At 38.3% G+C, this 72089-nt stretch overlaps 3 protein-coding genes across 3 annotated transcripts; all 3 read left to right on the top strand.

The window, feature by feature from the left end:
* Positions 1–12777: 12777 nt before the first annotated feature.
* Positions 12778–13722, top strand: LOC126078865 (olfactory receptor 478-like). The gene has a single exon (XM_049889671.1). The coding sequence runs from the start codon at positions 12778–12780 to the stop codon at positions 13720–13722; it is 945 nt and encodes a 314-aa protein (XP_049745628.1).
* A 22209-nt stretch (positions 13723–35931) lies between these two features.
* LOC126078916 (olfactory receptor 478-like) lies at positions 35932–36876 on the top strand. Its single transcript, XM_049889741.1, has one exon. The coding sequence runs from the start codon at positions 35932–35934 to the stop codon at positions 36874–36876; it is 945 nt and encodes a 314-aa protein (XP_049745698.1).
* Positions 36877–60653: 23777 nt separating this feature from the next.
* Positions 60654–61586, top strand: LOC126079337 (olfactory receptor 491). The gene has a single exon (XM_049890284.1). It carries the CDS (start codon positions 60654–60656, stop codon positions 61584–61586), a length of 933 nt encoding a protein of 310 aa, XP_049746241.1.
* Positions 61587–72089: the final 10503 nt, after the last annotated feature.

Genomic DNA, 72089 nt, shown 5'->3' with positions numbered 1-72089 from the left:
GAGGCTTGCTGCTGTAGGGGGGTTCCTCCAGGCGCTTGTTGGTGGAGCTAGTAAGCTCCAGGCCAGGCACAAGCAGAGGCAGAGGCCAGGACCAGGCGGAAACAGAGGCCAGGCGAGCAAGGGCAGAGGTAAAGGCCAGGCCCAAGCCCCGAGAGTAAGGGCCTGCCAGCAGCAGCCAAGCAGAAGGTGTCCTGACTGAAGAACTATATCCTGAGTTATTCCTGTTACTTCTTTGTATGTGGAGTTTAAACCTTAAAACTAAACTACTGGCATAACTGAAATGGACGACTTCAGGCCTACATTAAAACTCCATTCTGAATTAAACTGAAATCTTCTACTTTTCTAAAGAGAAAATTCAGCTTTTTTGTCAAAATTTAACTGCTTGGAACACAAAGGGAGCAAGAGTCAGAATTTCTGTCATGGATGAGGAACTGTTTGTTGGAGGTGTTTATTAAGAATGTTCGTTCAGACTTCTGGCCAACATGGTGCCATATACAGAAGCACCGTGCTTTCCCTCCACAGCAAAGACCTGAAAAACAAAGTAAAACAGAGACAAAGGTCATTCCTGGAACCCGAAGTGTCAAATGAAGATGTATAGAACTCAGCCAAAGACCAAATGGAATAAGAAATTGACAGAGGACAGAGAGTGTGGAGAGATAGGTCTGGAGTGCCCCCATCAGCTAGCACAGCACAGATACACCATCTTGGATTCCCGTTAGGCATCAGCAGATAGGGAGCACGGGAAAGCAGCTTCGCAGAACTCCCAAGAGGAAATAGAACACCGGGTAACCAGAGATACATACTTTTCCACACCCCATTCTCTCCCTGCTGCTCTACCTCCAAGCTTCCTGGCTGGCGGCAGTGGCTCAACTGGCCGGGAAGTGCAGGGTTCAAGTCCTTTGGATTCACCACACCCACGTTGGAGATAGGTTGACAGGGAGTACGGGAAAGCAGCTTCACAAAGTTCCCAGCAGCAGACAGAACACGCAGTAATGAGCGATGTACACTTTCCTAGCCCTCCCCTTCTCTTCCACCCTGTTGACTTCCTCTGCTTCCCGCCAGCCACAGTCTCTTGGCCAGGATGCATCTGCTTTGGCCTCAAGCTGCTCAGATATGTCCTGCCCACTGTGGCTGGGCCCCTGTGTTGGTGTTGGCTCTTTCTATCTCTTTTGGTTTCTACTGTGCCTCGTATCACCTACCCCGCCTTTCTCTGGAACACCTGGATCCGTGTGCCATCTTTCCTTCTTCTTTAAAGGCTGTGAAGCTATGCTGGACTGAGGAAACACTCCCCTGGCCACGACACCATGTTGGTGGGATTCCTGGGGCTTTTTTTTTTTTTTCCCTTGTTTTGCTTTCTTCTGTTTCTTTTCTTTTTCTTTTCACAGCTTGGGAGCCCCTTCTAGCCAGGCTGCACTACACGGCATAGGAGTCACTCCCTCAATCTGCGCAGCTGAGTAGGAGGGATCACTGTGGGCATTTCTTTCTTTTTTTTCTCTTCTCTCTCTCTTTCCCTTTCTGTCTTTCTTCATTTCACAGTTCTCACCTCTCTACACTTATCTTCTTTTTCTGTCTCCTGAATACTTGGTGCTGTGTGACATGTATACCTCTTCTAGCCAGGCTAAACTGTGCAACCTGCGAGCCACTTCCCTGGTCTTAGCATGCCAACCGGTGGGACTCGGGGACTACTGGGGGCTTTTATTTTCTTTTCCAAATTTTTACCTAGTTATGTTTTTTCTTTCTTCTTGCCTTTTTCATTTTTTTCCTTTTTGCTTTTGTCCCTTTCTCAGTTTCTCATCTATCCACTTCAATGGCAAACTCATTTAGCACTGTTTTTTTTTTTTTTTTAATTCTTTCTTATTTGATTGTTTGTTTTTGGCTCCTGTTTCTCCTGTTTCTCTTTTTTCCCATACCCATATTAGCTCCACACATCACAACCTTCACCCTCTTTCCTGCCTACCTGCACTGTGTACTGAGCATCACACCTCCGAGCAGGACAGGCATAACCTACTGGAATCTGCCCAGTACTGATTCCTGCCCCAGCCTGTTGGCCCTAGTACGTGCCACAAACAACCCATCCCAGGGCCTCCCCTTCAGCTGGACCTGCCCTCATGCACCACAGCTGAATGTCTGGCCCTGTCCATTGGAGAAAAAGGTGAAAAGTATTGTGACTAGAGACGAACAAACAACAAAGAATGCACAGCCCGGGTGCTCAGACATAATGAAATAAAACAAAAAAGCAGGACAAGACAAACAAATCTAAAATCAAGAAATAAAGAAAATAACTACTGAATGTCCCGAAGATAGCAGACAATATCAAAACACATTAAAAAAAAAAAAAAAAAAAACAGGACAGGATGGTTCCAGTAGGCATCCAAATAAAACACCAGACGACTCTCCAGTAGAAGAAAGGGCACTGGAGCTACCTGGCAGAAAATTCAAATCTCTAATATTCAGAGCAATCCAGAGTCAAAGCAAAATGCAGAAAAAAATGAGGTAAAAATAGAAAAATTCATGGAAAATACAGACCAAAAAAATGGAATAATTCAGGAAAGTAATACAGGAATGAAATGTCAAAATAAATTCACAGCTAGAAATCATTTAAAAACAACAATTAGAAATCCAAAAGATAAACAAGAAGGTTTTAGAAATGGACAGTTTCATAGAAGGGCTGAGGAGCAGGTTTGAGACGATGGAAGACAGACTCAGATAAATTGAAGACAAACACTTGCATATAGCTCTGTTTGAGGAAAAATCAGAAAACAAACTACAAAACTGATGAAACCCTGAAAATTCTGTGGGATACAATCAAAAACAAAAATTTGCCAGTAACTGGAGTTCCAGAACACGGAGAGAAAATGGAAAACACACAGATGATCATTAAAGGATTATGACAGAAAATTTCCCTAATATCATGAATGATGAAAAGCTGACCATCCCAAAGCTCAGCGAACTCCATATAGGATAGACCCCAAAAGAAAAACATCAATGCATATCATAATCACACTAAAACCAAAGACAAAGAAAAAATCCTGAGAGCAGCTTGAGGAAAAAAAAAAGTCACATACACGGAGAAACAATAAGACTGGGTTCTGATTATTCACCAGAAATCCTGCAGGCCAGAAGGCAATGGGATGACATATATAAAAACTTGAAAGAAAAAAAAATTGCCAACCAAGAATAACATATCCTGCAAAACTTTCGTTCAAATATAATGGTGAAATAAGGACATCTCCTGATAAACAGAAAATAAGAGACTATGTAAAAACCAAACCAAACTAACAAGAATTATTAAAGGGAGTTCTTCAGTATGAGAACAAATAACATCAGACCACAGCCTGAATCTAAGATATAAGACTGTACCAGTGTGACAGCAACCTAGGAAATGAATTCTCAAGGACTATCCAAAACCAAAACAATTGCAACAGAGAACCAGAGAGTAAAATCTGAAAATGACAATGACATGAGAACAATAAAAGAGGGAATAAAAGGTATAGGTACAGAACTTTCTAATGGAGACGAAAGCAAGGCGATACCATGTAATAATACACTGGTTCAAACCTAGGAAGATAATGGTAAATTTCAAGGAAACTACAAAGAAAGTTAAGAAACTACTCATCAAAATAAAGAAGAAAAACAAAAAGTCTCAGTAAAAACATAACTCTACAAAAACAAAAGAAATTCACAAACAAAAGGAACTCAGCATAGGAGAGTAAGAGGAACAAAGACAATGTTAGCGCCACAAAAAAACACGACAAAATGACAGCAGCAAACTCACACCTATCAATAATTACACTAAATGCAAATGGCCTAAATCCAGCCATAAAGAGACACAGGGTGACAGAATGGATAAAAAAAACAGGACCCATCAATATGCTACCTACAAGACATACCTTAAAAACAAAGGACATAAATTTATTAAAAATCAAAGGATGGAAAAAATATATAAAGCACATAACTACCAAAAAAGAGCAGGAGTAGCAGTACCAATATCAGATAAAATGGACTTTAAAACAAAACCCACCATAAAAGACAAAGAAGGGCACTATTTAATGACTAAAGGGACCATCTATCATGAACACTTCAGCATAATAAACATCTACACACCCAGTGACATGGCTCCAAAATACATAAAACAAACTCTAACAGCAATGAAAAGAGAAATTGACAGTTCCATAATAATAGTAAGAGACTTCAACACACCACACTTGGTAAAGGACAGAACATCTAGAAAGAAACTCAGCAAAGATACAGAAGATGTAAAGGCCACAGTCAGACAACTTGACCTCATAGACATACATAGGACACTCCACCCATCAGCTGCAAAGTACACATCCTTTTCCAAAGTACATGGAATGTTCTCCAGAATAGACCACATCTTAGGCCACAGAGCAACTCTGAACAAAATCCAAAACACTGAGATAATACAAAGTACCTTCTCTGACCACAATGCCTTCAAAGTACAAATTAACAACAGGAAGACTATGGAAAAAAATCAATTACGTGGAAACTGAGTAACACTCTGCTTAAAAACCACTGGGTAATAGAAGCAATCAAAGACGGAATCAAAAAGTTCCTAGAATCGAATGAGAATGAAAACACATCATACAAAGACCTTTGGGACATAACAAAGGCAGTCATCAGAGGTCAATTTATAGCACTAGATGCACACATCAAAAAAGAAGAAAGGGACAAAATTAAAACATTACTTACACAACTTGAAGAAATAGAAAGAGAAGAGCAAAAGAAGCCCACAGCCACCAAAGAAAGGAAATAATAAAGATCAGAGCAGAAATAAATAAAGAATAGAAAAACAATAGAAAGAATCAATAAAACCAAAAGTTGGTTGTTTAAAAGGATCAACAAAATTGACAAACCACTGGCCAAACTGACAAAAGAGAAACAAGAGAGAATGCAAATAACCCAAATAAGGAATGAAATGGGGGATATTACAACAGACACAACTGAAATAAAAAAGATAAGAGAGCATTATGAAAAACTATACTCCAGCAAATTTGAAAACCTATAGGAAATAGACGAATTTCTCAAAACACTCTACCTGCCCAAACTAACACAAAATGATGTTGAAAATCTGAACAGTCCCATAACAAGAAAAGAGACTGAAAAGGTAATTAAAAAAAAAAAAAAAACTCCCGACAATAAAAAGCCCTGGCCCAGATGGCAACACTGGAGAATTCTACCAAATATTCAGAGAAGAGCTTACAGCAGTACAACTCAAACTATTTCAGAGCATAGAAAAGGAAGCAATATTTCCGAATTTATTCTATGAAGCCAGCATACCAATGATACCAAAGCCAGGCAAAGATACAGAAAAAAAGAAAATTACAGGCCATTATCTCTCATGAATATAGATGCAAAAATTCTCAACAAAATTCTAGCCAATAGAATTCAGCATCATATCAAAAAAAGAATACACCACAACCAAATAGGATTCATAACAGGTATGCAAGGATGGTTAAACATTAGAGAATCAATCAACGTAATCCACCATGTAAATAAAAGGAAAGAAAAGAATCACATGGTCATCTCAATTGATGCAGAAAAGCATTCGACAAAGTCCAACACCCATGCCTGATAAAAATTCTCAATGAAATAGGTATAGAACGGAAATTTGTCAATATAGTAAAGGGCATCTATGTAAAACCAATGCACAACATCATTCTCAATAGAGAGAGGCTGAAAACATTCCCCTTGAGAACAGGAACAGGACAAGGATGCCCTTTATCACCACTCCTATTTAACAGTGTGTTGGAAGTCTTAGCTAGAGCAATAAGGCAAGAAACAGAAATAAAGGGCATCCAAACTGGTAATGAAGAAGTTGAAATGTCCAAATTTGTGGATGATATGATACTAAGAAAATCCAAAAGACTCCATGAGAAAACTACTGGAACTAACAGAAAGATTCAGCAGAATTGCAGGATACAAAATAAACATACAAAATCAGTTAGTTCCCTACACACCAATAAAGAGAACGGTGAAAAGGAAATCAGGAAAAAAATACCATTTACAATAGCCCCTAAAATAATACAAAACTTGGGAATAAATCTAACCAGGGATGTAAAAGACCTATACAAACAAAACTACAAAACACTACTGCAAGAAACTAAAAGAGATATACCTATACATGTTCATGGATAGGTAAACCCAACATTGTAAAAATGACAATTCTACCCAAAGTGATTTAAAAATACAATGCGATACTGATACAAATACCAACAACATTCTTTAAAGACATGGAAAAACTTATCATTAACTTTATATGGAAAGAGAAGGAGCCCCAGATAAGTAAAACACTATTGAAGAAGAAGAATAAGGTCGGAGGGCTCACACTACCTGACCTCAGAACCTACTATACAGCTAGGGTAGTCAAAACAGCCTGGTACTGGTACAATGACAGATACATTGACCAATGGAACAGAATTGAGAACCCAGATGTAAATCCATGCACGGATGGTTACCTGCTCTTCGACAAGGGCCCAAAATCCATCAAATGGGGAAAAGCCAGTCTTTTTAACAAATGGTGCTGGCAAAACTGGATGTCCAACTGCAAAAAACTGAAACAGGGCCCATTCCTCACACCACATACAAAAACTAAGTCAAAAATGGATCAAAGACCTAAGTATAAAGCCAAAAATTATGAAGTTCATAGCAGAAAAAACAGGATCAATGCTAGAGGCCCTAATACACAGCATTAAAAGGATATAAATTACAACCAACAACACAAAAGCTCCAGAGGAAAACCTAGATAACTTGATCTTCTAAAAGTTAAACTCATCAAATGACTTCACCAATAAAGTAAAAAGAGAACCTACAGACTGGGAAAAAATTTTTGGATATTACAAATCAGACAAAGATCTAATCTCTAAAATCTATAAGAAAATCCAACACCTCTGCAACAGAAATACAAATAATCCAATTAAAAAATGGGCAAAGGAAATAAACAGACATGTCACCAAAGAAAACATTCTAGTGGCCAAAAGATATATGAAGAAATGCTCACAATCTCTAGCCATCAGAAAAATGCAAATCAAAACCACAATGAGAACCATCTGACCCCGGCAGTATTGGCATGAATTAATAAAACAGAAAACAACAAATATTGGACAGGCAACGGGGAGACTGGAACTCTTATGCATTGCTGGTGGGAATGCAAAAGGATACAACCTTTTTGGAAAACAATATGGCGTGTCCTTAGAAAGATAAAAAAAATAGAAATAGAAATACCATAGGATCCAGCAATCCCACTCCTACAAATATATCCTAGAGAAATAAGGGTTGTCACATGAATAGGTATATGCACACCCATGTTCACTGCAGCATTGTTCACAATATCAAAAAGATGGAAACAATGTAGATGCCCATCAACAGATGAATGGATGGACAAACTATGGTATGTACACACAATGGAGTATTATGCAATGCTAAAGAACAACAATGAATCTGTGAAGCATCACATGACATGGGTGCATCTGGAGGACATTATAATGAGTGAAATAAGTCAATCACAAAAGGAAAAATATCATATGAGACCACTACTGTAAAAACTTATGAAAAGGTTTACATACAAAAAGAAACAATATTTGATGGTTACTAGGGAGGGGAGGGGTGGGGATGGAAAAACACTTAACAGACAATAGATAAGTGGTAACTCTGGTAAAGGGTAAAACAGTACACATTACTAGGCAAGCCAGCACAACCTGTACAAAGCAAGGCCATGGTAGCTCCATAGATACATCCAATCTCCCTGAGGGACCGAATTGCTGGGCTGAGGGCTGTGGGGACCATGGTCTCAGGGAACATCTAGCTCACTTAGCAGAAAAGAGTTTATAAAGACTATGTTCTACTTTCTACTTTGGTGAGCAGCGTCTGCGGTCTTAAAAGCCCGTGAGCCGCCATCTACAATACTCCACTATTCTCACCCCTTCAGGAGCAAGGTAGAATGAAGGAAACTAAAGACATAAGGGAAAGATTAGTCCAAAGGACTAATGGATCACATCTACCACTGCCTCCACCAGGCTGAGTCTAATACAGCTAGATAGTCCCCAGCTACCACCACCGACTGCTCAGACAGGGGTCAAAATAGAGGGTCCTGGACAGAGCTGGGGAAAACTGAAGAACAAAACTCTAACTCAAAAAGAAAGACCAGACTTGCTGGCATGACAGAGATTAGAGAAACCCTGAGAGTATGGCCCCTGGAAACCCTTACGGCTCAGTAATGAGGCCACTCCTGAGGTTCACCATTCAGCCAAAGACTGAACAGGCCCATGGAACAAAATAAGACTACAGGGGCACGCAAGCCCTGGGGCAGGGACTGGAAGGCAGAAGGGAACAGGAGCACTGGTAATAGGGAACCCAGTGTTGAAAAGGGAGAGTGTTGACATGTCTTTAGGCTGTTAACAAATGTCATACAACAATGTGTGTACTAACTGTGTGATAAGAAATTGGTTTGTTCTGTAAACTTCCATCTAAAGGTCAATAAAAAAAATGTTTATTCACCCTGATGGAGCAGGTGAGCACTGGGATCCAGGCCTCAAATTCTCGTAAAAGGACCAGACTTAGTGGTCTAACTGAGACTAGAAAGACCCCAGAGGTCATGGTTCCCAGAGCTTCTATTAGCTCAAGACTGGAACCATTCCCCAAGGCAACTCTTCTGACAAGGATTTCACTGGACTATAAAATAGAAAATGATACTGGTGAGGAGTGAGTTTTTTGGATCAAGTAGACACATGAGACTACGTGGGCAGCTCCTGTCTGGAAGGGAGATGTGAAGGTCGAAGGGGACAGAAGCTGGCTGAATGGACACAGGAGTACAGGGTGGAGAGGAATGTGCTGTCTCATTAGCAGGAGAGCAACTAGGAGTATATAGCAAGGTGTATATAAATTTTTGTATGAGAGACTGACTTGATTTGTAAACTTCCACTTAAAGCACAATAAAAATTAAAGAAAAAAAAAAAAACTCCTTGTAATTTTTTGCTATGTAACCCCATCCCCCGCAGTCCTTTGTTTGCAGCATCTGATAAAACCTCACTGTTCTCTCTACAATTTGGAACACACTGTAGCATCTTGCCTAGGAGCTGTGTTTGCCCGTTTCATGAAATGTTTTATCCTTTGATAAAACTCTTTGATTTTATTTCTTTAAAAAAAAAAAAAGAAAGAAAAAGCCAAACCCGTTGCTGTCAAGTCCATTCCAACTAGCAGAGTGTAAATCTGGTGTTTTACCATGACACTTCTAAGTTAATCCTGATTCCATGTTGCTTCCTTAGTAAACCTTGTAACTGTGAGTATGGCCTGTGAGTTGTGTGTGGCCACGGTAACAAGTTATCAAACCCAGCAGGGAAGTAGAGAGTGCAGTGGGGAGGACAGCTGGTGTCAGAATTAGTAAAAAGTTTGAAGAGTGGAAGTGTGTCTGACCTCAACCTCATATGAGTCAGCTTTGTGCTGATGCTGATTCTCATCCTCCCTGAAGTCAAAGTCCGACACTATAGCTAACTCATTGCAGAAGGTGAAAGGCTTGTACATAAAATACTATATTACTAAAAGAAATTAAAGACCTAAATAAATGAAAGGACAGTCTGTTTACGGACTGGAAGGCTTAACATAGCTAAGATGTCAATACTGCCCAAAGCAATCTACAAATTCAATGCAATCCACATCAAACTTCCAACAGCCTTTTTTTGCAGAAATGGAAAACCAATTCTCAAATTTATATGGAACAAGAAGGAACCCCAAATAGCTAAAGCAATCTTGAAGAAGAATGAAATTGGAGGACTCAGGCTTCCTGATTTCAAAACATATTATAAACCCACACTAATTAAAACACCCTGGGATTGGTATAATAATAGACATATAGCTCAATGGAACAGTGTTGTGAGTCCAGAAATAAAATCATTCATCTATGATCAGCTGATTTGTGACAAAGCTGCTAAATCTATTTAGGGGGGAAGGAAGTCTCTTCAATAAGTTGTGCTAGAAAAACTGGATTTCCATGTGCAGAAAAATGAATCAGAATCCATGCCTCAGAGTATTCAAAAAAATTTTTAAATAGATGTAGAACCAAAATATGAAACTATAAAATTCTCACACTATAGGGGCACAGCTGTAGGATGTACTTCTTATGATGGATTATCAGCTATGGCAACAAAAGGATCACTGAAGAGGACATTCAGATGGCTTAAAAACACATGATAAGATGCTCAACATCATTAGTCATTGTTGCTATTAGTTGCTGTCTAGTTGCTTATTAGTATTTGTATAGGACGGGGTGATGGGTCATCATTTGTCTTACGAGCCCCTTCTCCACTTCCACCAAAGGGAGCATGGGGAGGACATTATAAACTGAGGATTAGCAAGAGAATTATATTCTTTGGGTTGAAGACACTTGCTTCTACCATTATCTCCCTAGTCACATAAGCCACAAACCAGTAGTCATGCCTTTGAGGCAAGTAGTATGAAAGACTGTCTTATTTGGAAATCATTTTTTTACTTCATAGTTCTCAATCTGTATAACCTTTAAGATAATTATTTTATATCTTTTGCTAGAAAAATATGTACATGTCTTAATTTTGTCATTAAAAATTCAACTTCGTACAGTATCCACCTCGTATTCCCCAAGGTATCAAATAGAGTTTCTTACTCTCACTGCCAAATACTTATAAAATGAACAAGCTGAATGAATAAAGATAAAATTACCTTTTATATTTGAACTTTGGTATTCCCTAAGATGAAATATCAAAGTAAATTAAAAAGTAATATTTAGTTTTGAGAAATTATTTTATTATACCCCAATAATTGTCAAATGAAAGTACACCAACAGCTACATAGAAACAAAAATAAATAAATAAATAAATAAGCCACTTGAGAATTGACAGAACCCTTAAGACTAGTTGTGTAAGTGTGATTTGAACTGTTCAGTTTCCACTGGAGAATGTGATGATGATCTTCAATGCTTTTGAGTTCACATTTGAATCTTCAGAGATTTGTCCCCAAAGGCAAACAATAACAGAAAGATAGCATGGATGCTATATAAATACAATGACTTTGGATTTATTATTGAAAGACGAACAAATTATTTTAAGAGGTAAGTTTTCAGCATCTGTGAGTGAACCTGATGTATTGATTATAATTCACCATTGAGAACACTTTCCTCCACTAGATTGTGTCCGTACTCACAAGTCATAATTGGGTTACCTAGCAGACGTAATCAAGCAGTCAGCTAGCAAGTAACTTTGAATTCACTTAAGTTTACAATGAGCTTAATTCGAATTACGAGGAGTCTTTATTTACCCACCCATAAGTCCAGAAACACTATCTACACGCAACATTCAGCCACAATGCTAATCAATTCATTACTTAATAGATTCTTTGGAGATTTATTATTTTAACCATCTTTGCAGAAAGATATACTTTATTTATAGGTCTGAGCACTCTAGGATCACAGTCAGCAAGACACAATGAACATAGCCACTGGGTTTGGTTTTTTCTTTTTGCAGAAAGATTTAGTTTATTTATAGGTCTCAGTGCTCTAGGATCACAGTCAATAAGACACAATGGACAAAGACTAGGATAAAAATCAGAAAATTGCAGATGAGGGTCAACCTGGCCACTAGCTGGGTGATCCTGGCTAAACTTCTTAACTTCTGAGGCTACACTTTATTCAGCTGTATATATTATGTCAATAATAATATTATTTCTTTCTACAACACTCTAATTAGAAAACATTGTTACAGTAGAAAATGATTTTATTTGGATAACTGTATTTCAATTAGATCCTCAGTATCAGTCATATAGTGCTTTGTATGGTGATTAGATTGATATTTCACACTCCTTCATAAAACAATAATATTTCAACTACAAATATTTAATAAATTTACAAAAGGTGACTATTCCCTAATTTGAAACTCCTGTGTCATATTACTGTCAAGGATAACTGTATTTCTCCTTTAAAATAATGTTCTTGTTTAACTGATAGACTTTGTGAACTATATAACTAGATATCTCTTTTACATATTAGGTATCAGAAAGCAGAAAGGCTAATCTCTTATTAACTAATTTCTAAGTATAGCCAACTTCATCAGTATAATTGTTCAATGTCATTTATGTTATACTTACTAAAGAAATGGACTGGATTCAAACTTTGGGGTTCACATTCTGATTCCACCACTTCGTATGCAACTTTGGGTAAGTTACTTAACCTTTCTGATATGTTTCCTTATCTATGAAATGGGAATAATAAAATACTTAATATTATTTCATGGAAATTAAAACAGAAGTATGTATATAAACTGCTTAGTCCTGTGTCTGTTGTTTAAAAAAAAAAATTTTTTTATAGTAAGCATTAAATAAATATTAGCTATTATGCTAATTTTAAGTATGTAATGCTATATTTATACATTTTTTTAACTAACCAATCCTTTCGTTATTTGCATGAGTCTTAATGTTTTCTAATTTTTACATTTAGAGGCACTTTGAATGCTTTATTGTAAAAAATAATATTAGGACAAAACAATACATTATTTCAACCAAGTTATCTGATGCTTTTAATAAAAGTGATTTAAACCTACAGAGGGACTCATCACTGCATATAAATATATGCTTTTGGGGGGGTTTTAAGTAAACATTAAATTTTTAAAAACAAAACTTGAAAATTTTATTTATAAAGACTTCCATGTACGTATTTATGAAAATGAAACCATGAAATTCATAGCTTTTTTAATGCAATATTTTCATCACAGGCTCTTTTTGAACCAGCTACATCATCTCATGGATTCCCTGGTAGATGGAAACCACACTGCAGTGACAGAGTTCATTTTATTGGGCTTAACAGAAGATCCTACCCTTCGGGTCACCCCCTTCATGATCGTCGTATGGATCTATCTGGTGACCATATCTGGCAATCTCAGCACAATCATCCTGATCAGAATCTCTTCTCAGCTCCATCGTCCTATGTATGTTTTCCTGAGCCACTTGGCTTTGACTGACATAGGCTTTTCATCCTCTGTCGCACCCAATATGCTTATAAACTTCCTGGTGGAGAGATACACAATCTCCTATCTTGGATGTGCCATCCAGCTTGGTTCAGTTATTTTCTTTGGGTCAGCTGAGTGCTGTCTTCTGGCTGCCATGGCCTATGATCGCTTTATAGCAATCCGCAACCCACTGCTTTATTTAACTAAAATGTCCACCCAAGTCTATGTCCAGCTATTCACTGCGGCTTGTGTATGTGGTTTTCTCAATACTTGCTGTTGTACTATTTTCTTTGATTCCTTATACTTCTGTGGACCAAATCAGGTCAATGGTTTTTTCTGCGACTTTGCTCCTTTAGTTGAACTTTCCTGTTCTGATGTCAGTATCCCTGCAGTGGTCCCCTCCTTTTCTGCTGGCTCCATAATTGTGGTCACAGTGATTGTCATAGCCATCTCCTACATCTACATCCTCATCACCATCCTGAAGATGCACTCAACTCAGGGCCGTCACAAGGCCTTCTCCACCTGCACCTCCCACCTCACTGCAGTCACTCTGTTCTATGGGACTGTTACATTCATTTATGTGATGCCCAAGTCCAGCTACTCTGCTGACCAGAATAAGGTGGTATCTGTGTTCTACATGGTGGTGATCCCCATGTTGAACCCCCTCATCTACAGTCTCAGGAATAATGAGATTAAGGCTGCTCTCAAGAGACAGGTTGGTAGAAAAATATTTTCTTAATGAAACCTCTTATTGGTTTGATGTAATAATATACCATTAATGTAATTTTAAAAGAAACTTGGATCCTGTGGGCAAAATATATCTGCATATAATTAGCCTGTATGAGGCTTCATAGTATATGTGGGGGTGGATCTTCAGACAGTAAATCAGAGAAAATAGTGAGTTAACTTTAATGAAATTAATTAAATTAAATTTATCATTAAGAAACACAAATTGGCTCACATGAAAAAACCTGCTGAAAATGTTTTTTTAATATTTATTCATATATGATTTTTCAAAAGCAATTCTATGTCATAAGTGAAAGTTATTGTACTTCCAAACCTTTAAAGCTGTGTTCATGTTCAACATCAGGTTACGCTGAGATGAGCCTGATAACACTAGCTTTGCCTTGACTGAGCACCTTCTGAGGGGAAATAACAAAGTTTAACCAGACAGTAAAATTGCTAAAGACATTGTACTTACAGAAAGGTTACCTGCTGGGGATGGTCTTTGCGGACTCGTAAAATTCCAGCTGTTTTTCTGGGTTCTAACTCTAGCCTAGCCTTGGATTGAAGATGTCCCTAGAGTCTTTTTTTTTTTTTTTTTACAGAGTCTAAGAGGAGCCCTGGTGCTGCAGTGGTTAAGAGCTCAGCTGCTAACCAAAAGGTCAGCAGTTTGAATCCACCAGCTGCTCCTTGGAAATCCTATGGGGCAGTTCTACTTTGTCCTATAGGGTCACGATAAATTGGGTCATCATGAGTCAAAATTGACTTCGTGGCAATGGGTTTGGAACCCTAGTGGCACAGTGGTTAAGAGTTCAGCTTCTAACTCAAGGGTCGACAGTTTGAATCCACCAGCCACTCCTTGGAAAACCTATGGGGCAGTTCTGTTCTATCCTATAGGGTCACTGTAAGTTGGAATTGACTTGACAACAATGGGTGGTGGTAGAGTGTAAGCATAAGACACCACCCTGTCTAACCTGTGAATTGTTCTATCAGATCAGAAGGCATGACTTACTCTGAGGGAATAAGCAGGGTTCCCAAACTCATCAGGAACTGAGTGGAGCAAAAGCAAAAAAGGATTTCTAGGGGAATCCTGCAAGCTGGATAAAACTGAGTCTGCGAGGAAGAAACTAATGGAGGAATTTGTTTATGATCAGGCTCACATCCTGTTCTTAAAACTCCAGGGGACTGAACTCTTTCCTAGCTGAAAGGGTGAATGCCTCTCAGGACAGGCAAAATTAACCCCTATATGTTGATGACTGCTGCATTATTTTTGTTTCCTGTCTTTACTTAAGGATTCAGACACAAATTGCATCTTTTTGCAAACAGAAACAGAGAATTCCTTATTCAGGGTTGTCTAGAAAAACAGAACCAGTAGAGAAAGAAAAAGAGAACAGGACTTTGAACCTTCTGTTCCAGCAAATACAGGACTGGTAATTTTAAGCAACTCTCATGGTGAACAGAGCTAAAGAGAGAGGGATTTATCTAGCTGAATTGGCTCACATGATTATAGGAGGTAAACTCGATGCCTTTGATACATTGAGAATCATGGTGATGCCACGTGTTACAGACTAGAACTGCTCTAATGGTTTTCTTGGGTGCGATCTTTACGAAAGCAGATTGCCAGGTCTTTCCTCCACAGCACCACTGGGTGGGTTGGAAGCATCAACCTTCAGGTTACTAGCTGAAAACAAACCGTTCGCACCCCCCCCCCCGGGCCATATATATGTTCTGTAGTATTTACAAATAACTTCATTGACATCAAGTTGGTTCTGACCAAACTGCCCTATAGAGTTTCCAATGTTGTCATCTCTATGTAGAACACTGCCACGTCTTTTTCCCACAGAGCAGCTGGTGGGTTTGAATCGCCAACATTTCGGTTCATAGCTGAGCGCTTAGCCACTGTGCCACCAGAGAGACAGAGAGAGAGAAACAGAGAAGTTGATTTTGAGAAATTGGCCCACAGAATTAGGCAGCCTAGGAAGACCAAAATCCATATGTCAGGTAGAAGGTTAGAAATTCTAGCAATGCTGTCTAGGTACAGCGCTGAAGCTGAACCTTCTTCTTCAGGAAACTATTGTTTGATCTTAAGGCCTTCAAATGATTGGATGAAGCACATTCACATTGTAGAGGGTAATCCGCTTAGTTTAAGGTCAGTCGATGAAGTATTAATCCCATGTAAATACCTTTATAGCAACCTCTAGACTACTGTTTGTCCAAACAACTGGGCACCACAGGCTATTCATGTTGACATAAAATGAGTCATCACAGGGCATTAATCATTTCATTCATTCAAAAATTATACTGAGTACTTCTAATATTTCTGGTACTGTGTGGGCCATTGGAAATATAAGTGACAAAGTGTCTGCCTTCCTGGAATTAGTATTCTAGCAGAGGAGGCAGATGAAACAAGCAAAAAGTACATGATACAGACAATTAGAAGTTGGTGAGTGCTGTGAAGAAATAAAAAGCAAAGCAGAGTAAAGGAGACTGACATGTCAGTGTAGACCTTGCTGAGAAGGTAACATCTGAGCAAAGGGTCAAAGCAGGTGAAGACACTTCATGGCAGCTGTGGTGTTGCCTGTGTACACACACACAATTGACCTTTGAGGCTTCTGTTCCAGCAATGGGAGGCTTGGTAATTTTAATCAACTCTCATGGTGAACAGAACTAAATAAGCTTGATGAAATACGAAATACTTCATAAAATCACATTAGAGCTGACAGGATAAAAAGTGAGCACCGAAATAAACTGTGATTACCCAGAGAAGTGGGCTCAGCACTCACAAATGCTTTTGTAAAGAGGAGATTTGACAAGTAGAAGAAAAAGCTAAGAACTGGGGCTGTGGATTTAGTGTTCTTTTGGGGTGAGAGTGGCAGAACTCAAAGCCTAGGGCATGTCTAAGTGAGAAGTCTAATTCATACACCTCATATACATCATGATGGTCAGGAGTAACTTGAATAAATACATGAACATCCTATCTGGAGAAAGGCCTTCATTCCAAGGCTTTATTTTTCCTGCCAATAATTAAAAACATCAAAGAGTGAAAAAATAATATCCAACGCAAAAGGAAACAAGAGATTAAAAAAAAAAAAAAAAAAACATGGGAAGCAGTACGAAAAACAGACCACAGGAAAAGAGTCACTCAGACCGAGATAAGGGAATTAACGGACAGAGACTGTAATACTGCTAAGCTTAAAGAATTAGAAGAAGCTTAAAAATAAACACAATCAATTCTACAAAATACTAGGAAACCAAATCAAAAAACATATTAAAGGATTATACACCATGATCAAGTTAAATTTATCCCAGGAATGCTAGAGTGGTTCTACATTAGAAAATCAATCAATGTAATACTTTTTTTTTTTAATACAGCAAATTAATAGAACAAAGGAAAGGACCACTTGTTCATCTCAATCAATATAAAAGAGGCATTTGACAAAATTCAACACCTTTTCATGATAAAAACACAAAACAAGATAGGAATAGAAGGGAAATGAGTTTTCTTTTGTGTGTGTGTGTGTAGCTTCTTGCCTTGCTTCCGCAAAAGAGAGAGAGAGGAAAAAATCAGCTTGGGGGATTTTTCTCCTGGGCCCTGGAGAGTTGTTACAGTTTCCCTTGTTACAGTTACCCAGGGAAGAAGCCAGTTCTGCCAGTAGAAAATGTCAGTCATACAAATAGAGGAGCCACTTTAGAGGGCATTGGTCAGTTTCAGCCGGTGAGGGAACTGGTCAGTTATTATGCAAATAGGGTGTATAAAATCTGCCCAGAAGGGCTGAGCCACTTGCCTATATAATCACCATCCGACAGAGGTTGAGAGGGTACCTTACTACTATCAAGAAGAGACTGAAGTGGAGTGTGTCTTTTGGACCCAGGGTCCTTGTTCTGAAAACCTCCAATACCCAGGGGACAGAGAGAGCTGTAACAGTGAAGTGGTGGCAGCAGAACCAGGAAACCAGTGTGAGACGGCATGATGGGCTGCCTGGCCCATGGAGTGAGGCAGCTACAATACGCTTGAAGGCCCATGGAACAAGAGGACTGAGGGCCTTCAGGTAGGAGGCTTGCTACATTTGTGGGGTACCTCCAGGAACTTGTTGGTGGATCTAAAAAGCTTTAGGTCAGACCTGAGGTGGGGCAGAGGCTAGGAAGAGGTCAGGCTCAAGCAGGGGCAAAGGCCAGGCCAGCAGTGGCAGAGGTAGAGGCCAGGTCCAAATTCCGAGAATGAGGGTTTGGCAGCAGCAGCCAAACATAAGCTGTCTTGACTGAACAACTATATCCTGAGTTATTCCTGTTACTTTTCTCATGCGAATTTTAAACCTTAAAACCGAGGTACTGCCGTAACTGAAATGTGTGACTGTCTTACTTATTTAGTGCTGCTTTAATAGAAATACAACAAGTGGAAGCCTTTAACAAACAGAAGTTTATTCTCTCACAGTCTGGTAGGTTAGAAGTCAGAAATCAAGGCACCAGTTCCAGGGTAAGGCTTTCTCTCATCTCTGGAGAAAGGTCCTTGTCATCAGTCTTCTCTGGTCAAGGAGCTTCTTCTCAGCACAGAGACCTCGGGTCCCAAGAATGTGCTATTCTCCTAGCTTTTGTTTCTTGGTGGTATGAGGTCTCCATATCTCTCTGCTCTGCTCACTTCCCTCTTTTATATCTCAAAAGAGATTGGTGTAAGACGCTATATAATCTTGTAGATTGAGTCCTGCCTCATTAACATAAGTGTTTCTAATCCTGCCTCATTAACATCATACAGGTAGCATTAATAACACACAGGATAATCACATCAGATGACAAAATGTTGGACAATCACACAATACTAGGAATCATGGCCTAGCCAAGTTGACACATATTTTAGGGGGACAGAATTCAATCCATGACAGTGACTTCAGGCCTAAATTAAAACTCCATTCTGAATTAAATTGAAATCTTCATTTCTACTGTTCTAAATAAAAAATACAGTCTTTCTGTCAAAATTTAACTGCTTATAACACAAAGGGAGCAAGAGTAAGGATTTCTCACAGGGATGAGGAATTGTTTGTCGAAGGTGTTCATTAAGAACGTTTACTCAGGGGAAGAGCCAAGATGGCAGAGTAGTCAGACTCTTCCGGTGATCCCTCTTACAATAAAGACCAAAAAAAAAAACAAGTGAATCAATTATATATATATGACAAGCTAGGAATCCTGAGCATCAAAGGTAAAGTTAAGAAATCAGACTGAGTGACAGGGGAGGGAGAGACAGTGTAGAAGCAGCAAGGAGTTGTCGAGCCCTTGGCAGCACCTCAGCCCCAATTCCTGGAGTGACTGCGGCAGGGCTGAGGGTAGTTTTCAGGGACACTGCCACTTCTCCGAAAGACAGCAAGGAAAATGGCACGCCCCTGACCCTATGGCGTGTCTGCAGCAGTGGTGGCTATGGTGTTTAGAAAGCAGCAGCTTTAGCAAAGAAAGCAAGTGTGGGATGCACTAACCCCAGGAGGCAATCTCAGTGCGGACCCAGCCAGTGCACACAGGCTACACACGCCTCTGGAATCTGAGATAACACAGTGTGCTCTTGGTACAAGATAAGTGATTTTGTCTAATTTACCACATGGATATAACAGCTCCTCTTTTTGAAAGAACTCTCTCCTAACTATCTGATTCCCCCACCCCCTCTGTCCCAGCTGGCTTCCTTACATGTTCATTTAATCAGCCTAAGATAGGTTCTGCTGCGCTTCCTGAGCCATTCTCCTGGCCTTGGAGAAGGAAGAAATTAACAAGAGGGGAAAAAATACGTTGTCAACTCCCCTAATCTGGAAATTCAGAGCAGAAGTGGCTCCAGTCCAAGTGCAAGTGATCCACAGACTTTGTCTTTAACCCCTGCATGGATCCAGGTGGCTCCACTACACCACATAGGATCTGGCTGCTACAGTGCAAGGGCGAATCTGTTTGAGGCCTAACTGTAACTGTTTCAGCTACACAGTGGAGAGGCAGGCTTTGGACATTTGATACTGCTCTGTCTATTAAACAGGGCCTTCGCCTACCCAGAGCAGGGGCCTGAAGACTGGAGGCTCCAACCATGGCACCCAGCCACCCGCGAAAGGACTCCAGGATAAGTGGTGCCTACCAGTCCTTACAGGTAAAAGCATTGGGTGCCTATGGTACGGCTGCAGAGCCCACCCACCTCAGTGTTATAGAGAACAGGGACGTGCCTTCCTCCGACACTTGGGGGAAGGTTGTCAGCCCCTGCCTTCCTCAGAGTGTGACCCCCTGATGCTACCAGAAATTTGTGCATAAACCAATCACCACTGCTCCTCTAAGATAGTAGGAGAGAGTCTACTCCACACACTAGGTAACCGACTATCAGGACACCTAAGCTGAATCGATACAAGAATAGTGAATGGACTCCTAGACTCATATACCAGGTAACAGCTCTAGCCATCTGGTAACAGGACATTTCTGCTTCAAAGGCTCCAATAATCAAGTTAGCTCACTCTAGTAGCCTATATGGGTATATCAAAACAAAACAAAGCAAGAAAATAGGACACAATGAGCAAACATAAAAGAAATTACTACAATAATTTATAGATGGATCAGAGACAACAGTCAATATCAAATCACATAAAGAAGCAGACCATGATTCTTTCAACTCCCAAAACAAAGAATCAAGGACTCTCCCGGAGTAAGATGTATTCCCGGAATTACCAGATGTAGAATACAGAAGATTAATATACAGAACTCTTCAAGACATCAGAATGAGATCAGGCAAAATGCACAACAAGCCAAGGAACACACAGATAAAGCAGCTGAAGAAATTAAAAAGATTTTTCAAGAATATAATGAGGTGCTGGCATAACTGGATATCCATTTGCAAAAAAATGAAACAGGACCCATACCTCACACCATGCACAAAAACTAACTCCAAGTGGATGAAAGACCTAAACATAAAGACTAAAACAATAAAGATCATGGAAGAAAAAATAGGGACAATGTTAGGAGCCCTAATACAAGGCATAAACAGAATGCAAAACATTACCAAAAATGACAAAGAGAAACCAGATAACTGGGAGCTCCTAAAAATCAAACACCTATGCTCATCTAAAGACTTCACCAAAAGAGTAAAAAGACCACCTACAGATTGGGAAAGAATTTTCAGCTATGACATCTCCGACCAGCACCTGATCTCTAAAATCTATATGATTCTGTTAGAACTCAACCACAAAAAGAAAAACAACCCAATCAAAAAGTGGGCAAAGGATACGAACATGCACTTTGGTAAAGAAGATACTCAGGCAGCTAACAGATACGTGAGAAAATGTTCTCGATCATTAGCCATTAGAGAAATGCAAATTAAAACTACGATGAGATTCCATCTCACTCCAACAAGGCTGGCATTAATCCAAAAAACACAAAATAATAAATGTTGGAGAGGCTGCGGAGAGATTGGAACTCTTATACACTGCTGGTGGGAATGTCAAATGGTACAACCACTTTGGAAATCTATCTGGCGTTTTCTTAAAAAGTTAGAAATAGAACTACCATACAACCCAGAAATCCCACTTCTCAGAATATACCCTAGAGAAATAAGAGCCTTTACACGAACAGATATATGCACACCCATATTTATTGCAGCTCTGTTTACAAAAGCAAAAAGCTGGAAGCAACCAAGGTGTCCATCAATGAATGAATGGTTAAATAAATTATGGTATACTCACACAATGGAATACTACACATTGATAAAAAACAGTGACGAATCTGTGAAACATTTCATAACATGGAGGAACCTGGAAGGCATTATGCTGAGCGAAATTAGTCAGAGGCAAAAGGACAAATATTGTATAAGACCACTATTATAAGATCTTGAGAAATAGTATAAACTGAGAACACATACTTTTGTGGTTACAAGGCGGGGAGGAAAGGAGGGTGGGAGAGGATTATTTACTGATTAGTTAGTAGATAAGAACTACTTTAGGTGAAGGGAAGGACAATACTCAATACATGGAAGGTCAGCTCAAATGGACTGGACCAAAAGCAAAGTAGTTTCTGGTATAAACTGGATGCTTCAAAGGTCAGCAGAGCAAGGGCAGTGGTTTGGGGACTATGGCTTAAGCGGACTTCTAAGTCAATTGGCAAAATAATTCTATCATGAAAACATTCTGCATCCCACTTTGAAATGTGGCATCTGGGGTCTTAAACGCTAACGAGCGGCCATCTAAGATGCATCAATTGGTCTCAACCCACTTAGATCAAAGGACAATGAAGAACACCAAGGTCACACGATAACTATGAGCCCAAGAGACAGAAAGGGCCACATGAACTAGAGACTTACATCATCCTGAGACCAGAAGAACTAGACGGTGCCCAGCCACAACCGATGACTGCCCTGAAAGGGAGCACAACAGAGAATCCCTGAGGGAGCAGGAGAACAGTGGGATGCAGACCCCAAATTCTCATAAAAAGACCAGACTTAATGGTCTGACTGAGAGTAGAGGAATCCTGGTGGTCATGGTCCCCAAACCTTCTGTTGGCCCAGGACAGGAATCATTCCCAAAGACAACTCATCAGACATGGAAGGGACTGGACAATGGGTTGGAGAGAGATGCTGACAAAGAGTGAGCTACTTGTATCAGGTGGACACTTGAGACTGTGTTGGCATCTCCTGTCTGGAGGAAAGATAGGAGGGTAGAGAGGGTTAGAAACTGGCAAAATCATCATGAAAGGAGAGACTGGAAGGAGGGAGCGGGCTGACTCATTAGGGGGAGAGTAAGTGGGAGTATGGATTAAGGTGTATATAAGCTTATATGTGAAAGACTGACTTGATTTGTAAACTTTCACTTAAAAAAAAGCACAATAAAAATTATTAAAAAGAAAGAATATAAAGAAAAATTTATTAAGTGCAAGAATCCATAGAGAGACAGCAATCAGAAATTCAGAAGATTAACAATAAAATTACAGAATTAGACAACTTAATAGAAAGTCAGAGGAGCAGAATTGAGGGCGTGGAAGGCAGAATTAGTGAGATGGAAGATAAAAAAACTCAGCAACAATGTATTCAAAAAAAAATCAGATAAGGGAATTGAAAAAAAAAAAATGAAGAAACCCTAAGAATTATGTGGGGCTCTATCAAGAAGAATAACTTGTGAATGATTGGAATACCAGAACAGGGAGGGATAACAGAAAAAACACAGAGAATTGTTGAAGATTTGTTGGCAGAAAATTTCCCTGACATCGTGAAAGATGAAAGTATATCTATCTAAGATGCTCATTGAACCCCATACAAGATAGATCCCAAAAGAAACTCACCAAGATATATTATAATCAAATTTGCCAAAACCAAAGATAAAGAGAAAATTTTAAGAGCAGCCAGGGATAAGCTAAAAATCACTTACAAAAGAGAATCAATAAGAATAAGTTCAGACTACTTGGCAGAAACCATGCAGGCAAGAAGGCAATGCGATGACATATATAAAGGATTGGAGGAGAAAACTTGCCAGCCACGAATCATGTATCCAGCAAAACTGTCTCTCAAATATGAAGGTGAAATTAGGACATTTCTAGATAAACAAAAGCTTAGGGAATTTGTAAAAACCAAACCAAAACTACAAGAAATACTAAAGGTAAGTCTCTAGTTAGGAAATCGATAAAATCACAAAAATATATCAAGATTAAAAAAATGATCGAAACAGGGAATCAGTGATCTTGTTATGTCAAAGAAGACAACATTAAATCAATAAAGAGGCACTAAATAAAGTAGGCATAGATCTTCCATATGGAGAGGAAATCAAGGCGATACAGGGAGATAAAACTTAGGTTTAAACATAGAAAAATAGGGTTAAATATTAAGGTAACCACAAAAAAGACTAACAATCCTACACGTCAAAATAAAAAAAATGAGAAAAACATACTCAGCAAAAACAAAATGAAATACAATGAAAAAGAGGAATAATTTATAATGAAAAACTACTCAGCACAAAAAATGAGACTATCAACAAAACACAAAAAAAGGCATCAAAGTGGTAACACTAAACTTATACCTATCTATAATCATGCTGAATGTAAATGGACTAAATACTCCAATAAAGAGACAGAGAGTTGCAGAATGGATTAAAAAACGTGATCTGTCTATATGCTGCCTACAAGAGACACACCTTAGGCTTAAAGACACAAACAAACTAAAACTCAAAGAGTGGTAAAAAATACATCAAGCAAACAACAATCAAAAAAGAGCAGGAGTGGCTATGCTAATTTATGACAAAACAGACCTCAAATTTAAATCTACCACAAAGCATAAGAAAGGACACTATATAATGATTAAAGGAATAATATACCAGGAGGATACTACCACAGTAAATATTTATGCACCCAATGACAGGGCTTCAAGATACATAAAACTCTAACAGCATTGAAAAGTGAGATAGATAGCTCCACAATAATAGGAGACTTCAGCACACAACTTTCAGTGAACGACAGAACACACAAAAAGAAGCTCAGTAAAGATACAGAAGAGCTAAACGCCACAATCAACCAACTTGACCTCATAGACATATACACAACACTCCACCCAACAGCATCCAAGTATACTTTCTGTTCCAATGCACATGGAACATTCTCTAGAAGAGATCACTATTAGGCCATACAGCAAGACAAAACATGAAAATATTACAAACCATCTTTTCTGACCATAAAGCCATAAAACTAGAGGTCAATAACAGAAAAATCGGGGAAAAGAAATCAAACACATGGAAACTGAACAAAACTTTGCTCAGAAACAACTGGATGACAGAACAAATTAAAGATGGAATAAGGAAATTCATAAAATTCAACAAGAATTAAAACACTTCCTATCAGAACCTTCGGGACACAGCAAACGCAGTGCTCAGAGGTCAATTTATATCAACAAATGCACACATACAAAAAGAAGAAAGAGCCAAAATCAAAGAATTATCCCTACAACTTAAACAAATACAAAGAGTGCAATAAAAGAAACCTTCAGGCACCAGAAGAAACCAAATAATATAAATGAGAGCAGAATTAAGTGAAACAGAAAAACAATTGAAAAGAGTTAATAAGACCAAACCTGGTTCTTTGAAAAGATCAACAAAATTGATAAACCACTGGCCAGACTGACAAAAGGAAAACAGGAGATGAAGCAAATAACCCAAATAAGAAATGAGGTGGGCGATATCACGACAGACCCAAGTGAAATTAAAAGAATCATAAGAGTACTATGAAAAGTTGTAGTCTAATGAATTTGAAAACCCAGAGGAAATGGACAAATTTCGAGAAACACACTACCAACCTAAGCTAACACAAACAGAGGCAAGACAACTAAATAAAGCCATAACAAAGGAAGAGATTGAAAAAGTAATTAAAAAACTCCCAACAAAGAAAAGCCCCAGCCCTGAAGGCTTCACTGGAGTATTCTACCAAACTTTCAGAGAAGAGTTAACGCCAGTACTACTAAAGGTATTTCAGAGCATAGAAAAGGATGGAATACTCCCAAACTCATTCTTTGAAGCCAGCATAACCCTGATACCAAAACCAGGTAAAGACTCCACAAAAAATGAAGATTACAGACCAATATCCCTCAGGATCTTAGATGCAAAAATCCTCAACAAAATTGTAGCCAATAGAATTCAATAACATATCAAAAAAATAATTCACCACAACCAAGTGGGATTCATACCCAGTATGCAGGGATGGTTCAACATTAGAAAAAAAATTAGTGTAATCCATCACATAAATGGAACAAAAGACAAGAACCACATGATCTTATCAACTGATGGAGAAAAGGCATTTGACAAAGTCCAGCACCATTCATGATAAAAACTCTCATCAAAATAGGAATAAAAGGAAAATTCCTAAACATTATAAAGGGCATTTATACAAAGCCAAGAGCCAACATCATCCTAAATGGAGAGAGACTGAAAGTGTTCCCCTTGAGAACAGGAGCTAGACGAGGATGCCCTTTATCACCATTCTTATTCAACATTGTGCTGGAGGCCCTCGTTAGAGCTTTTAGGCTAGATGAAGACATAAAGGGCATCCAAATTGGCAAAGAAGAAGTAAAAGTACCTCTGTTTGCAGATGACATGATTTTATACACAGAAAAACCTAAAGAATACACAAGAAAACTACTGAAACTAATAGAAGAGTTCAGCAGAATATCAGGATACAAGATAAACATACAAAAATCACTTGGATTCCTCTACACCACCAAAGGGAGCGTCAAAGAGGAAATCACCAAATCAATACCATTTACTATAGTCCCTAAGAAGATAAAATACTTAGGAATAAATCTAATCAGAGATGTAAAAGACCGAAATAAAGAAAACTATGAGACTACTACAAGAAACCAAAAGAGACCTACTTAAGTGGAGAAACATACCTTGTTCGGGCATAGGAAGATTTAACATTGTAAAAATGTCTATTCTACCAAAAGCGATATATAGATACAATGCAATCCCAATCCAAATACCAGTGACTTTTTTTGTGTGTGTATGTGGTGAACTTCCTTTATTGAGCAGTAGTCTGGGACCTCTGTGTAATGCTTTGTCTTATGCACTGGGCTCAGGTTTGTTACTTATCATCTTGAAACCTTCAGGCAGAAAGGCAAAGCATTTCCTCCCACCGTCTGAAACATGTTTCATATGAAACATGAATTAGTGGACCCAAAAGAAGATAACAAAACCAAACAAATGCAAAATCAAGAAAAGTAAGAATAAAAATCACACAGCAGTTCTTTTACAGCAATGACAAAAGCCACCTGGGCAGGACCGGAAAGCTTCCTTGATGTGGCAGTAGAGTGAGCTCCTTAGTATATTACACCTGTTGTTGTTAGGTGCTGTTGATTCAGTTCCAACTCATAGCCACCCTATGTACAATGAAACAAAACACTGCCTTGTCCCACATCATCCTCACAATTGTTTCTGTGTTTGAGCACATTGGTGCAGCCATGATGTCAATCCAACGCATTGAGGGTCTTCCTCTTTTTTGCTCACCATCTGCTTTACCAAGCATGATATCCTTCTCCAGGGACTGGTCCCTCCTAATAATATGTTCAAAATATGTAAGATGAAGCTTTACCATCCTAGCTTCCAAGAAGCACTCTGGTCATACTTCATCCAGGACAGACTTTTTCATTCTCCTGGCAGTCAACGGTATATTCAATTTTCTTCACCAATGCCATACTTCAAAGGCATCAATTTTTCTTAGGTCTTCCTTATTCATTGTCCAGCTTTCACATGCATGAGTCCATGGATTGGGTCAGGCACACCCCAGTCCTCAAACGGGATACCTTTCCTTTTTAACACTTTACAGAGGCCCTTTGCAGAAGATTTGCCTGATGCAGTACACCATTTGATTTCTTGACTGTTGCTTCCATGGGCGCTGGTTGTGGATCCAAGTAAAATTAAATCTTTGACAATTTCAATCTTTTCTCCATTCATCATGGTGTTGCTTATTGGTCCAGTTGTGAGGATTTTTCTTTTCTTTATCTTGAGGTGTAATCCATACTGAAGGCTGTGGTCTTTGATCTTCATCAGTAAGTGCTTCAAGTCCTCTTCACTTTCAGCAACCAAGGTTGTGTCATTTGCATATCTCCAGTAGTTAATGAGCCCTCCTCCAATCCTGATGCCACATTCTTCTTTCATATAGTACAGCTCCTCTGATTATTTGCTCAGCATAGAAATCAAATAATTATAGTGACAGATACAAACCTGATGCACACCTTTCCTGATTTTAAACCACCCAGTATCTCCTTGTTCTGTTTGAACAACTGCAAAATTAAGTGTTTTGGAATTAGTATCTCCTTGTTCTGTTTGAACAACTGCACAATTAAGTGCTTTTGGAATTCCCATTCTTAGCATAATTTGTTATGATCCACACATTCAAATGTCCTTACACAGTCACTAAAACACAGATAAACTTCTTGCTAGTATTCTCTGCTTTCAGCAGAGATACATCTAACATCAGCAATGATATCCATCATTTCACATCTTCTTCTGAATCAGCTTAGTTTCTGGTATTCCCTTGCTGATGAATTGCTTCAAACATTTTTTTTTTCTGATTTCTTATTTTTCACTTTTTTTAAATAATTTTTATTGTGCTTTAAGTGAAAGTTTACAAATCAAGTCAGTCTGCAGTGACATTTTTTAATGAGATGCAGAAAAAAATCACCAACTTTATATGGAAGGAAAAGAGGCCTGAGATAAGTAAAGCATTACTGAAAAGGAAGAACAAAGTGGGAGGCCTCACTGTACCTGATTTTAGAACCTATTATACTACCACAGTAGTCAAAAGAGCTTGCTACTGGTACAACAACAGATACACAGACCAGTGGAACAGAACTGAGATCCAGACATAAATGCATCCATATATGAGCAGTTGATATTTGACAAAGGCCAAAAATCAGCTAAATGGGGAAAAGACAGTCTCTTTAACAAATTGAGCTGGCATAACTGGATATCCACCTGCAAAAAAATGAAACAAGACCCATACCTCACACCATGCACAAAAACCAACTCAAAATGGATCAAAGGCCTAAATACAAAATCTAAAATGATAAAGATCATGAAGAAAAAAGAAGGACAACACTAGCATCCCTCATACATGGCATAAACAGTATACAAAACATTACTAGAAATGTACAATCACTAGAAGAGAATTAGATAACTGGGACCTCCTAAAAGTCAAACACTTATGCTCATCCAAAGATTACCTACAGATTGGGAAAAAGTTTTTAGCTATGACATTTCTGATCAGCACCTGATCTCTAAAATCTACATGATACTGCAAAAACTCAACAACAAAAAGACAAATAACCCAGTTAAAAAATCAGCAAAGGATATGAACAGACACTTCCCTAAAGAAGACATTCAGGTAGCTAACAGATACATGAGGAAATGTTCAGGATCATTAGCCATTAGAGAAATGCAAATCAAAACTACAATGAGAAATGTGGCGTCTGGGGTCTTAAATGCTAACAAGCGGCCATCTAAGATGCATCAATTGGTCTCAACCCACCTGCAGCAAAGGAAAATGAAGAACACCAAGGCCACACGACAACTAAGAGCCCAAGAGACAGAAAGGGCCACATGAACCAGAGACCTACATCATCCTGAGACCAGAAGAACTAGTTGGTGCCCGGCCACAATCGATGACTGCCCTGATAGGGAGCACAGCAGAGGACCCCTGAGGGAGCAGGAGATCAGTGGGATACAGACCCCAAATTCTCATAAAAAGACCAAACTTAATGGTCTGACTGAGGACTAGAGGAATCCCGGCGACCATGCTCCCCAGACCTTCTGTTGGCACAGGACAGGAACCATCCCCGAAGACAACTCATCAGACATGAAAGGGACTGGTCAGCGGGTGGGAGAGAGATGCTGATGAAGAGTGAGCTAATTAAATCAGGTGGACACTTGAGATTGTGTTGGCAACTCTTGTCTGGAGGGGGGATGGGAGGATAGAGAGAGAGGGAAGCCGGCAAAATTGTCAAGAAAGGAGAGACTGAAAGGGCTGACTCAAGAGGGGGAGAGCAAGTGGGAGTAGGGAGTGAGATGTATGTAAACTTATATGTGACAGACTGATTGGATTTGTAAACGTTCACTTGAAGCTTAATAAAAGTTATTAAAAAAAAAAAACTACAATGAGATTCCATCTCACTCCAACAAGGCTGGCATTAATCCAAAAAACGCAAAATAATAAATGTTGGAGAGCTTGTGAAGAGACTGGAACACTTATACATTGCTGGTGGGAATGTAAAATGGTATAACCACTTTAAAAATCGATTTGGCACTTCCTTAAAAAGCTAGACATAGAACTACCATACCATCCAGCAATCCCAGTCCTTGGAATATACCCTAGAGAAAAAAGAGCCTTTATATGAACAGATATATGCACACCCATGTTCATTGCAGCACTGTTTACAATAGCAAAAAGATGGAAGCAACCAAGGTGCCCATCAACAGGTGAATGGATAAATAAACTATGGTATATTCACACAATGGAATACTACGCACTGATAAAGAACGATGAATCTGTGAAACATTTCATAACATGGAAGAATCTGGAAGGCATCAAGCTGACTGAAATTAGTCAGTTGCAAAAGGATAAATATTATATGAGACCACTATTATATGAACTCAGGAAATGGTTTAAACAGAGAAGAAAATTTTCTTTGATGGTTACGATGAGGGGACGGAGGGGAAGGGGGGAGAGGGATTCACTAATTAGATAGTAAAAAAAAATTAGAGAGTAGACAAGAACTAATTTAGGTGAAGTGAAACACACAACACAGGAGAGGTCACCACAACTGGACTAAACCAAAAGCAAAGAAATTTCCTTAATAAACCGAACACTTTGAAGGCCAGCATAGCAGAGGCGGGGGTTTGGGGACCATGGATTCAGGGGACGTCTAGGTCAATTGGCATAATAAAATCTATTAAGGAAACATTCTGTATCCATTTTGGATAGTGGCATCTGGGGACTTAAATGTTAGCAAGGGGCTACCTAACTAAGATGCATCAATTGGCCTCAACCCACATGGAGTAAAGAAGAATGAAGGACACCAAAGACACAAGGTAAGTATGAGCCCAAGAGACACAAAGGGCCACAAAAATCACAGATTACCTCAGCCTAAGACAAGAAGAAGTAGATGGCGCCTGGCTACAACTGATGGCTGCCATGACAGGGAACAAAACAGAGAATCCCTGAAGGAGCAGGAGAACAATGGGATGCAGACCTCAAATTCTCGTAAAAAGACCAGACGTAATGGTCTGACTGAGACTACAAGGACCCCAGAGGTCATGGTCCCCACACCTTCTGTTAGCCCAAAACAGGAACCATTCCCAAAGCCAACTCTTCAGATAAGACAGAAAATGATACTGGTGAAGAGTGAGCCTCTTGGATCAAGTAGACACATGAGAGTATGTGGGCAGTTCCTGTTTGGAGGGGAGATGTGAATGCCGAGGGGGACAGAAGCTGACTGAATGGACACGGAAATACAGGGTGGAGAGGAGTGTGGTGTCTCCTCAGGGGGAGAGTAACTAGGAGTATAAAGCAAGGTGTATATAAATTTTTGTATGAGAGACCGACTTGATTTGTAAACTTTCACTTAAAGCACAACAAAAATTAAAAAAAAAAAAAAAGAGAATCTATGTAGGAGCAAATTTGGGGACTAACATATGGACTTTCTAGGGATTTATTTTTCACTTATACTGGCTCACCTGGTACCGGTGTGGTCCCAAATATTAAATAAAGCACTCATCACCTAAAAAAAAAAAAAAAAAAGAATGTTTACTCAGCTTGGTCTTTAAAAAATGCCTATCTCAAGCATCTCCACAGAGGTTAAGAAATAGGATTAGAATTGGTAATGTTGAGATTAAACCTACACCTGTCTCATAACTCTGTAACCAAGATGAGGTAAACATCAATTAACCAAGTATTAATCAAACTACATTTTCACTCACTGGAATCTTACACTCCATTTCTGCTAACTCTTTGTAAACCTGTAACTAGGTAAAGTCATAGCCTGTTACTTTAAGATGAGGGAAGAGCAAACATACAGCCATGACTCAAATTATTCCCCCAGAAATGCCTTGTTAAACAAATATCAAGGAGTAGCAATCTCAGAATGTAACAAATAGACTTACTGATGTTAAGAAGAATGTCTTGATCAAACATGTTAGAGAGGTTAGAGATTAATGTTAAGAAAGCTTGTAATTTTTTGCCATGTAGCCCTCCCCCCAACCCTCCCACATCTGTAGACATTGGTTCACTCGACCTGACAAAACCTCACCGTTCTCCCTGCAGTTTGGAACATAACGCAGCATCTTGCCTGGGTGCTTGTGTGTTCGCCCATTTCAAGAAATGTTTTATCCTTCAATAAAACTCTTTGCTCTATTTCTAACTGAGAATAAATCTGGCATTTCATTATGACACTTCCAAGTTAATCCTGATCCCATGTTCCTTCTTTAATAAACCATGTAACTGTGAGTATGGCCTGTGAGTTGAGTGTGGCCATTGCAACAAATTGTGAAACCCAGTAGAGAAGTAGAGAGTGCAGTGGGGAGGGCAGCTGGTGTCAGAATTAGTAAAAAGTTTGAAGAGTGGAAGTGTGTCTGACCTCAACCTCATAGGAGTCAGCTTTGTGCTGATGCTGATTCTCATTCTCCCTGAAGTTAGGCAAGGTCCGACACTGTTGCTACCTCACTGCAGAAGGTGAAAGCCTTGTACATAAAACAGTGTAGGACATTACTAAAAGAAATTAAAGAACACCTAAATAAATGAGAGTACGTGTTCATGGATTGGAAGGCTTAACATAGCTATCGATACTACCCAAAGCAATCTACAAATTCAGTGCAATCCCCATCAAATTCCAACAGCCTTTCTTTGCAGAAATGGAAAACCAATTCTCAAATTTATATGGAAGGAGAAGGAACCCCAAATAGCTAAAGCAATCCTGAAAAAGAACGAAGTTGGAGGACTCACGCTTCCTGATTTCAAAACATACTATAAAGCCACAGTAATTAAGACAGCCTGGGATTGGTATAATAATAGACATATAGACCAATGGAACAGCATTGAGATTTCAGAAATAAAATCATACATCTATGGTCAACTGATTTTAGACAAGGGTGCTAAGTCTATTCAACGGGGAAAGAAGAGGCTTTTCAAATTGTACCGGAAAAATTGGATTTCCACGTGCAGAAAAATGAATCAGAATCCATGCCTCAGACTGTACAAAAAAAAAGATCAAAAACCTAATATCAAACCATAAAATTCTTACAAGAAGATATATGGGACATACTTCTTAATGACAGATTATCAGATATGACAAAAAAAGGATCACTGAAAAGGACATTCAAATGGCTTAAAAAGCACATGCAGGGATGTTCAACATCATTAGTTGTTGTTAGTGCTGACTAGTTGCTTATTGGTATTCGTAAATGGTGGGGTGCTAGGCTATTATTCTGATAAGCCACTTCCCCACTTCCACCAAGGGGAGTATCAGGGGGACTTTATAAATTGAAAATTAGCAAGAGAATTATATTGAGTCTGTAGGTTGAAGGTACTAGCTTCTACTGTCATTCCCCAGTCACATAAGCCACAAACCAGTAGTCATCCCTTTGAGGCATGTAGTATGAAAGACCTTCTTATTTGGAAATCATTTTTTTACTTCATAGTTCTCAATCTATACCACTTTGAAGATATTTATTTTCTAAGTTTTGCGAGAAAAACATGTACATGTCTTAAATAATTTTGTTATTAAAAATTCAACTTTGTATGGCATCCCACCTCATATTCCCCAAAGTGTCAAATGGAGTTTCTTACACTAACTACCAAATACTTACAAAATGAAGAAGCTGAATGAATGAAGATAAAATTACCTTTCATATATGAACTTTAGTACTCCTTAAGATGAAATATCAAAGTAAATTAAAAACTAATATTTAGTTATGAGAAATTTATTTTATTATTCCCCAATAATTGTCAAATGAAGTGCACCAACACCTACATAAAAACAAAAATAAATAAACGAACAAATAAATTGATCCCTTGAGATCTGACAGAACCTTAAAGACTAGTCACGTATGTGCGATTTAGCTGTTACAGTTTCCACTGGAGAATGTGATAATGATCTTTGGTGCTTTGAATTCACATTTGAATCTTCAGAGTTTTGTCCCCAACGGCAAACAATAATAGAAAGACAGCAGGGCTGCTATATAAATATGGTGACTTTGGATTTATTACTGAAAGATGAACGAATTATTTCAAGAGGTAAATTTCGGCATCTGTGAGTGAAACTGCCATATTGATTATAATTTACCCTTGAGAACACTTTGCTCTCTAAGATTGTGTCTGTACTCACAAGCCATAGCTGGGTAATCAAGCAGTCAGCTAGCAAGTAACTTTGGTTGAATTCTTAAGTTTCCAGTCAGGTTACTGCGAAAAAATCAGCTCAATTCAAATTACCAGGACTCCTTATTTATCCACCCACAAGTCCAGAAACTCATATAAGCTTTAACGCTATCCACATGTGACATTCAGCCACAATGCTAATGAATTCACTAGCTTCTAGATTCTTTGGGGATTTATTATTTTAAACATCTTTGCAGAAAGATTGACTTTATTTATGGGTCTGAGTGCTCTAGGATCACAATGTACAAGACACAATGGACAAAGCCCAGGATAAGGAGTCAGAAAATTTGCAGTTGAGGGTCAATCTGGCCACTAGCTGGGTGATCCTGTCTAAACTTCCTAACTTGTGAGGCTGTACTTTATTCAACTGTATATTATATCAATAAAAAATATTATTTGATTCTACAATACTCCAGTTAGAAAACATTGTTACAGTAGAAAATGATTTGATTTGTTCGAATAATTGTACTGTAATTACATCCTGAGTATCAGTCAGATAGTGTTTTGTATGGTGATTAGACTGACATTTCATACTATTTCATAGAACAATAATATTTTAACTACAAATATGTAATAAATTTATAAAAGGTGACTCTATTCTTTCCTAACATGAATTCCTGTGTGATATTAATATCAAGAACAATCCTATTTCTCCTTAAAACATGTTTTTGTCTAACTGATAGACTTCGTGAACTATGTAACAAATTAGGCACCTCTTTCATATATATATATTTTTTTTTTCATATATTAGCTGTCAGAGAGCAGAAAAGCTAATCTCTTATCAGCCAATTGCTAAGTGTATTCGACTGCATGAAGATAATCATTTAATTCCATTTATAGCACAGTAACTAAAGAAAAGGACTGGATTCAAACTTCGGGCTTCATATCCTGATTTCCACTAATTCCTATGTAACTTTAGGTAAGTTACTTAACCTTTCTGGTCTCAGTTTCCTGTTTTATAAAATGGTAATAATAAAATACTTAATATTATTTTCTAGAAATTAAAACAGAGCTATGTATATAAAATGCTTAGTCTGTTGTTTACCCATTGCCGTTGAGATGATTCTGACTCATAGCAACCCTACTGGACAGAGTAGAACTGCCCCTTAGGGTTTCCAAGGAGCACCTGCTGGTTTCAAACGCCTAACCTTTTGGTTAGCTGCTGTAGCTCTTAACCACTATGCCACCAGGGTTTCAATTATATTATTTAGTAAGCATTAAATAAATATTAGCTATTATGATAATCTCCATTACATAATACTATATTTATACATTTTTCTTTTTTGTTACACTTACCAACCCTTTCGTTACTTGCATGTCTTATGTTTTTTCATCTTTACTTTTAAAGGCACTTGGAATGTATTTTCATAAAAAAAAAAATTAATAATATTAAAAGGAAAAAGAAATATATTATTTGAAGCAAGTTATCTAATATTTCTAATAAAAGCAATTAAATATAGATGGACTCATCACTGCACATAAATGTAAACGTTTCCGGGGTTTTAAACAAACACTCAATTTTTAAAAACAAAACTTGGCTGCCTGTGTCTGGGGTCTTAAAAGCCTGTAAGCAGGCACCTAAGACACTCCACTGGTCTCATCCCTTCGGGAGCAAGGTAGAATAAACAATACTAAAGACATAATGGGAAGATTAGTCCAAAGAACTAATGTACTACATCTACCACAGTCTCCACCAGACTGAGTCCAGTACAACTAGATGGTACATGGCTACCACTGCTGACTGTTCTGACAGGGATCATAATAGAGGGTCCCAGACAGAGCTGGAGAAAAATGTAGAACAAAATTCTAACTCACAAAAAAAGACCAGACTTACTGGCCTGACAGAGACTGAAGGAACCCTGAGAGTATGGCCCCTGGCCACTCTTTTAGCTCAGTAATGAAGTCACCCCTGAGGATCACCCTTCAACCGAAGATTAGAGAGGCCCATAAAACGAAATGAGACTAAGGGTACATAACAGCCCAGGGGCAATGAAGAGAAGGCAGGAAGTAACAGGAAAGCTGACAATAAGAAACCCAAGGTCGAGAAGGGACAGTGTTGACATGTCGTGGGGTTGTTAACCAACGTAAAAAAGCAATGTATGTATTGTTTAATGAGAAACTAGTTTGCTCTGTAAACCTTCATCTAAAGTACAATTGAAAAAAAAAGACAAATGATAAACTGAAGAAAAAAAAAAAACCTGGCTGCTTGAATGAAAAATCTGTTCATAAAGACTTCCATGTATGTGTTAACAAAAATGAAACCACGAAATTCATAACTTCTTTAACGCAATTTTTTCATCACAGGTCTTTTTTGAACCAGCTACATTGCCTCATGGATTCGCCAGTGGATGGGAGCCACACTGCAGTGACAGGGTTCATTTTATTGGGTTTAACAGATAATTCAATCCTTCGGGTCATCCTATTCATGGTCTTCCTATTCATCTACCTAGTGACCTTATTTGGCAATCTCAGCACAATTATTCTTATCAGAATCTCTTCTCAGCTCCATCATCCTATGTATTTTTTCCTGAGCCACTTGGCTTTTTCTGACATAGGCTATTCATCTTCTGTCACACCCAATATGCTTATAAACTTCCTGGTGGACAGACATACAATCTCCCATCTTGGATGTGCCATCCAGCTTGGTTCAGTTGTTTTCTTTGGGTCAGCTGAGTGCTGTCTTCTGGCTGCCATGGCCTATGATCGCTTTGTAGCAATCTGCAATCCACTGCTTTATTCAACTAAAATGTCCACCCAAGTCTATGTCCAGCTATTCTCTGTGGCTTATGTAGGTGGTTTTCTCAATGCTTGTTGTTTCACTATTTGCTTTGATTCTTTATTCTTCTGTGGACCAAATCAGGTCAATCATTTTTTCTGTGATTTTGCTCCTTTAGTTGAACTTTCCTGTTCTGATGTCAGTATCCCTGCAGTGGTCCCCTCATTTTCTGCTGGCTCCATCATTGTGGTCACAATGATTGTCATAGCCATCTCCTATGTCTACATCCTCATCACCATCATGAAGATGCGCTCCACTCAGGGCCGCCACAAGGCCTTCTCCACCTGCACCTCCCACCTCACTGCAGTCACTCTGTACTATGGGACCATTACACTCATTTATGTGATGCCCAAGTCCAGCTACTCTACTGACCAGAACAAGGTGGTGTCTGTGTTTTACATGGTGGTGATCCCCATGTTGAATCCCCTCATCTACAGTCTCAGGAATAATGAGATTAAGGTTGCTCTCAAGAGGCAGCTTGGTAGAAAAATATCTTCTTAATAAATTCTTTTATTTTGTAGTGTAAATATCGGGGTGAATTTTCAGGTATCAAATAGTAAATCAGGCACAACAGTGAGTTACTTTTAAGGAAATTAAATTAAATTTATAATTAAGAAATATAAATTGGTTCACATGAAAAAATTCTTAAACTCCTGAATCTCCTTTTAAGTTTTATTCATGTATTATTTTTCAAAAACAGCTCTATGTCATAAAGTACTTGTTTCTACAGACTTTTAAGGCTGTGTTCATTATCAATAGCAGCTTACCCTGAGATGAGCTTGGTAACCCTAGTTATGCCTTGGTTGAGTAGATTCTGAGGGGAAATAGCAAAGTGGAATCAGAGAGTAAAATTGCGGGAGGCGTTCTACTCGCAGAAAGGTTATGTGCTGGGGTGGGGTTTATGGAATCATAAAATTTTGACCTGTGTCTATGGGCTCCAACTCTGACCTTTGTTCGAATTCTGGGCACCCCCATAGAAGAGTATGAGACCTCCTTGACTAACCTGAAACCTTCTCAATCAGGTCATAAGAGATAACTTCCTCTGCGGGAATGAGCAGTGTACCTGAAATCTTTAGTTATGCAATGGATAAAACTCTTGTAATGATTTGTTTATGTCAGACACATCCTGCTCAGGAAGCTCCAGGGGACTGGACTGCTTTCCTGGAGATAGTTGATTAACCTCTATACGCTGATGACCATCACATTTTGGTTTTCTTGTCCCCTCTTTAGTGTTTTAGACCAAAATATTTTTGTCAATTGACTCTCATGTGCAAAATGCTGAAAACTAATCATCTCCCTTCACCCTCAACCTGTTCCCTTCATTTTTTTTTATCCCTTAAGAGGCTCCTTCATTCAATCTAAGGAAGTTTTGTTTGTAATCCTTATTTTACAGAGGATACAACTGAGGCACAGAAATATTAACCAAATGATGAGGCTATAGGGCCCAATAAGGAGATCGTCTTATACCCCCCACTGGGAAGCCATTAGGACATATTCCACTTACACTGGGAAAGTGTCAACAGGGCAGGGTAGGGAGCTGGGTTTCCACTTCACCTGTCTTTAACAAGGTGCTTTGAATCAGTGCTCCACTTTTGCAGTATGGTGTTGGAATGACCCAACAGAAAGCTGAATATATTCACCTGGCCCTTGCTCTACGCCCAACAGGGTTACTGCTGCTAAAAAAATTGATGATGGTTGCACAACATGGTGAACATAATGTCACTGAATCATACATTTAAAAACAATTGAAACAGGAAATATTTTGTTATATGTATTTTACCACAATAAAAATTAAAAGAAAAGAAGATTGAATAGTATCCACAATCTCGTAATATAATATCCAAAATGTCCAGGACAGGGTAAAAAATCACTCATTGTCCCAAGAACCAGAAAAATCACAACTTAAATGAGAAAAGACAATGAACAGATGCCAACATCAACACCAAGATGAATCAGATGTTGAAATTTTCTAATAAGGATTTTTTTAAAAAGCTATAAAAATGTTTCAACAATTAATCATGAATTCTCTTGGAATAAATGAAAAACAAAAAACAAAAAAAAACTTGGCAAAGAAATGTCATTGTTAGTTGCTGTCAATTCTAACTCTCAGAGACACCATTTGTCTGAACACAGTAGAACTCCTCTATAAGGTTTTCAAGAGTGTGACCTTTCAGAAGCAGACTTCCAGGCCTTTGGATACCAGGCAAAGAATCTAAAACCTGAGGAACCACGATCTCAGATAGGAAAACATCGTGGAAGGTGAGCTGATATTCAGCAAGCTATTTTTCCTCTTGGGACATTTGCAAATTCTTAACAAGTAGTAATAAGGTGAGAACATGGGTAGTGGGTTGAAGCTATGAGGCAGAGAAGCAAACAGAGCTATTGACAATCTTACAAAATTGAAGAGAAAAACACTGGAGTTTTGGAATGGCCAGACAATCAGGACTGAAGGGGTCGTGATACTAGAGAAAAGGGAGTGGCAGAAAAATGAAACTGACACTCAGAATTTTTCTTCTCCCATGCATATGTTAGATTCTTAAACTCTGCTTAAAAAGAGGATGAGATGTTAAACAGAAATACACTAAAAACAGAGCACAAATTTTGGCAGGCTTACAGTACTAAGAAGACAATCAGTGATCAAAACTCACTATGAATGAGGATTCCTAAAAAATACCTCAAACTCTTAGTTGGAAGTTCTGGAGAGCTACACCAAAAGAGACAGGTGAATTAGAGGTATACTGAGACACACAAACACTGCAATGCAGAGTCAAGTTAGACCAGTCACTGATTGCATTAATGTGACATGTGACATGTTCCAAATCCAGGTATTTGCCCCTTTTAAAAACATGTAACAATATCTAGAGCCTTTGCACTTGTTTCATATAAATTGTCTGGCATTTAATAAAAATTACCAGGCATTTTGAGTATAGTATATAGAAATCTAATATGGTCCCTATGATCTAGATCTCCTGATGTTACGCACAGGAAAATCCCCTCCCCTTGAGTGTGGACAAGACTTATGACTTACTTCTAGACAACTGGAAACCCTGGTGGCATAGTGGTTAAGATCTACATCTGCTAACCAAAAGGTTGGCAGTTGGGATCCAGCAGGTGTTACTTGGAAACTGTATGGGGCAGTTCTAATCTGTCCTAGAGGGTTGCTAGGAGTTGGAATCGACTCGATGGCAACGAGTTTGGTTTTTTGGACTTTCCAGACAATAGAATACGGTAAAAGTGATGGGATGTCATTCTGATGATTCAGTACATTACATTAGTCTCTATCTTAGCAGACTAGAGAGATTGAGAATCCCCTAATGGCCCTGAAGAAGAAAACTGACATACTATGAACATGGAAAGGGAAAACAGAAACAGAGAATTAACTGCCAATAGACTTAAACTAAAATAAATTCAAAAGACAGCATTTTAGGCAGACAAAAAATGATTCTACACGGAAACACGAAAATTCAGCAAAGATGAACAACAAAAGAAAGATTAAAGCCATTAGTAGATATAAATGGATGTTGACAGCACAACACAATGAAAATATGTACTACATGGTCTAAAACACATGTTGAATTCAAGTGCATAATAAAGCATAAAAGGCAGAGAAGGTTAATGGATTTATAATTTAAAAATTGTACACATCTACCCATGTAGTTACCATCTCCAGTGCTTTTCATTTTTTTATGTAGATATATATTTATATCTGGTATCATTTCCTTTCTACCTCAAGGACATCCTTTAACATTTCTTTTAATGTGAGTCTGGTGGTGCTGTTTTCAGCTTTTGTATGTCTAGTCTTTATTGTGCATGTACTTTTGAAATATGTATTTTACTGGGTATAGGATGTGCAAGCAGTTTGTGCTTGGCTATTAAACTAAAGATTGGAGGTTGAAACCCATCCAGCAACTAGACCTGGTAAAGTGCTTCTGTAAAAAATTACAGTCGAGAAAACCCTATGGAGCAGTTCTATTCTGTTACATATGGGGTCAGAATGAATTGGGGGCTGACTCGATGGGAGCTAAGAACAACATAGATTCTAGGCTGATAGTTTCATTCTTTCTTTCTCTCATTACTTTAAAGATGCTCCACAGTCTTCTCACTTGCAGTGTTTCTGATAAGAAATCTGCTGTCATTCTTCATTCCACTGTACATAATGTGTCTTTTTCTTCCATGAATGCTTTTATTTTTTTATACAGATTTAAGGAATTTTTAAATAGATTTATTGAGATATTATTAACCCCATGAAGGTTCTTTTTGGGGGGAGGGTGCAGATGAGGCAACATTCATATAACAAAAATTAATCACTTATATTGAACAATTCAATGGAATCTAGTACATGCACAATGTTGTGCTATGACCATCTCTATCTTGTTCCAAAACATTTTAATCACCACAAAATAAAAATCCCATACCCATTTAAAACTTATTTACCATTCTTCCCTCTTCCCAGCCCTTGACAAGCACCAATTCACTTTCTCTCTCTATAGATTTAAGTATTCTTATATATTTCATCCCCCACGCATCTGTCAGTTTGTCATACTGTAGGAGCTTGCGTGTTTCTGTGCTGCTGGAAGCTATGCCACCTGTATTCAAATACCAGCAGGGTCACCCATGGCGGACAGGCTTCAGCTGAGCTTCCAGGCTAAGACAGACTAGGAAGAATGACCTGGCGATCTACTTCTGAAAAGAATTAGCCAGTGAAAACGTTATAAATAGCAGTAGAACACTGTTTGATATAGTGCTGGAAGATGAGCCCCTCAGTTTGGAAGGCTCTCAAAATACAACTGGGGAAGAGCTGCCTCCTCAAAGTAGAGTTGACCTTAATGTGTGGATGGAGTCAAGCTTTTAGGACCTATATTTGCTGATGTGGCATGCTTCAAAATGAGGAGAAACAGCTACAAACATCCATTAATGTATGAAGTATGAATCTAGGAAAATTGGAAATGGTCAAAAATGAAATGGAATGCATAAAAATTGATATCCTAGGCATTAATGAGCTGAAATGGACTGGTATTGGTCATTTTGAATCAGAAAACCATATGGTCTACTATACCAGGAATGACAACTTGAAGAGGAATGGCCTTGCATTCATTGCCAAAAAGAACACTTCAAGATCTATCCTGAAAAACAGTGCTGTCAGTGATAGGATAATATTTGCATGCCTACAAGGAAGACCAGTTAATGTGACTATTATTCAAATTTATGCACCAACAACTAAAGCCAAAGATGAAGGAATTGATTTTTACCAACTTCTGCAGTCTGAAATTGACTGAACATGCAGTCAGGGTGCATTGATAATTACTGGTGATTGGAATGAGAAAGTTAGAAACAAAGAAAAAGGATCAGTAGTTGGAAAATATGGCCTTGGTGATAGAAATGATACTGGAGATCACATGATTGGATTCTGCAAGATCAACGGCTTCTTCATTGGAAATACCCTTTTTTTCCATCAACATAAACAGAGACTATACACATGGACATCACCAGATGGAATACACAGGAATCAAATCGACTGTGTCTATGGAAAAATATGATGGAAAAGCTCAATATCATCAGTCAGGACAAGGCCAGGGGCCGACTGTGGAACAGACCATAAATTGCTCATATGTAAGTTCAAGTTGAAACTGAAGAAAATTAGAACAAGTCCACGAGAGCCAAAGTACGACCTTGAGTATATCCCACCTGAATTTAGAGACCATCTCGAGAACAGATTTGATGCATTGAACACTAATGACTGAAGACCAGATGAGTTGTGGAATAACATCAAGGACATCATATGTGAAGAAAGCAAGAGGTCATAAAAAAGACCGGAGAGAAAAGACCTAAATGGATGGCAGAAGAGACTCTGAAACTTGCTCAAGTAGCTAAAGCAAAAAGAAAAACTGATGAAGTAAAAGAGTTGAACAGAAGGTTTCAAAGGGCAGCTTGAGAAGACAAAGTAAGGTATTATGATGACATGTGCAAAGACCTGGAGATAGAAAACCAAAAGGCAAGAACATGGTCAGCATTTCTCAAATTGAAAGAACTGAAGAAAAAATTCAAACCTCAAGTTGCAATACTGAAGAATTCTAAAGGGAAAATATTACATGACTCAGAAAACATCAGAAGAAGATGGAAGGAATATACAGAATCATTATACCAAAAATAATTGGTCAACATTCATCCATTTCAGGAGGTAATATATGATGAGGAACCGATGGTACTGAAGGAAGAAATCCAAGCTGCACTGAAGACATTGGTGAAAAGCAAGGCTCCAGGAATTTATGGAATACCAACTGAGATACTTCAACAAACGGATGCAGTGCTGGAAGTGGTCACTCGTCTATACCAATAAATTTGGAACAGCTACCTGGCTGACCAACTGAAAAGATCCATATTTATGCCTAGTCCCAAGAAAGGTGATCCAACCAAATGCAGAAATTATCAAAAATTATCATTACTACCACATGGAAGCAAAATTTTGCTGAAGATCACTCGAAAGCGGCTGCAGTAGTATATTGACAGGGAACTGCCAGAAATTCAAGTTGGATTTAGAAGAGGACATGGAACCAGAGATATCATTGCTGATGTCAGAAGGATCCTGGCTGAATGCAGAGAATACCAGAAAGATGTTTACCTGTGTTTTATTGACTATGCTAAGGCATTCGACTGTGTGGATCATAACAAACTATGGATAATATTGCAGAGAATGGGAATTCTGGAACACTTAATTGTGCTCCTGAGGAACCTGTACATGGATCAAGAGACAGTCTTTCAAACAGAATAAGGGGATACTCAATAAGGGGATACTATGTGGTTTAAAATCAGGAAAGGTGTGTGTCAGGGTTGTATCCTTTCACCATACCTATTCAATCTGTATGCTGAGCAAATAATCTGAGAAATTGGATTATATGAAGAAGAACAGGGCATCAGGATTGGAGGAAGGGTCATTAGCAACCTGCGTTATGCAGATGACACAAACTTGCTTACTGAAAGTGAAGAGAACTTGGAGCACTTACTAATGAAGATCAAAGACCACAGCCTTCAATATGGATTACACCTCAATATAAAACAAAAATCCTCACAACTGGACCAATAAGAAACATCGTGATAAATGGAGAAAAGATTGAGGTTGTCAAGGATTTTTTTTTACTTGGATCCACCATCAACACCCATGGAAGCAGCAGTCAAGACATCAAAAGATTCACTGCATTAGGCAAATTAGCTGCAGGAGATCTATTTAAAGTGTTAAAAAGCAAAGATGTTACTTTGAGGATTAAGGTGCATCTGACCCAAGCCATGGTGTTTTCAATGGCCGCATATGCATGCAAAAGCTGGACAATGAATAAGGAACCCCAAAGAAGAACTGACACCTTTGAATTGTGATGTTGGCAAAGAATTTTGGAAATACCATGAACTGCCAAAAGAACGAACAAATCTCTCTTGGAGGAAGTACAACCAGAATGCTCCTTGGAAGCAGGGACGGTGAGACTGTGTCTTACTTACATGCTTTGTACATGCTGTCAGGAGGGATCAGTCCCTGCGCAAGGACGTTATGCTTGGTAAAGTAGAGGGTCAGTGAAAAAGAGGAAGACACTCAACAAGATGGTTTAACACAGTGGCTGCAACAATGGGCTCAAGCATGACAAGAATTGTGAGGATGGTGCAGGACTGGGCAGTGTTTTGTTCTGTTGTGCATAGGTTCACTATGAGTTAGGACCAGTTAGGAAATGAATCAATGGCACCTAACAACAATGACATATATTTCATATAAATGTAATTGTATAATATGTGAATTTTATGTCTGGCTTCTTTCACTTAGCATATTTTTGATGTTCATTCCACATTGTGGCATGTAGCTGTACTTCATTCCTTTTTATGGTTAATAATAGTCCATAGTTTGTATATACCATAGTTTGTTTATCCATTCATCCACTGATGAATATTTGAGTCATTCCAATCTTTTGCCTACTGTGAATGTGCTGCTATGAACGTTCATCTACAAGTATTTGTTTGAGTACTAGTTTTCACTTCTTTTGGGTATATATGTAGGAGTATAACTGCTGGATGTATGACTTTCCTAGGGCTGCCATAACAATACAGCACAAAATGGATGGCTTTAAACAAGATAAATTTATTGTCTCACAGTCTGGAGGCTAGTAGTCTGAATTCAGAGTGTCATTAGGACAATGTTCTCTCTGAAGGCTATAGAGAAAGTTCTTTTCTTGTTTTTCACAGCTTCTAGTAGCTCCAGGTATTCCTGTAGATGCATCTTCATGAAGCTGTCTTTCCTCTGTCTCTCTGTGTGTTTATATCTTCTCTCCTTTTTTGTAAAAAGTCACTTCAATTGGATTAGGATCCTACTCCACTACACCCTCATGTTAATTTAAATTATAACATCTTCAATGATCCTATTTCCAAATAAGGTCATATTCACAGGTACCAGGAGTAAGGACTTCAACATAAATTTTGGGGGGACACATAACATTGGGTCATACGGTAATCCTGTGTTTAACTTTTTGAGGAACTGCTAAATTATTTTCCACAACACAGCACCATTTTACATTCCTACCAGCAAGGATGGTGAGACTGCGTCTTACATACTTTGGACATGTTGTCAGGCGGGATCAGTCCCTGGAGAAGGACATCATGCTTGGTAAAGTACAGGGTCAGTGGAAAAGACGAAGACCCTCAACCAGGTGGATTGACACAGTGGCCACAACAATGGGCTCATGCATAACAATGATTGTGAGGATAGTGCAGGACTGGGCAGTGTTTCATTCCATTGTGCGTGGGGTCACTATGAATTGGAACCTACTAGACCGGCACCTAACAACAAAAACAACCAGCAATGTATGAGGGCTCCAGTGTCTCCATGTCCTCACCAAGAGTTGCAATTTTTCAATGTTTAAATTATAGCCAACCTAGAGAGTAATAGTATCTCATTGTGATTTTGATTTTCATTTCCCTAATGATATTGACATCTTTTTATGTGCTTAATGACCATTTGGAAATCTTTTTTTGAGATATGTCTATTCAAGCCCTTAAACCATTTTTTAATTGGGTTGTTTGTCTTTTTGTTGTTGACTTGTAAGAGTTTTCATACATTCTAGACACTAGACCATTATCATATTATATCCTTTCACCATACTTATTCAATATGTATACTCTGTAAATAACCCAACAAGCTGGACTATATGAAGAAGAAGGGGGAACTAGAAAGACTCATTAGCAACCTGCGATATGCAGAAGACACAACCTTGCTTACTGAAAATGAAGAGAACTTGAAGCACTTACTGATGAAGATCAAAAACTACAGCCTTTAGCATGGATTACACCTCAACATAAAGAAAACAAAAATCCTCACAACTGGCCCATAAGCAACATCATGATATATGGAGAAAAGATTGAAGTTGTCAAGGGTTTCATTTTACTTGGATCCACAATCAACGCCCATGGAAGCAGCAGTCAAGAAATTAAAAGACCTATGATATGGGGCACATCTGCTGCAAAAGACCTCTTTTAAGTGCTGAAAAGAATGTATGTCACTTTGAGGATTATGGTGTGCCTGACCCAAGTCATGGTATTTTCAATCACCTCGGATGCTTGCAAAATCTGGACAATATGAATAAGGAAGACCAAAGAGGAATTGTTGCCTTTGAATCAGAATGTTGGCAAAGAATGGTGACCATAAAATGGACTGCCAGAAAAACAAACAAATCTTTCATTACTTTAAACATTCTCCACAGTCTTCTCACCTACAGTAATCAAAAGAACATGTTACTGGCATGTTGTGGTTGTTGTTAGGTGCCATTGAGTAGGTTCCAACTCATAGGGATCATTTGTACAACAGAACGAAACGCTGCCTGATCCTGCGCCATCCTCACAGAAGTTGTTATGCTTGAGCTGGATCCTCCTTAGAATCAAGGATGGCAAGACTTCCTCTCATATACTTTGGGCGCGTTATTAGGGGAGAGATGTCCATGGACAAGGATATCATGCTTGGTAAAGTAGGGAGTCAGCAAAAAAGAGGAACACCCTCAAAAGATGGATTGACACAGTTGCTGCCAGCAATGGGCTCAAGTATAGCAATGATTATGAGGATGGTGCAGGTCTGGACAGTGACTCATTCTATTGTACGTAGGGTCCTATGAGTCAGAATGGATTTGTTGGCACCTAACAAAAAAAATAATTTGCAAATAATTTACCCATTGTGTAGGATGATTTTCACTTTCTTGATAATGTCCTTTAATGCAAAAAGCTTTCATTTTTATCAAGTCTAATTTACCTATTTTTTCTTTTGTTGACATTTGTGCCATATATAAAATCCAAGAATATATTGCCAAAGCCATATACCATTTTTATAATTTTAGATCCTATGTTTAGGTCATTGATTCATTTTGAATTAATTTTGTATATTAATTCAAAATGTGTGAGGTAAGGGTCCAAATTCATTATTTTGCATGTACATATCCAGTTGTTCCAGCACCATTTGTTGAAAGGACTATTCCTTCCCTCTTAATGGTCTTGTACCCCTTTTGAAAATCATTTGGTAATGGATGTATCAATTTATTTCTGGATTTATAACAGTATTTCATTAGTCCGTATGCCTGTTCTGATGCCAGTAACATGCTTTTGATTACTGTAAGTGAGAAGGCTGTGGAACATCTTTAAAGTAATTAAAGAAAGAAAAAACAGGAGGATGTGGAATGAGGGATATCATTGCTAATGTCAGATCGATCTTGGCTGAAAGCAGAGAATACCGGAAAGATGTTTAGCTGTGTTTTATTGACTATGCAAAGGTGTTTGACTGTGTGGATCGTAACACATTATGGATATCATTGCAGAGACGGGAATTCTAAAACACTTAATTGTGCTCAGGAGAAGCCTGTACTTAGACCAAGAGACACTTGTTTGAACAGAACAAGAGGATAGTGTTGGTTTAAAGTCAGGAAAGGTGTGTCAGGGTTGTTTCCTTTCACCATACTTATTCAATCTATATGCTGCATAATGGCTGCAACAATGAGCTCCAGCATAACAACTACTGTGAGGATAGCTCAGGATCAGGTGGTGTTTCATTCTGTTGTTCAAATGGTCCCTATGAGTCAGGACTGAATCAACGACACCTAACAACTGCAACATGCCAGTAACATGATATTTTGATTACTGTAAGTGAAAAGACTGTGGAAAATCTTTAAAGTAATGAAAGAAAGAAAAAACAAAGCTGTCAACATAGAATCTATGCTGTTGTTAGCTGCCATCCACTCAGCCTCCACAACTCAAGCTCATGAAGCAATTGTGTAAGACCATAATAACCCCAATTTTTTGAAGGATTATTGCTTTCCTACCAATTATACAGCCAGGCCTAATGTGATATTTCCATGTATTACCGGAGATATCCAATTCCTAAACTGGCATTATCCCATGACAGCCTCCAATCCCAAATTACTTTCCACTTCTCCGAATCTCATCTCAGAAGAAGCAACCAGTGCAGAACTGATCCCTGCTTCCTCTAGCCCCTCCTCAGGATCCTTCAACAGGAATCCAAATGTTTCCAAAAGCACACGCTTCTGTCTATCATTGAGAGCCATGTTATACTCCTCTGGAGAGCCATCCCTTGCTGCACCAAGCCAATGAACAGGATTTTGTTGGCCTATAGCTTTGTTCCTGGTGGCCTTTGGCTAGTTAGGCTTTAACATCACAGTTAGATTATATTTATATTTGAGAGGTTGAACAGAGCTGAAAGTTAGTGAGATTTAGGATATGAAAATGAAAGGATTTCATAGAGTGCAGACACCCTGGTGGCATAGTGGTTAAGATCTACACCTGCCATCCTAAAGGTTGGCAGGTCGAATCTACCAGGTGCTCCTTGGAAACCCTGTGGAGCAGTTCTACTCTGTCGTATAGGGTCACTATGACTCAGAACTGACTTGATGGCAAGGGGTTTAGGGGTCATAGAGAGCAGATGAATAAAAGTTATTGGAGTTAAGAAAGTAAATTTGAAGTTAGGTTAACAGTGGCAATATGCAAGTGATTTTGAAGTTGTCCTTGTTGATGGCAAAAATAGGAATGGAGAGAAAAGTTGCAGCGCATGTGGTAAAGTCATCAATGAATGAGGAGAGGCTGAGAGACTAATGGGAGCATAGAGAAGATGTCAAAATTGGAATGTTATGACTCTCAAAAGAGGAAGTGTTTGAGATTGATGAAGAAATAGAATAATTTACAAAAGGTAATAGGACTTTTCCCAACTCTGACTGTCACCTATCAGTCAATACATCAAGACACTTTGTTCTATTGGTCATACATTTGAGAGTATGCTCTCAATAACTTTAGTTAACTTTTTCACACGTTTATATGCTATATGATTTAAATCGTATGAGCAGCCTATGAGATAGGAATTATTAATCCCTTTTTACAGATAATGAAATTGAGTCTCCAATAGGTAAAACAATTTTCCTGAGCTCATATACCTCAAACTGAATCCATGTCTCCTGATGCCCAAGGCCACAACCTATATTTTTCAAACTATCTCAGTGAAGAACCGTTTTGTTCTAACCCTCCATGAACCAATATATTTTAAAAGATACTAAAACTAGTATTTTAAAAACACAATAAAAAATACAAGTAAAAGCCAGTTTTTTAAATTAGATTCAACAGATTTAAATTACACTTTCAAACTGCTATAAAAATATATGAATGTGGAGGTGGAGCCAAGATAGCAGAATAGCCAGACGCTTCCTGCAAACCCTCTCACAACAAGGACCCGGAAAAACAAGTGAAATGATTATATTTATGATAACCTAGGAGCCCTGAATATCAGAGGCAAAGTTATAAAACAGACTGAGTAGCAGGGTGAGAGACGGTTCAGAAGTGGAGAGGAGCTGCCAGACCTGAATTGCCAGGATCCCACAAGCATCACTCCCAGGAGCGGATGTGGTGGGCGTGTAGTTGCATGTGGCCGCAGTTTCCGTAGGAAGAAGCAGCCAGCTGCACAGCCTACTCACACCTCCAGAACCAGAGAAGAACAGTGCTCTTGGCAAAAGTTAAGTAAACAGTGCTCTTGGCAAAAGTTAAGTACTTGTGTAAATTTTACTGCACCCCCGGCCCCTAAGTTGGCTTCAGTGGCTTTGATTTCCCTGGGCCTGAGATAGGCTCTCTTGAGCACCTGGAGCCATCTTCCTGGCCTTGGAGAAGGAATAAATTCACAACAGAGGGAAAAGATAACTTGCCAGCTCCACTAACCTAGGGAGCTCAGGAAAGAAGAGCTCCTGTCCAGGCATAAATGCTCTGTGGACTCTGAATACCCTTCCCCATTGCATGGACTTGTGGGCCTATTTTAGGAGAGTCGGCCCTTGTTGGCAGACTACAACTGTTTCAGCTGTGCAGTGGAGAGTTGGGTGTTTGCTGTTGGTCACCACATTGCCTATTAAACAGGGTTCTCACCTACCCACATTAGGGGCCTAAGGACTGGTGGCTCCACTCAGGTCACCCACCCAACCACGACAGGGGTTAAATGATAACTGGTACCTCCCAGTCCTTACAACCAACAACAATGGGTGCCCATGGTCCATATGCACAACCCACCCACCTGTAAGCTCTAGGGAAGGAGGATGTGCTTTCCTCAGAGACACTTGGGAGATGATTCTCAGCCCCATGCCTTCTTCAGAGCATGACCCCTGCTGCAACCAGATACCAGTACCTACACCAATCACCCCTCCCCCTCTAAGACTGTAGGACAGAGCATGTACCACACACTTAATGACCACCTACCTGGACACCTGAGCTGAATCCATACAAGAAAAGGGAATGGTCTTCTAGGCTGATATACCTGATAACAGCTCTAGCCATCTAGTGTCAGGACGTTAGAGTTTCAAAGGTAAAAATAATCAAGCTAGCTCACTTACGCAACCCATTTCGGCATATCAAAACAAAACAAAGCAAGAAGCTAGGATACAGTAAGCAAACATGAAATAAACTAACACAATAACTTACAGATGGCTCAGAGGCAATAGTCAATGTGAAATTACGTAAAGAAACAGACCACGATCACCTCAACAAACTCTCAGAACAATCAAGGAATCCTCTGGATGAGCATACTTTCCTGGAATTTACTGGATGCAGAATGCAAAAGATTAATATACAGAACTCTTCGAGATATGAGGAATGAAATTAGTAAGGCAATCAGGCAATATGCAGAACAAGCGAAGTAACATACAGATAAAATAGCTGAAGAAATTAAAAAGGTTATTCAAGAACATAACGAATAACTTAATAAACTGCAAGAATCCATAGAGAGACAGCAATCAGAAATTCAGAATATTAACAATAAAATTACAGAAGTAGACAACTCAATAGAAACTCAGAGGAGCAGAAGTGAGCAAGTGGAATACAGAATTGGTGACCTTGAAGATAAAGTACTTGGCACCAATATATCTGAAGAAAAATCAGATAAAAGAATTAAAAAAAATGAAGAAACCTTAAGAATCATGTGGGACTCTATAAAGAGAAATAACCTATGAGTGACTGGAGTAGCAGAACAGGGAGGGATAACAGAAAATACAGAAAGAATTGTTGAAGATCTCTTGGCAGAAAACTTCCCTGATATCGTGAAAGACGAGAAGATATATATCCAAGATGCTCATTAAACTCCACAGAAGATAGATTTTAAAAGAAAGTCACCAAGACATATTATACTCAAACTTGCCAAAACCAAAGATAAAGAGAGAATTTTAAGAGAAGCTAGGGATAAACAAAAAGGAGAGTCAATAAGAATAAGCTCGAACTACTTGGCAGAAATCATGCAGACAAGAAGGCAGTGGGATGACTTATATAAAGTACTGAAGAAAAAAAAAATTGCCAGCCAAGAATCATATATCCAGCAAAACTCTCACTCAAATATGAAGGTGAAATTTGGACATTTCCAGATAAAAAGAAGTTCAGGGAATTTGTAAAAACCAAACCAAAATTATAAGAAACACTAAAGGGAGTTTTTTGGTTAGAAAAACAATAATATCAGGTATCAACCCAAGACTAGAACACTGGACAGAGCAAGCAGATGTTAACCCAGACAGGGGAATCATAAAAGTGATCAGTATTTAAAAAAATGCTCAAAACAGGGAAACAGCAATGTTATTATGTAAAAGAATACAACACTAAAACAATAAAGAGGAACTAAGAAATGTAGTCATAGATCTTTCATATGGAGAGGAAGATAAAGTGATACACAGAAATAAAAGTTAGGTTTAAATTTAGAAAAATACAGGTAAATATTAAGGTAACCAAAAGGGAGAGAAATAACCCTACACGTAAAAATAAAATACAAGAAAAAAATAGGGACTCAGCAGAAACAAAATCAACAACAACGAGTAAGAGGAAAAGACAATATATAAAGATGAAGTACTCGGCACAAAAAATTAAGCGGGAAAAAGAAAGTGTCAACAACACACAAAAAAAATTCAAAGACATTTTTTAATGAGATGGAGAAACAAATCACCAACTTCATATGGAAGGGAAAGAGGCCCCCAATAAGTAAATCATTACCAAAAAAGAAGAACATCACTCTACCTGATGTTAGAAACTATTTTATCACCACAGTAGTCAAAACAGCCTGGTACTGGTTCAACAACAGACACATAGACCAATGGAACAGAATTGAGAATCCAGACATAAAGCCATCCACACATGAGCAGCTGATATTTGACAAAGGTCCCAAATCAGTTAACTGGGGAAAAGACAGTCTTTTTAACACATGGTGCTGGCAAACTGGATGTCCATCTGCAAAAAAATGAAACAAGACCCATACCTCACACCATGCACAAAAACAAACTCAAAATGGATCAAAGGCCTCAATATAAAATCTAAAACAATAAAGATCATGGAAGAAAAAATAGGGACAACATTAGGAGCCCTGATACAGGGCATAAACAGTATACAAAACATTACTAACAATGCAGAAGAAAAAGTAGATAACTGGGAGCTCCTAAAAATCAAACACCTATGCTCATTCAAAGACTTCACCAAAAGAGTAAAAAGATTACCTACAGACTGCGAAAAAGTTTTTACCTATGACATTTCCGATCAGCACCTGATTTCTAAAATCTACATGATACTGCAAAAATTCAACTACAAAAAGACAAATAACCCAATTAAAAAATGGGCAAAAATATGAACAGACACTTTACTAAAGAAGACCTTTGGTAGCTAACAGATACATGAGGAAATGTTCAGGATCATTAGCCATTAGAGAAATGCAAATCAAAACTACAATGAGATTCCATCTCCCTCCAACAAGGGTGGCATTCATCCAAAAAACACAAAATAATAATTGTTAGAGAGGTTGTGGAGAGATTGGAACACTTATACACTGCTGGTGAGAATGTAAAATGGTACAACCACTTTGGAAATCAATTTGGCACTTCCTTAAAAAGCTAGATAGAACTACCATATGGGATCCAGCAATCCCAGTCCTTGGAATATATCCTAGAGAAATAACAGCCTTTACACGAACAGATATATGCACACCCATGTTCACTGCAGCACTGTTTAACATTACAAAAAGATTGAAGCAATCAAGGTGCCCATCAACGGATGAATGGATAAATAAATTATGGTATATTCGCACAATGGAATACTATGCATCAATAAAGAACAGTGATGAATCTGTGAAACATTTCATAACATGGAGGAATACGGAAGGCATTATGCTGAGTGAAATTAGTCAGTTGCAAAAGGACAAGTATTGTATAGGACCACTATTATAAGAACTCGAGAAATAGTTTACACAGAGAAGAAAATATTCTTTGATGGTTATGAGAGGGAGGGAGGGAGACAGGGAGAGGGATATTCACTAATTAGATAGTAGACAGGAACTAGTTTAGGTGAAGGGAAAGACAACACACAATACAGGAGAGGTCAGCAAAACTGGACTAAACCAAAAGCAAACAAGTTTTCTGAATAAACTGAATGCTTTGAAGGTTAGCGTAGCAGGGGAGTGGGTTTAGGGACCATGGTTTCAGGGGACATCTAGGTCAATTGGCATAATAAAATTTATTAAGAAAACATTCTGCATCCCACTTTGGAGAGGGGCATCTAGGGTCTTAAACACTAGCAAGTGGCCATCTAAGATGCATCAATTGGTCTCAACCCACCTGGAGCAAAAGAAAATGAAGAACACCAAAGACACAAGGTCATTATGAGCCCAAGAGGCAGAAAGGACCACATAAAGCAGAGATTACATCAGCCTGAGACCAGAAGAACTAGATGGTGCCCAGCTACAACTGATGACTGCCCTGACAGGGAACACAACAGAGAACCCCTGAGCGAGCAGGAGAGCAGTGGGATGCAGACCCCAAATTCTTGTAAAAAGACCAGACTTAATGGTCTGACTGAGACTGGATGGTCCCCAGTGGTCATAGCCCCAGACCTTCTGTTAGCCTAAGACAGGAACCACTCCCAAAACCAACTCCTCAGACTTGGATTGGACTAAACAATGGGATAGAAAATGATGCTGGTGAAGAATGAGCTTCTTGGATCAAGTAGACACATGAGCCTATGTTGGCATCTCCTGCCTAGAGGGGAGATGAGAGGGCAGAGGGGGTCAGAAGTTGGCTGAATGGACACATAAAGAGAGAGTAGAACGAAGGAGTGTTCTGTCTCATTAGGAGGAAAGCAATTAGGAGTGTATAGCAAGGTGTATATAGATTTTTGTATGAGAGACTGACTTGATTTGTAAACTTTCACTTAAGCACAATAAAAATTAAAAAAAAAAAAAAGTGTATGAATGCTTACTTTTAGTTCCTGCCCTTACAGCATTAAGGACTGATAAGAAGCAGTTTTCTAACTAACACCAGTCCATGGACAACATTTTAAGTAACAGTGGATTGTGCTTTGTTTCTGCTCCCTCATATTACTCCATGGCTTTCTCCCCACTACTTGAAGCTATCAGCTAAGGGGACTGTTCTGTGTACAGAAATGAAATTAGTGACCTGATAGCACTGCCATTGATCTCCATATCCAGCCAATTTTCTATTCCAAAAGTTCTTTGTCCAAATCTCTGGACACAGTTTCCATCAAGATCCTGAGAAAAACACATATGTGAGCACCTGGACCCTCTATTTGTGCTGCCTTCTCTGGCCAGCCGTGCTTACGCACAAATTAGTCATTCTTCTGTGTTTTCAAAGCATCTCCTACATGCCTTCATTGTACTACTGACCATACTGTATGATTAAACTCTATATCTAGTAGTAGTTTGTTTTGTTCCGTCTTTTGGAGAGCGGGGACTAAATTTAGTTGTTTAATGGGCTAATAATTAAATGATTAAGTGAATGCAGGGCCTGCTTTAACAACTCATTGCTCATAGAGTACTGGCCACTGCCACTGTTAGAAAAGACCAATAATCCAACTTACTGTTGAAGAAGGATTAAGTAGGATGCAGAAATACTGACAAACACAGTTATGAAGGCTTTGAAACCTGCCCCTTCTTATTTTGGTGTTGCCATACATTTTGCTTCTTGATAACAGCCTAAGTATTTTTGAATAGGACTGATGAAGTAAGAGGGCTGATAAACTGCAGAAAAATATGTTAATGGTTGTAGGTTGAAGGATATCTTGCCACATGGGGTCCGACAGTCCTAGAAGAGGCATGGGTAAATGAATCGTACAGAAAGTAAAAGAGTTCAGTCCTCAGCAGATCTTGAGGGTGCACAATCATGGTTATGTATACAGCAAAATAAATTACATTGAGGTGCTTACTAGAATTGTCAAAACAGGTATAAGACTTTTGAATCCCAGTGGTAACACACAGAAATATGTAAGAGAGGGGAACTGAGTCAAGTATCCAGTGTACTTGATTTATTGCCTGCTGTGTCAATGAAATGTGGGACACTTAGGTGCCTCAGCAGAGCTTCTTAAATCATTCTTTTGAGGGGAGGGAATAAAAGACTTCCAAAACACTTCAATAAGGGACAATTCTGTGTGAGGACTAAATTCTGGAAAGAATCATTCTAATTATTTTTTGCAATAAAATAGTCACTAAGACAAAAGAATGATTTTTCCCAACTATTCTCACCTTCAACTCCAAAGCTCTTTTACAATTTAATTCAAAGGTTATTTAAACTGGAAGGTACTTTAATATCATTATGAACACCCTAATTAAGCACATACGTTAATTGCTGTGAATGTTAGACATGCTTCCAGGAAGCCAAGAACTGTCTCCTTCCCTTTCATTAAAAAAAAAAAAAATAGGAGAAAGAAATCCAAAGGACACCATGGCATGTAAGATGCTCCCCTGGGAAGGCAACTTGACCTTAATGAGTCACGTGGCTCCACAAGTCATTTCTATACAACAAACCAAAGTACCTTTTCTCAAAGGGCAAGCAAAAAGAGCACTGGAGGATTTACATTGTTCTTTTAAAGGCTCTGTTCTTCTTCTACCACACACACAAAGACACCCACCCTCATCCTCATAGCATGTATGTAATTGTGTTACTTGACCAAAGGGAGCATTCAGTGGTTCACAGAGTTGAGTACTGAGTCCTCAACTTCCTTAAAACTAAATGGACAACATGTATTTCATAAGGTTTTCTTTAGAAATCAGCATCAATAATTCTTTCTCTGAAAGGTAAGTGCAATATTCATGCATTTTGTTAAAATAAATTTTTATTTGTTCAATGAGAAATGAAAAACAAAAAAAATTATTCTTACCAACTTTAGCTCTTGACCCATGTGGAGACTGTGGCCTCAGCAAGAGATGCATTGCAGAATGGTCATTCTGCGTGCATACAGCAGGCTGCCCAGGAGTCCCCAAGGATGGTGTAGATGGTTTACAGCAGCCAAAGTCATTCGTAAGCTTATGTAATTAAGAATATGGAAAGGAAATCAGGAAGAAAGCAGCTGGATGTTCAGACTGGATGAGGTTCAAAATCCCACACCCTCTATGCATCATCAAAAGTGACCCATGTACTGAGGGAAAGGATATTTGAGTAGTCAGAGTTCCTGATCCATGTGGGATGGGATGCCAAACTGGAGAGCTCTAGAAGGACCCTGGGAGTCCTGGTTAAATCTATGGCTGCTAACCAGAAGTTTGGCAGTTTGAATCCCCCAGCCACTCTTTGGAAACCCTATGGAGCAGTTCTACTCTGTCCAATAGGGTCGCTATGAGTCAGAATCAACTTGACAGCCATAGGTGTGATTTGGTTTGGTATGGAAAGATCCTAGATGGCCAGTGGAGAGGAAGTGAAGGGCAGGAATCAGTTGGCATTCATCTGAGTGGCACAGCTCAGAATTAAGGAGTTACCGGATTATTTAGATACTGTACTTCCGTCTTAATTTGGATTTGTACTGAAAAATCTTCTGATGTATCTTGACAGAAAAATTGGACTTCACATTCAAAAATTAAATAATTGGAACTCTAACGTACCTCCTTTTTACTTACTGAAAATAGTGACTTATCCCTGATGTATGTCAAACACCTCTGGTTGCTTTATAGATACCATGTCTTTTGATCTCACAACAAAGTTGCATTTTAAGAACAATTATTCCCGTTTTACAAATGTAAAAACTGAGAGTCAAAGAAATTAAGGGTCCCATACTAGTTAACACAGTCGACCTGTGGGAGGCCCAAGATCTGAACCATCTGAATCCACAGTCTCCGCAGTTCTGCTGTCACAAAGTGTACACACTGAAGGCAGGGTTGGCCCCACTAAACTCTGCTTGAGTCAGAAGGCAGAAAACACAAATGAGGCTCAGTGCTTGGTCTCAGTCCTCAGACTTCAGTATGTTCAGAGGCTGAGGAGGAGAACTGTGAGGGGTCTGAAAAGTACGCCACAGGGGGAATGGCCAAAGGAACTACAGATGCTTAATTTTAGAAAAGGGGAGGTGTGGAGGCACGATAACTGTAGCTGTATTCAAATATTTCTAAGTTTTTTTTTTTTTTATCTAGACAAGTAGATGGTTTGTACTATTGAACTCATGGGGGAGCATTTGGTAAGATTAAAATCAAATTTTTATTGACAGCTGAAATGAAAGGCAGTCAGCTGCCAGTTACTAGAGTAATCTAAGCAGTACTTCATGAAGATCATCAAGGAAGAGGTAGAATACTCTTTAATGAGCTGCAGGTTTTCAACTATTGATTTAATATACCTGACTCTTCATTCAGTCAAAAAACTCAGCCCCACCCTTAGAGAAATTAAAGGCTTACTTATTATACAGTAAGAACTGTATATGTTTTTAGGAAATTTTGGAGACATTGGTAATGTTATTTATCATTTATGGTAAAGGTTTAAAACCTTAGGAAATGGAATAATGTTTACTAGACAATTGTGCTTCTATGAAAATTATAACCAGTAACATTGACTATAAATCTCGTTGTCATGTTAACGTGACTTTTGCAAAGCACAAAAGTTGCAAGGAAGCATATGTAGGGTGAAAAGTAATGGGAGATAGATTATGAAGCTCCAAGAACACCAAGCTAAGAAGCATTTCAGTTATGAAGATTATTCGGAAAAATGGGAAATATTTTATTGAATAAGTGAAAATGTAAATCCAAAAATGGAATGTACAATATGACTGAGCCCATTGCCATCGAGTTGATTGCCACTCATAGCAACCCTATAGGACAGAGTAGAACTGCCCCATAAGAGTTTCCAAGGCGTGGCTGGTGAATTTGAGCTGCTGATCTTTGGGTTAGCAGCAGAGCTCTGAATCACTGTGCCACCAGGTTTCCTCCACAATATGATTATAAACATGTAAATACTGTTTACATAGACACAAAAAGTAAATCAAAAGTGAACAGTTATTACAGTTAAGAATTTTTAGGTATTTCTTCAGTTTTTAAATAATATGTAAAAAATGAAACAAAAACACATGTAAAAAAGATTTATAGATCTATAAATTTACCAATTTAAATATTTGCAAAACTTAGTTTAAGGGATTGTTATTCAGCTGAAGTTAATGGAAAGAAAAGATGTAGCACAAATAAAATTTTCCAATCACTGAAATAAGTCCCAGTTCAAAAATGTTTTATAATATTTGACTTAAATGTTTTCAACTTCTCTCCACACTTTTCTCGTTCTGATAAATACAATATTCTCTTTATCATTTCACTGAATCTTCAGTATGACCTGTAACTAACATTGGGCTACGGTAAATTCTCTGTGTCTTTTACTATTTATCATTAATTCTGCTTTCTTAGGATTGCCTCAAAACACAGGCATTTCGCCTCATTGTCACACATACACACACACAAAAAATACAGGACAATGGCAAATCATGGAGATGAAAATGCAGGCAAGAACTCAACAAAATAATGAAAGACAGGTAGCGCTTTGGTAAGTTTAGCATTTTCATTATTGCAAATCATGGGAATGCACTTACCTTGGATCACAGAGCATACTTCTTTTCGGTTATTGCCTTAGGATAAATGCCTAGAAATGGGATTTTTTTTTTTTAATTTATCTTGTTTTGTCACATTGTCCTTCTCATGCCTGATCCAATTTCTGGAATTACTAGTTTTGACAGTGAAAAATTGTGGACAATAAACGTTCAAAAGTAATGGATGGTTAATTAAATTCAGGTGGAGTCACTCCATGCATTATTTAAAAAAAATTTTTTTTTTTTTTATATAATAGATCTCAAAAATTACGTTTGTGAGGAATGTAATCAAATGCTTATACTTAAACGTAAAATAACAGCAGTACTAAAATGTATCTACAATGTGATAAAAGCTATATTTAAATACATACGGGGGAAATCCAAGAAAGAAATATATTAAGTTTCCAATAGTCGATGTGTGTGATTGTAGCCAGATGTGAAAGGAATGTTTCTTTTGAATCTTCAAGTGTTTTATTTAGAAACAAAATAAGTTATTATTTTACTTTACTTATACCACTGTTACAGCACTTTCCATAGACTAAAAATACATTGGTTGTCTTCCTCTTCTACTATTCCTGGTTTCTCTAGACAGGGAAACCTAAATCATATTTATCTCTGGTTGCCTAGAGCCTACTCATCACAATAATCATGCATTCACTTGTTCAACAAGGTTTTCTTAAGAACATCTCATGCCCAAGCACTAGGTATTTATGATGCACAGATAAAATGAAGTTATTTAGGATCATATGTACTAACTGGGGAGAGTGACATGTACACAAGCAAACAACTACAACAAAAACCATAACCCAGTATAAACAAAGGCAACCTGGATATCTGCAAAGAAAGGTTACCTGATGCACCCTTAGGAGTCAGAGAAGACTTTTGAGAGAAATGAGTCTTGAAGGATGAGTAAGTGTTACCCAGGGCAATGGTGGTGGGAGGTGGGAGACGTCCATGCAGAAGAAAAGGTGAAGCAAAGGCCAGTGAAAGTTGAGCGTATGACAAGGACTCTAAGTAGTTCTGGAAGGCTGCTCTAGAGGAAGGGGTAGACGGAAATATCCTGAAGAGACTAGCAGAGAATCATATATAGGGGTCCTATCAGAAAGGGTGCTGTATGCTGTGCTAATGAGGTTACATTTCATCATTAAAGCTTGAGAAGTTACTGAAAGCTTTAAATGTGTCTTTTTGGCATCATCTGCTTTGTACTTCAGAAAGGAATCACTTTGGCAGATGTATTATGAATGGATCATAAAGAGACAGTAATGAAGCCAGAGAGGTAAATAGGTAAATAAAGTAAAAGATGAAAAATGACCAGGGCTTCAACTAAGGTAGGGAGAGTGGGAATAGAAAATACGAGATAGAGATAATTTTTAGAGATAATATTGGGGGCTACATTACAGATAGAATATATGGATTTTATTAGTGGTGTTTCAATGAGAGGGAAAGGATAACTCCCAAGTTGCAGATATGACAGATGAAGTGGATGGTGATGTCATAAATAGTCAAAGAAAAGGATGAGTTTGATATGGGGAAATCTCAGTTTCAGGTACTTCTGGGATTTCCAGCTGGAGACTCCCAATAAATCATTAAAACTATGGATCTGGCCCTTAGGAGAGAGATCTGCCTAAGAACCAACGTTTGAGAGGCATTTTTCCATAAATATTAGATGAAGAAAAGAATACACCTGAGATCCCAGATGGTGAGGTTGACCCATTCTCCTTTCATGCAAAAAAGAACAAGCCAAAAAGCCCAATCCACTAAAAAGCTGATATTTACAGGTCAGGCAGAGGAAACAGTCACTGTGAAAGCATCTGAGGAATAACCAAAGAAAACCAGGAACGTGTGGTGTCAGAGAAGCATAATAGGAACTTAATAAATGAGGGAATGAAAACATAAATGAATGTTCACAGGAATAATTGACAGAAGAGATGGAGATTGGAAACCACACCATCCTGACAGAGTTCATCATTTTGGGGTTAACACAAGATCCTACACTTTGTGTCATCTTCTTTGTGATATTTCTAGGAATCTATGTTGTCACCTTAGTAGGCAATATCAGCATAATCATTTTAATAAGAAGCTGCTCCCAACTTTATACCCCCATGTACCTCTTCCTCAGTCATTTGGCTTTTGTGGACATAGGGTATTCCACATCAGTCACACCTATAATGCTTACAGGATTCCTTAGACATGGAACAGTCCTCCTCGTTGCTGTCTGTGAAGCCCAGCTGTATTCTGTGGTCATGTTTGGGACAGCCGAGTGCTTCCTGCTGGCTGCCATGGCCTATGATCGCTATGTAGCCATCTGCTCACCCCTGTTCTACTCCACCAACATGTCCCCAAGAATCTGCACCCTCTTAGTGGGAGCTTCCTACCTGGGTGGGTGTGTAAATGCTTGGACATTTACGAGTTGTTTATTGAGTCTATCCTTCTGTGGACCAAATCAGATAGATCACTATTTCTGTGATTTCTCCCCTTTGTTGAAACTTTCCTGTTCAGATATTTTTGTCATTCAAATTATCCCTTCCATCTCTTCTGGATCCATCATTGTGGTCACCGTGTTTGTCATAGCTCTCTCTTATATCTACATCCTTATCACAATCCTGAAGATGCACTCCGCTGAAGGGAGACATAAGGCCTTCTCCACTTGTACTTCTCACCTCACTGCAGTTATTCTCTACTATGGAACTATTACATTTATTTATGTGATGCCCAAGTCTAGCTACTCAACTGACCAGAACAAGGTGGTGTCTGTGTTTTACACAGTGGTGATCCCCATGTTGAACCCCCTTATCTACAGTCTGAGGAATAGAGATGTAAAAGAGGCCCTGAGAAAGGTAACTGTCAGAATATATTCTTAAGATCCAATCTTAGCATTTCAGGCCACCTATAGCATTTTTTTTTTTTTTACAAGTATCGCACTTTGGGACCCACCAGCAGCAGCTTAACTGCTTACTTAAATTAAAATTGTATTTCTTTTTTTAACTCTCATTTTTATACATTTGAAAGCCAACTGAGAGATGCTTTGAAACTGGTAGCAATGTTAAGAATAATTACTGAGTACCTGTAGATGCCAAGCAGTTTTCCTTTATTTATTTATCCAACAAACAATAATTTGCATTTACTATGTATCAGGCCCTACTTTAAATGTGTCATATATATCAATTTATATTTTCCTCATAATAACCTATGTAGTGGTAGTATTATTTCTATTTTACTATTAAATCATCTGAAGCACAGAGAAATTAAGTAGATTGCCCAAAGTCATGCAGCTAGAAAGATGTGGAACTAGTATCTCAATCCAGAAAGTCTGGTTCTAAAACAATTATGCACTTAATTTAATTTGATTTTCACAGCAATCCTATGATTCAGTTATTATAAATTTCCCTCAGCTTACAGATAAAGGAACTGATTCATAAAGAGATCCAGTAGTTTGCCTACATAGTTGTGGCCTCAAGTCCTCTGTTTCTGGGCATTATGTTATTAGCCTATTTTACACCACCACATTCAATCTAATGACTTTCGCACTGTTTCTGATACAGAGGATTTGGGCAGGGTAATCAAGTCTAAGCTGATAGTTTGTATCAATCTTTTGAACAAACTTGACCTCCAAGATGCTGTACGTCATGAAAACACTGAAACAAGGGTGAGGGTGGGAAAATTGGACTGATTCCCAGATTTTACTACCCACTCACTGCCATCAAGTCAATTCTGACTCATAGTGACCCTATAGAACAGAGTAGAACTGCCCCATAGAGTTTCCAAGGAGCACCTGGCGGATTTGGACCGCCGACCTCTTAGTTAGCAGCCATAGCACTTAACCACTACACCATCAGGGTTTCCAGTTTTTACTAAGTCAGGTCTTAACACCATGTTAACATGATTTGAACATGATTTGAACATGTTAACATGATTTGAAGTCTACCCATACTGAAATATGTGTTAAAAACAAGTTCACCCATTTAGCATAATGTAATTTTCTTTATTTGTAGGAATTTTTTAAAAAAGTGATTTTAATTCTAAGTATTACGATTTATGTATTAGCAAAAAATCATAACTCCATAGGTCTGGATTGATAACAAAATTAGAACCTGTAAAAATACTAGAAATGTCACAGATTGGACAAATGTGTTTCATGAGAAATGATCTGTTCTCTTTTACATCATTGTCATAAGACTGGGGAGGGTGAGGGGGGATTTACTTCAGTACGGGGACAACCAACTTAAAACAAATAGTAAAATATCTGGTTATGGATCTGGGTGCAAGGCTTGGAATCCATTTGTCCTTGGAGGTAAGAGAAGTGAAGGTTAGGATATAAGAAAAAAAAATCTAGCAAAATGTAAACTATTTATAATACACTGTTAAGTGAAAATGTAGTTTCCATAATATTGTAAAACTTTAAGGGGAAAATATAGAACAAGAACTGAAAGATAATATGGATAAGTGAAAACGCATGAAATGATTAAATAACGGGGTTGTGGTAACTTTCTGGTTTGAGTGTCTCTTATTTTAATACTTTATTTGCAATAAAAAATTTTCAAAATAAATAATATTAAGTAATATATGCAAAGGACCTGACTCATACTAGGCATTCAGATAGTAGGCAGAACACAAATGTCTTTATTTCTCCTATAAATTGTGTGAGAGTCTATTCCCATCCCCATTTATGGAGAACAGAGCTCTACCTACACTATAGATCTCTGTGACCTTGCAAGACCTTCCTCTCCTCCAGCCATGCATCTTGCACATCAGAGGGCTGCAGAACCCAAGTGAATGTTTTTTCCAGTGTTGTGGAGACAGTTCAGTTCAACACAATAGTTACCTGAACATTTATAAAGTGCCAAGCATTGTGGTGATACAAAAATAAATAATTGTCTGACCTCTAAACACTTTATACCTGTTTATTGACTAGAAATACTACGGTACTTACACTTACAATATGAAATTGCAATACAGTAAATGCAAAGAGGAGCAATATGTCCATGATAATAGAGTAACACTATGTGGAGAATAAAAAAACTAGAACTTAGTCTTATAACATGGCTAAATGTGTGCCAGGGAAGGGCAATGGCAAGCTGTTCCAAGTATAAGCAACAGCATTGGCAATGGCACATGGGAATGAAATAGCAGGAAGTCTGAGGAATTACAAGTCATTCTACATTTACGAAGCACTAAGTATGGGGAGGAAAGGAGAGGAGGTGATAGATGCTCTCAACTAGGAAAAGTTCACAAAGAATCTTAAATTCAACATTAAGGTGTATTTTATCCAAAGAGAAGCTACTGAAAGGCTTTGTACAGGAAGTAAAATGGTTAGATGTGTTTGGATCAGTCTGACAGCAAAGTGAAGAATATCTCTGAGGGTGACTTGTTAGGAGGTGATTACAATACTCCAGGAGACAGAGGATCAAGATTTAAAGCAGGGTGATAGAAATAGAAGAGAAGGAGAAAACAGCTTTGAGAAAACTTTAAGATAGGGAATTGGAAAAAGTTGTTGATGACTGAATGGGAGGATTAGGTAGAAGAGTCCTGCTTAGGCGAGTTGGGTAGATGGTAGTGTTGTTACTGGCACCAGTTTCACACCTGAAGTCACAGGGCTGAACAGGAAAGTGAGAGACTAGAATACAGAAATCTGTTATTGCCTTCACTATGGCCACTACCATCATCATAGGGGCAGGCACTGTGAGATTCCAAACCCAGCTTAAAAGAGAAAAGTTTCTGAAGTTCACATAGACCAGTCTTCCCAAATCTCCTCCTAAATCAAACTTACATGCCGGGACCTCTGAGCACTGTTCAAGCTACTCTTTCTCCATAATAATGAACATTCTACAACTGGGCAACTTTTTACCTTCCTCTCCTGAGGTCTTATCTCTGGTCCGTATCTTTTCATAAACAACATCTCCAATTGCCTAGTAAAAGTCCAGGTGCCTTCTGACTCTCATGACATTTTGGATCTTTGTTTAGGTAAATAATACACCCCTGAATATAAAGACTAATCTCCCTCTGGATACTTCAGACCCATATTTGGGATGTCAGAGTATGCATAGGCCTCCAGTCTATTACCTCAGGTATCTTCTGAGCTTTGGTAATTGGGAATTATTTCCAGAGTCAAAAACAGTGACAATATTATCAATTTCCACATCGATTAGGATTTATACATTTTTCTTCATATTTATGAATAATTGAGGAAGAAGGTGAAGGAGAGAGCTTCAAACATTGCCATTTGCTGCCACTCTGACCTCAAAATTTCTGAGAAATATTTGACTATGACCATACAGTTGCTGTTTTACAAGTAGATAAAAAAAAAGAAAAATTTTTTTTCTTTTTTTTTTTAATTCACCTACTCATTTCAAAAGTATTTGTTTAGTGTTTACTATGTTCTAGGAACTGAGTAAACACTAAGAATATGTTGATAAATAGGACAGAGCTCTCAATTCAGCTTTTAGTAGTGGAAACAACAGAGAATAAATAAATACTATAAATATAGAATATGATAAGTGCTGTGAAAGAAACATATCATTGGGTTTGATATAACACAATAAAACAACTGTGGTAGTGAGTATGGTGTTATCTTAGAGTGATAAGGAAGGCCACTTGAAGGTGATATTTGAGTAGAAAATTTTAAAATGAGATGATAATTGAGTAGAGAATTTTAAAATGAGAAGTATACAGTGATGTGAAGAGATGGGGAACGCTGCCAGACAAAAAAACAGTTAAGTACAAATATCCTGAGTTTATTGATATGGGTCCACTAAGCACAGATTTTTATTCAATGTTTCAGCTTGAAAAGTTAGGAAAGTTAGTTTATTTAATTGGGTTGCTCAAGCATGGATTAGGAGGTGGACTGCATTAAATCAAGTTGAAGTACCGGACCTGCCTGGTATACTGTAGAAGAAGATATCCAAAGGCTTAGGGAAACTGGCATGCTAGAGTGGATTTATCAGATTAGACCCACAGACCCACACGTGAAGTGCCCAGAGGACACACTTTTTACCACAACTGTGAAGAACAAATTTGTGAAGGGATACAACCTTGAGGCACACCTTTCCTGATTTTAAACCACACAGTATCCTCTTGTTCTCTTTGAACACTTGCTTCTTGGTCTATGTACAGGTTCTACATGGCCACAATTAAATGTTCTGGAATTCTCAGTCTTCCCAGTGTTATTCATAATTTGTTATGATCTACCAGTCTAATGCCTTTGAATATTCAATAAAACACAGGTGAACATTTTTTCTGGTATTCTCTGCTATCAGACAAGATCCATCAGACATAAGCAATGATATCCCTTGTTCCATGGCCTCTTTTGAAACCGGCTTGAATTTCTGGCAGTTTCTTATTGACGTACTGCTGCAACCATTACTGAATTACCTTCAGGAAAATTTCACTTGCATGTGATATTAATGATATTGTTTGATAATTTCCACATTCTGTTGAATGATCTTTCTTTGAAACAGACACAAATATGGATCTCTTCCAGTCGATTGGCCATGGCCAGGTAGCTGTCTTCCAAATTTCTTGGCATAGACAAGTGAGCACCTCCATCACTGCATTCATTTGTTGAAACACCTGAATTGGTATTCCATCAATTTCTGGAGGCCTGTTTTTTTGCCAATGCCTTCAGTGTAGCTTGGACTTTCTCCTTCAATGCCATCAATTCTTGATCACACATTACCTCCTGAAATGATTGAATGCTGACCAATTCTTTTTGGTACAATGGCTCTGTGTATTCCTCCTATCGTCTTGTGATGCTTCCTGTGTCATTCAATATTTTACCCATAAAACCCATTGCCATTGAGTGGATTCTGACTCATAGTGACCATATAGGAGAGAGTAGAACTGCCCCATAGTGTTTCCAAGGAGAAGCTGGTGGATTCAAACTGCTGACCTTTTGCTTAGCAGCTGAACACTTAACCACTGGGCCACCAGGGCTCCAAAGGAAGAGTTGTAATGCTTTATGGAGGAAGATCACCAGATCTTTTCCCCTGTAGAGCTACTTGTGGATTTGAACTCCTGACTTTTTGGCTAGCAGCTGAGTGCTTATTCACTGGACCACCAGAGCTCCAAGAAAATCCTTCAATAGTCTCTTCAGCTATTCTACTTCATCATTTCTTCCACTCATTTTACCTGCTCTACGTTGAAGAGTAAGTTTCAGAGTCTCTTCTAACATCCATTTCGGTCTTTTCTTTCTTCCTTTTTAATGACCTTTTGCTTTTTTCATGTATGATATCCTTGATGTTATCCCACAACTCATCTGGTCTTTGGTCATTAGTAGTCAGTGCATCAAATCTGTTCTTGAGATGGGCTCTAAATTCAGGTAGTATATACTCAGGTTTGTGGCTTGGCTTTGGTGGACTTGTTTTAAATTTTCCTCAGCTTCAACTTGAACTTGCGTATGAGCAATTGGTGGTCTGTTCTGCAGCTGGCCCCTGGCCTTGTTCTGACTGATGATATTGAGCTTCTTCATGTCTCCTTCCACAGATGTAGCTGACTTGATTTCTGTGTATTCCATCTGGCAAGGTCCATGTGTGTAGGTGCCATTTATGTTGTTGAAAAATGTATTTGCAATGAATAAATGATTGATCTTGCAAAATCCTATCATTCTATCTCTGGCATCATTTCTAAATCACCAATGCCATATTTTCCAAATACCGATCCTTCTTTGTTTCCAACTTTTGCATTCCAATCACCAGTAAGTATCAAGCATTTTGATTTCATGTTTGATCAGTTGAGACTGCAGAAGTTGGTAAAATTCTTCAGTTTCTTCATCTTTGGCTTTAGTGGTTGGCATGTAAATTTGAATAATATTTGTATGTCTTAGTCATCTAGTGCTGTTATAACAGAAATATGACAAGTAGATGGCTTTAACAGAGAGAAATTTATTCTCTCATAGTTTAGTAGGCTTCAAATCCAAATTCAGGGCATCACTTCTAGGGGAATGCTTTCTCTGTTGGCTCTGGAGGAAGGTCCTTGTCATCAATCTTCCCCTGTACAAGGAGCTTCTCCGCACAGGAACCCCAGGTCCAGAGGGAGGGCTCTGCTCCTGGCACAGTTTTCTTGGTGGTATGAGGTCCCCAACTCTCTGCTTTCTTCCCTTTCATCTCTTGTAAGATAAAAGGTGGTGCAGGCCACATCCCAGGTACTCCCTTTACATTGGATCAGCAGTGTGACCTGAGGAAGAGTGTTACATCTCACCCTAATCCTCTTTTAATCACAGGCAGAGATTATGATTTATAATACATAGGAAAATCACAAAATGGAGGACAACCACACAATACTAGGAAACACGACACATATTTTTAGGAAACAATTCAATCCATGACAACATACGAACTGTTCTTCCTTGTAGGCTTATGGATATTATCCTATCACTGACAGCATTGTACTTCAGGATCAGTTTTGAAATGTTCTTTCGGACGATGAAAGTAATGCTATTTTTCTTCAATTTGTCATTCCCGGCATAGTAGGTCATATGTTTTTTGATTCAAAATGGCCAATACAAGTCCATTTTAGCTCACTGATACCTAGGATATTGATCTTTGTGTTTCATTTCATTCCTGATGCTTTCCAATTTTCCTAGATTCAAACTTCATACGTTCCAGTTTCAAATTATTAATGAAGGTTTGCAGCTGTTCCTTCTCATTTCATAACCAATAAGTACATAAAAATATGTTCAATTTTATTAGTCATTAAGGAAGTGCAAATCAAAACCAAAAGGAGACACCACTTCATAACCCTAGAATGGGTATAATAAAAAAAGACAGATGATAACAAGTGTTGACAAGGATGTGGAGAAATTTGAACCCTCATCCATTGCTGCTGGGAATGTAAAATAATACAGCCACTGTGGAAAACAGTTGACAGTTACTCAAGAAGTTGAACATGGAATTACCATAAGGCCCAGCAATTTCACTCCTATGTAAATGCCCAAAAGACTTCAAAGCAGGGACTCAAACAGATACTGGTAATCAATGTTCACTGTAGCATTATTCACAATAGCTAAAAACTGGAAATAACCCATCAATCAACAAATGAATGGATTAATAAAATGTGGTATATACTTACAATGAAATATTATTCAGCCATAAAGAGAAATGAGGTGTTGATAGATGCTATCACATCAAATTTGGAAGACAACTACTGGGCCAACCAACTGAAAGAGATCCACTTTTATGTCAATTCCCGAGAAAGATGATCCAACTGAATGTGGAAATTATTGAACAATATCATTGATATCACATGCAAGCACAATGTTGCTGAGGATCATTCAAATGTGGCTATAGCATTACACCAGCAAGGAACTGCCAGAAATTCAAGGTAGATTTAGAAGAGGACATGTAACCAGGGATATCATTACTGATGTCAGATGGATCCTGCCAAAGAATACCAGAAAGATGTTTACCTGTGTTTTATTGATTATGCAAAGGCATTAGACTGTGTGGATCACAAGAAATTATGGATAACATTGTGAAGAATGGGAATTTCGGACCACTTAATTGTGCTCATAAGGAATCTGTACATGGATCAAGAGGCAGACATTTGAACAGAAAAAGGGGATACCACATGGTTTAAAGTCAGGAAAGGTGCGTGTCAGGGTTGTATCCTTTCCCCATACATATTCGATCTGTATGCTGAGCAAATAATCCAAGACATTGGACTATATGAGGAAGAATAGGGCATCAGGATTGGAAGAAGACTCATTAACAACCTGCATTATGCAGATGACATAACTTTGGTTGATGAAAGTGAAGAGGACTTGAAGAACTTACTGATGAAGATCAAAGACCACAGCCTTCAGTATGGATTACACCTCAACATATAGAAAACAAAAATCCTCAAAACTGGACCAATAAGCAAATGCAGAAAACACTGAGGTTGTCAAGGATTTCATTTTACTTGGATCCACAATCAATACCCATGGAGGCAGCAGTGAAGAAATCAAAAGACGCATTGCATTGGGCAAACAGGCTGCAAAAGACCTCTTTTAAGTGTTGAAAAGCAAAGGTGTCATCTTGAGGACTAAGCTGTGTCTGATCCAACCCATGTTGTTTTCAATAGCCTCATATGCATGTGAAAGCTGGACAATGAATACGGAAGGCCAAAGAAGAATTGATGCCTTTGAATTGTGGTATTGGTGAAGAATACTGAATATAACATGGACTGCCAGAAGAACGAAAAAGTCTGTCTTGGAAGAAGCAAGGATGGCAAGACTACATTTCACATACTTTGGACATATTATCAAGAGGGATCAGTCCCTGGAAAAGGCCACCATGCTTGTTAAAATAGAGGGTCAGCAGAAAAAAAGGAAGACCCTCAATGAGATAGATTGACACAGTGGCTGCAACAATGGGCTCAAGCATAACAACAATTGTGAGGATGGCAGGACCAGGTAGTGTTTCATTCTGTTGTCCATAGGGTCCCTATGAGTCGGAATCAACTCAATGGCACCTAACAACAAGGACAATGACGTGAACTAACCTTGAAAACACTATGCTGAATGAAACAAGCCAGACACAAAAGTACGAATACCGTATGATCCCACTTACACGAAATATCTACGATAGGCAAATGCATAGAGACAAAATTTTATTAGTAATTACCAGGGACTCAGGGGATGGGTAAGTGGAGAGTTATTGCTTAAGGAGTACTCAGTTTCTCTTTGGGGTGATGATACAATTTTGGAAATAAAGTTGTTGCCGTTGTACAACTTTGTGAATAAAATGTCACTGATTTGTACAGTTAAAAATAGTTAAAATTTTGTTATATATATTTTACCACTATTAAAAAAAATGCAAGAGGAAAGCATTACAGATCATATAGAAAGTATAAAATAATAAGATATATTGATATACAAATGAATTGGAAAACTATTTTGAATAACATCTTAGAAAAATGACATAGAAAAAAACTGAATATTTACTTCCCCATTAAGGAAAATGAGTCTCTGAAAAACTTTTCCCAAAAAGTGAAAGACCCAGAAAACTTCATACTTGAAGTCCTACAAACATGCAGAAATTAAATATCATCAAGCCTATGAAAAGTTCTTCAGAGAAAAGAAATCAAAGAAATACTTCACAAATCATTTTTATATTTTGATGTCCCAATCTGAAAAGTTCAGGTCAAAATAGGCCTAATTTTCTCATAGAAAATAGAAGCAAACATCCTAAACAAAATATTAGCAAATCAAATCCAGCGATAATAAAATGGATAATAAAGCAATCCAAGTTGGGTTTAATATACAGCTGCTATATTGATACAATATTCATAAACTAAAATGGGACTTACACTTTTGAAGTATGATGTAGAAGGATGTGAAAGACCTTTAACCACATGCCAAAAAAAAAGCTTGGATAAATGAAAATCACAGTTACATATACAGTGATTCAAGAGCAGAGGATTCAAGAAAGCCTTGATGAATGATGTCCAGAGATAGGTGAGCAGAAAGCTATGGTAGATTATAAACCTGAGGGTCGAGTGCATAGTCTGATCTGCCACAGACTGAGAGAATTTGAAAGGATGAGGAGGAATCAGCCAAACATTGGATGGCAGTATAAACTGCCTGAGCAGACAGAAATATACAAGAGACCAAATGGACAACAAATCATTTTCCCCAACCATCTTCCTCACAAGGATTTTACCTAGAAAGCAACAGTGGAGGAAACCAAACCGACTCACAGCAAAACTACAGAACAGAGCAGAACTGTCCCATAGGGTTTCCAAGAAGTGGCTGGTAGATTCCGACTGACAACATTTTTGTTAGCAGACAAGTTCTTACCCACTGTGCCACCAGGGCTCCAACAGTAGAGGAGGGACTGGCAAAAACAAATCACATAATATCACACATTCTCAAAGTAAATTGATTGCTGGACCTTGCTTGTGCAAATTCATAAGTGAAACAGAAATATTTAGAATTGCAGCCCAATGTTGACTTACTAAATGATAAAGCCTCTGGAGGATAACATATTAGTGACCTTGGGTTAGGCAAAGATTCCTTCAATCTGTCACTAAAACATTAAACATTAAAGGAATGATCTATAAATTGGACTTCATTATAATTAAGAACTTCTGTTCATAAAAAGACACAGCTAAGAAAGTAACAAGGCAAGCCTCAGGATAGGAGTATACCTTTAAAATATGTCAAAATGACAAAGGATTAGTAGACAGATTATAATAAGAACAAATCAATAACAAGAGTGCAATCTGAAAATAAAATACCTGAAAACACATTACACAAAAGAAGGTACACAAATAACCAATAAAAACATCCCCCCACACACACAAACACATAGACACAAATTCTCAAAATAAGAGGCACACAGAGATGAGAGTAAACTCTGCAGGATGATGCCATTGTATAACTGATGTTC

The sequence above is a fragment of the Elephas maximus genome, chromosome 7 (assembly GCF_024166365.1).
Source record: "Elephas maximus indicus isolate mEleMax1 chromosome 7, mEleMax1 primary haplotype, whole genome shotgun sequence".
In the NCBI taxonomy this organism is placed as follows: domain Eukaryota; kingdom Metazoa; phylum Chordata; class Mammalia; order Proboscidea; family Elephantidae; genus Elephas; species Elephas maximus.
This window is presented reverse-complemented; position numbering and strand designations above follow the sequence as displayed.

Bases quoted from the DNA above. Each gene is read 5' to 3' on its own strand.
- LOC126079337 (XM_049890284.1), top strand. From the start codon at position 60,654: ATGGAGATTGGAAACCACACCATCCTGACAGAGTTCATCATTTTGGGG.
- LOC126078865 (XM_049889671.1), top strand. From the start codon at position 12,778: ATGGATTCCCTGGTAGATGGAAACCACACTGCAGTGACAGAGTTCATT.
- LOC126078916 (XM_049889741.1), top strand. From the start codon at position 35,932: ATGGATTCGCCAGTGGATGGGAGCCACACTGCAGTGACAGGGTTCATT.